This window comes from Oncorhynchus clarkii, chromosome 17 (genome assembly GCF_045791955.1).
Source record: "Oncorhynchus clarkii lewisi isolate Uvic-CL-2024 chromosome 17, UVic_Ocla_1.0, whole genome shotgun sequence".
Taxonomy (NCBI): Eukaryota; Metazoa; Chordata; class Actinopteri; order Salmoniformes; family Salmonidae; genus Oncorhynchus; species Oncorhynchus clarkii.
Genome location: NC_092163.1, coordinates 64,473,217 through 64,535,073, shown reverse-complemented (window position 1 = coordinate 64,535,073; position 61,857 = coordinate 64,473,217). Strand labels below are relative to the sequence as shown.

At 42.8% G+C, this 61,857-nt stretch overlaps 3 protein-coding genes and 2 pseudogenes across 3 annotated transcripts; 1 reads left to right on the top strand and 4 right to left on the bottom strand.

The window, feature by feature from the left end:
• The first annotated feature begins 1,113 nt into the window (after positions 1 to 1,113).
• On the top strand, positions 1,114 to 2,658 carry LOC139369483 (uncharacterized; annotated as a pseudogene).
• A 656-nt stretch (positions 2,659 to 3,314) lies between these two features.
• Positions 3,315 to 6,958, bottom strand: LOC139369482 (uncharacterized; annotated as a pseudogene).
• Positions 6,959 to 15,814: 8,856 nt separating this feature from the next.
• Positions 15,815 to 35,926, bottom strand: LOC139371266 (G protein nucleolar 3 like). Its single transcript, XM_071111537.1, has 15 exons — positions 35,729 to 35,926; positions 35,584 to 35,624; positions 34,999 to 35,103; positions 34,755 to 34,871; positions 34,569 to 34,652; positions 34,219 to 34,354; positions 34,024 to 34,127; positions 33,709 to 33,853; positions 27,691 to 27,778; positions 27,430 to 27,607; positions 27,197 to 27,339; positions 26,959 to 27,095; positions 26,700 to 26,866; positions 16,101 to 16,275; positions 15,815 to 15,903 (listed from the first exon to the last, which is right to left on the bottom strand). The coding sequence occupies exons 1-15, from the start codon at positions 35,742 to 35,744 to the stop codon at positions 15,836 to 15,838; spliced, it is 1,704 nt and encodes a 567-aa protein (XP_070967638.1). The 5' UTR covers positions 35,745 to 35,926; the 3' UTR covers positions 15,815 to 15,835.
• A 13,288-nt stretch (positions 35,927 to 49,214) lies between these two features.
• Positions 49,215 to 52,051, bottom strand: LOC139371265 (red-sensitive opsin). The gene is made up of 7 exons (XM_071111536.1): positions 51,984 to 52,051; positions 51,752 to 51,868; positions 51,153 to 51,449; positions 50,810 to 50,978; positions 50,556 to 50,721; positions 50,179 to 50,418; positions 49,215 to 49,965 (listed from the first exon to the last, which is right to left on the bottom strand). The coding sequence occupies exons 2-7, from the start codon at positions 51,852 to 51,854 to the stop codon at positions 49,867 to 49,869; spliced, it is 1,074 nt and encodes a 357-aa protein (XP_070967637.1). The 5' UTR covers positions 51,855 to 51,868; positions 51,984 to 52,051; the 3' UTR covers positions 49,215 to 49,866.
• Positions 52,052 to 52,753: 702 nt separating this feature from the next.
• On the bottom strand, positions 52,754 to 56,883 carry LOC139371264 (red-sensitive opsin-2-like). The gene is made up of 6 exons (XM_071111535.1): positions 56,764 to 56,883; positions 55,473 to 55,769; positions 55,095 to 55,263; positions 54,846 to 55,011; positions 54,469 to 54,708; positions 52,754 to 53,417 (listed from the first exon to the last, which is right to left on the bottom strand). The coding sequence occupies exons 1-6, from the start codon at positions 56,852 to 56,854 to the stop codon at positions 53,319 to 53,321; spliced, it is 1,062 nt and encodes a 353-aa protein (XP_070967636.1). The 5' UTR covers positions 56,855 to 56,883; the 3' UTR covers positions 52,754 to 53,318.
• Between the last annotated feature and the right edge of the window lie 4,974 nt (positions 56,884 to 61,857).

Below are 61,857 nucleotides of genomic sequence, written 5' to 3'. Positions count from 1 at the left end.
GTTGTTTGATTTGATGAGCTTACATATTATATTCACAAATTGTTTTGGAGACTATTGGTTTAATTTACAGAAGCAATCACTGCCTAAAAATGGCGGTTCTAGCTTGTATGCCTCCCTGGGCGAATTCTGTAGTCAAGGTATCAATTGAACCATCCATTCTTACTGATCATTAAGGTATATTCTTATCTTTAAATATGAATGGATCTGAAGTTAAACCGAATCAGAGTTATTGGACACTCAATAGAAGCCTGTTGGAAGATGATCATTTCAAGATGGATGCCAAAGATATTATACAAGACAATTGGAGGAAAGCCCAACTATTTAAGTCTTATGGGAAACATTGGGAATTAATGAAGCATGAAATAAGACAAGGAGCCATGAAAAGAGGTAAAGAAATTGCTGAACATAAAAGATTGAGGGAAGATAAACTTGTTAAGGAAATACTTTCTCTAATCTCTATGGAGGACCTTGATGAAGAGGGAAAGGGTCAGTTATTCTCTTTACAACTAGAAATGGACCGGATGTATGAAGAGAAGGCAAAAGGGACATTTGTAAGATCAAGATGGTTGGAGGAAGGTGGAAAAAATACTAAATACTTTTACAATTTAGAAAGAAAGAATTCTGAATTTACATCTATTCATAAGCTCAATATAGATGGCAAAGAAAATGAAAACCCCAAAGATATTTAAAAATATGTTTCAGAATTCTATGGTAATCTTTATACCAGTAATGCCTGTCCTACTAGTGACATATCTACCTTTCTAGACTGTCAGAGACAGTGCAACATTTATAGATGAAGACTTCCAAAAGTCTTGTGATGAAATTATTTATATTAATGAAATTAAAAAATGTATCAGCAAGTTAAAAGAGAACAAATCTCCAGGGAATGATGGCATTATCAGTAAATTCTATAAATATTTTCAGGAGGATATTATTGAATTTATATTTAATGTTTTTAAAGAGGCAATTGATTTAGGGGTCCTGTCTGTTTCTATGACGCATTGCCTAATTTCTGTAATACCCAAATTAAACAAAGATTATATGATGTTAGAAAATTGGAGACCAATCACATTAATGAACAATGATTGATACTGATGCAGGTACCCTTTGCAGATGGTCGCATGCGGTTGGACACATGGAATCATTTTCGCAGTATCCTCAAAACCGTGTCTTTTTGAAAACTGCTACAGGGACATAAACACAAAAAATGCTGCTTGGAGACAAGTGTCCACGAGAGTAGGATTGCCAGGTCAGTTTGGTAATGAGCTTGTGCTAGATGTGGCTAGTTAGCTAACCTAGCTTGCTAACCCAGCCAATGAAGTGTGTGTGAAAGAAATAGTCAAATAAATTAAGCTAGTTAATACCCCTGATAACTTTACCAAATAATCATGTTTGAAAGAGTGTGAATGCTAGATAAATAGTAATAGAAATGGTAGATACTACTGTACCCCTGATAATTTGGTCAGATAGCCATGTGTGTGTCTATGTGTACAGTAGGTGACATGTCCATGATAGCCATCTAATAACTATAGTTATGCTAGGTAATGGTTTGGCTTATCATGTTCATGTCTATGTAGAAGAAGACTAGGAGGAAGTGGAGAGGACTCAGGGAAAGGTATCAGAGAGAGAGAAGGGCAGAGAAAGAGAAGAAGAGGTCAGCAGCTTCAGGCCAGCAGCCTTGGTGCTTCTGCCACATTCTTTCTTTTCTGGATCCATTTATTGTGCCTATGGCAACGAGTGGCAATTTTACAGCCAAGACCCTCTACTATGTCATCCACAAGTGTTGTCGCCACCGGTGCATCAAGACCCTCAATGTCACCTACAAGTGCAACCATCGCCTCCACCGGTGCAGCGAGACCCTCTACAACATCTACATCAACCACAAGTATGACCACCACCGGTGCAGCCATGGAATATGATGAAATGTAGGAAGCACCTCTGGATCTAGGACCACATGAGATTATTATGAACCTCACGGAAGTGACCACTGAGGACCTCGTTGAACAGGATGTGGCCATGGAAAGAAACGAAGAGGAACAACGTCACACCAGGCGTCATCGGAGGTACCAGCCCCCAGATCCACTCAACTCATTTCAGCAGAGGCTCCTCCAAGCCGTCGAGAGGGATGCAGTCCAACCTGATGCTCACAGGAAGGAGGATGAAGAGACCCTCTTTGCCATGAGCCTGTTGCCAACACTGAAGAGGCTGCCTCAGCGAAGAAAAGCAGCAGCCAAGGTTCAAATGTATCAGCTGCTTTTCGAAGCCGAGTTCAAGGGTACTTATTTTTTTTCCCTCCACATCACAGATAGTGTCATAAGTGTTGCGACAGTGAAGTTAAGTAGGTAATTTGATATTTCAGAACAAAGTATTAATGAGGCAAATGTATAGTTGTTGTTTCTGGGTTATAAAATATCCTAAAACAACAACAGTTTACTGTCTAAATATTTGCCTGTCATATTCATCTTTTGATCTGAAATAAATTCCATGAGTAAACAGCAAGTATTACCAACTTTACCACACTGTTCCTATATTTATGCCACTAACTACACTATACAAGCAGTATTTAGTTAACATAAATCTCACCTTTTATGGTGTCATATTATGTTAAGCTTGTATGTGTTGTTTTTCTCTCCCCTTTCAGAAATGAAGTCAATTTAGCCGACCAGCTCACAGGAAGGACAGGACGAGTTGTCTGGTTGTTTTGACCTCAATCATTGTACCTTTCTTTTCACACACGTCAGTTCCGTTTGAATTCAGTCAATTCATAAAATCATTTGTTTATAAAGTCTTAGGATAGCATTCATTAGTGTTACATAGATTTCTAAATTGAAACTCATACAACGGAGAATTCACAGATGCTCTTGTTGGTCTCTTAGGAGACTAAAGTTGAATATATTTATTTCATTTAAAACCACTTGAAAACCAGGGTGTTGAAACTGTTTGTAAAATTATGTTCCATCGATTGGTCCATGACGTCCAGGAGCCATTTGTTTGTTCAGCTGTGTTATGGCTACACAGATTACAGGCTACACATTCATTTAAAAAAATATATATATATATATTTTTTTTTTTACACACCTCTTTCAATAGTTCTATTAAAAAAACAAAAAAAAACGTTTTTACAACACACATACCTGTCATGTTCTTTCCTGTACTTGAATACTTATTCAATTGTTGTTTTCAGTCAGTTGTTTATTAATATCTCATTTAGACTTAATCTGTTTATTTCTTCCCTACACCTTTGCAGATCTAAGACAAGATGAAAGTAAAAACACATTCTCTTTCTAATTATTATTTTTTCTACCTGTATTTTGTCAGGCCAGTGAACATGGTGGTAAACTGTACTATCTGTATGGACCCTAGGTTACCCTTTTCCTTTGTTATCATACTAACTGTATGTCGTATAACCTTAATTAGTGCTCCCGCTCACCTGGTGTACCATGCCAGGTGTGTATAATACTTACGTTAACGGGAGAGGGAAGGGGTTAAGGTGTGGTCTTTACTCCCAAATTTCACTTAAATATAACTTCTAAATGAAGAGAGACGATGATACATAAATCTGGGGGAAAAATGCAACTTTATGGACAACGGTGGATGGTTCTTAAAATAACCTTTGTGTTAGGGGGCTCTTAAAAGAGCAGTTTCACTCCACGGCATACTGCCATTGGACTTCACCTGCTGGCAATGAAAAGTAGGTGGTCAGCTTTTCCCTCACCTGGAGTGCCTGTCTGGGGGCGTTGTTGGCACCTGCCCTGGTGACATCAGGTAGGTGACCACTTGGCGTGCCCATCTCCTTCCGGAGCGGCTCCTGGAATGACCTTATAGTTATAGAGAACACATGTGGCCTTCACGCAGGCATCAACATTTGAGGGGCTGAGACCAAGCACTCTCCAATACATTATCCATCGGGCTGCCAGAATCCCAAAGGCGCATTCAACAACTAACCTTGCCCTGAACAATCGTTTGTTAAAGATCCTTACAGGCTTTGGCAATGGCAGCTGGCGTCCAGTGTAGGGCCTCACGAGGTTGGGCCTAAAAGGGAAGGCCTCGTCGCCGACGAAGACGTGGGGAACAGGTCCCAGGTCTTCAGCTCCAGGGAGTGATGCAGGTGGTGGAATATCCAGGGTGCCATCCTGAAGTGCCTGAGGGTCACGCCATAACCTCCCTTGCCGTAAGCACTAACATCGACAACATGGAAACAGTAGATGGCATCTACTACAGTCAAGAGTAAAACTGAATATGCACCCTTGTAGTTGTAGAACTGCGAACCTGAGCACAGTGGAGCCTGGATTACATGTCTCCCGTCAATGGAGCCAAGACAGTTGGGGAAATTCCACCTCTCCAGGAACTCTGCAGCGATGGCCCTCCAGTCTTCCTCCTTTGGGACAGGCATGTATTCACAAACCAGACAGACAGTCCCAAATGGCTTGAGCCACAGAGGGGACAATGTCCGCCACCGTGGACCGTCCAACTCGGAAGCTGAATCCAATAGTCCTGTAGGAGTACCCTGTCGCCAAGAATTTAAAATATAATTCAAAAAAAATTATCAATATTGTGTGTAACTTGAATTCCACCCACATATTATATACCTCATTACTGTTTTTTATGCTCTACTAATTATATTGTAATACTCATTAACAATGCCTTCAGTCAATAAACTGTAGCCCTGGCCAACTCTACATTTAGAAAGAATGGTACTATCTAGTTAAAAGGGTTCTCCGGCTGTCCCCATAGGAGATCCCTTTTTGGTTCCATGTATAACATTTTCCCCAAAGGGTTATACCTGGAACTAAAAATGGTTATCCTATGGGGAAAGCAGAAGGACACTTTTGGAACCTTTTTCTCTAAGAGTGTATGTGAGTCCAATAAGAATGTAATGAATGACTAACTGTCTTGATCAACAATGGGTCCTGGAGAAGACTAGCCTACCTTCATCAGGGCAGAAGGCACCTCAACTTTCTTTTCATTTGGTAACATTGCATATTTAAAAAAGGATTATAAACCAACTTTGGGAAAAGTTATAGTCCTAATGAACATTCTGTAAAAGTACATCTGATATCAAATATGGGCTATTAACTAGAGAGCCCTCTAGGTTGCACATAAAAAACAATGTTTCAATCAATTATGATATCAAAGGCTTTAAAAATGTACTAGAATGTAGCTTACCGGTAGTTGGTATCCATCCGGGTTATCCTGGCTCCAACCATCTGGAGCAGGTGATCGAACTGGCTTTGGTCCAGACGACAGTAACTTCTGAATTCCTCTCCAAACATTCAAAGCTCTTGAATGAGACGGTAGAACTCCCCTGCCTGCTTTTGGGACTTCAACCATCTCTGGAACCACACAGACCTGCGCTTTCTGCGGGGCTGGTTCCGGCCCAACAGCGCGATCAAGACCACCTTCCTCTGATTGTTGAAAGAGCCTACGCTGCTATCTTGACTATTTATTATTGCATTTTGCTCCAAAACTGCATTTGAGGGAAATTATATTATATGAATAAATGAATAAAACATGCAAAGAAATTCTCCAGTAAAACTGTTTTTATTATGTAATCCCACTTTTTTTACTGGATATGTGTGCAACAAAAATTCAACATTCACATTTTGCTACTTTCTGTCAAGTCTACGCATACAATTTGATGCATATGTTTGACCAATAACTTCTTATGGCTGCAGGGGCAGTATTGGGTAGCTTGGATGAAAAGGTGCCCAGAGTCAACTGCCTGCTCCTCAGTCCCAGTTGCGAATATATGCATATTATTATTGGTATTGGATAGAAAAACACCCTGAAGTTTCTAAAACTGTTTGAATGATGTCTGTGAGTAGAACAGAACTCATATGGCAGGCAAAAACCTGAGAAGAAATCCAAACAGGAAGTGGAAAATCTGAGGTTGGTCGATTTTCAACCCAGCCCCTAAACAGCCCCTTTCACATGACAGCGACCTGCGTTCCATGGCTTCTCTACAGACATAGGAATTCTCCGGTTGGAACGTTATTGAAGATTTATGATAACATCCTAAAGATTGATTCTATACTTAGTTTGACAAGTTTCTTCGACCTGTAATGTAACTTTTTAAAGTTTTAGTCCGATGTTCGTATGGACCTGCACGAGCGTTTGGATTTGTGTACTAAACGCGCTAACAAAAGTAGCTACTTGGACATAAATAATGGACATTATCGAACAAATCAAGCATTTATTGTGGAACTAGGATTCCTGGGAGTGTATTCTGTCAAAGGTAAGGGAATATTTATAATGTGATTTCTGTTGACTCCAACATGGCGGATAATTTTATTTATTTTCTGAGCGCCGTCTCAGATTATTGTATGGTTTGCTTTTTCTGTAAAAAAAAAAAGTTTAATCTGACAGAGGTTGCATTAAGGAGAGGTATATCTATATTTCCATGTCTAACAATTGTATTTATCGGCATTTATAATGAGTATTTCTATAATTGTGCTTTTTGTGACTCCTCTCTTTGGCTGGAAAAATGGCGGAATTATTCTGTGAGTTTGTGGTGCTTTCGCTGTAAAGCCTATTTGAAATCAGACACTGTGGTGGGATTAACAACAAGGTTACCTTTAAAACGGTATAAGATACATGTATGTTTGAGGAATTTTTATTATGTGATTTCTGTTGTTTTGAATTTGGCGCCCTGCACTTTCACTGGCTGTTGTCATATCGATCCCGTTAACGGGATTGCAGGCCTAAGAAGATAACACAGTCGGTGTGTTCGAAGCGTAATGCCCCGAAAGCCCGGCTCTGGTGACGTCAATGCTAGAAAAATAAATTCCAGTCGAGTGACCGTTTGGTAAATATTGGTGCGTAAGCAGTTAATAAGCCTACAGAAGAAGGTTCCCTGAAGTGCCACCAACAAAGGCTGAGCTGCTACAACGTTGAGGTGCCATGCAACACAGGATGCAGTTAGCAAACCTTGGAGCAGGGACGGATCTGGGCTTTCCATGTTGTCAGTCTTTGTTGATCACAGAAGTGTGAACCTACAGAGTACTCAGAAATGTTGAAAAAGGTGCCTACAACCAAACATGTAAATAAGGGAAGTTTGTGTGGGCAACAAACCTGTGAGAAACTGAAATTTGTGCATTTCTGACCAAGCATATAGGCATCATAATTGTACATTTGGAATGGTTTTAGTACATCCTGAACATCTATGCTCCTGAAAATACAGCCTGGTCTATAGACTGGACGTAACCTAGTAAATGTAAATCTGAGACACTCAAATTAGTATGATTTGGTATGGTTACAGAAGACTGATGGTTACTTATGGCAAAAACTAAAGTAGGGTGGTTGGGTGGGCGTATAACACGAATGTGTTGCAAGTTTGATTCTCATCACGGAAAACTTTAGCATATTAGCAACTTTTCAACTACTTACTACTTTGCAACTACTTAGCATGTTCGCTAACCATTCCCCTAACGCTAACCTTAACCCAACTCCTAAATTTAACTCTAACCCCTAGGCAAAGTTAAATGATAAAGTTAACTCACGTTAGCCACCTACTGTAGCTAGCATTCGTAACAGATCATGTTTTGCAAATTCATAACAGTGCGTTTTGCAAATTTGTAACGTAATACTAATTGTAATTCGTAACATATTACATTAAATAGGTGTTGACATTGACAAATAAATACATACCATAGAAAACGTAACCTATCATTCTAAATGTTAACCCACTGTTACCCGGGCGCCGAAGACGTGGATGTTGATTATGGCATCCCCCCACACCTCTGATTCAGAGGGGTTGGGTTAAATGCGTACATTTCAGTTGAATGCATTCAGTTGTACAACTGACTAGGTATCCCTCTTTCCTTTCCCTTTAAATGGAGGTTCTTGGATTTAAGAGAATAATATTAAATGCTGAGACCAGGTTGGAAAACATAGTGGAGTACTGAACTGATCACACAGACCATGGAGAGAAGGGAGAAAAAAAAAACAGTACTTAAAAAGATACCTTTTTCCCCCTTATTGGTATCCAAATGGATAAAGTAGTCTAGTTGAGGAAAGAGTTATAAACATACAGGACCAGTCAAAAGTTTGGACACACCTACAAATTTAACCTTTATTTATTTAACTAGGCAAATCAGCTAAGAACATATAATTACTTTCAATGATGTCCAAACCAGGGCCAATTGTGTGCCGCCCTATGGGACTTCCAGCCTGGATCCGAACCAGGTACTATAGAGATGCCTCTTGCACTGAGATGCAGTGCCTTCGACCGCTGCGCCACTCGGTGCTCATTTAAAGGGTTTCTTTATTTTTTAAACTATTTTCTACATCGTAGAATAATAGTGAAGACATCAAAAACTATGAAATAACACACATGTAGTAACCAAAGTATTAAACAAATCAAAATATATTTTAGATTCTTCAAAGCACCCACCCTTTGCCTTGACAGCTTTGCACACTCTTGGCATTCTCTCAAACAGTTTCATGAGGAATGATTTTTCAACAGTCTTGAACGGGTACCCACATATGCTCAGCACTTGTTGCCTGCTTTTCCTTCACTCTGCAGTCCAACTCACCCCAAACCATCTCAATTGGGTTGAGATGAGGTGATTGTGGAAGCCAGGTCATCTGATGCAAAATATCACTTTTCTTGGTTAAATAACCCTTACACAGCCTGGAGGTGTGTTTTGAGTCATTGTCCTGTTGAAAAATAAATCATTGTCCCACTAAGTGCAAACCAGATGGGATGGCGTATGGCAGCAGAATGCTGGGGTAGCCATGCTGGCTAAGAGTGCCTTGAATTCTAAATAAATCAGTGTCACCAGCATCACACCATCAGACCAAAGGACAGATTACCACCGGTCTAATGTCCATTGCTCATGTTTCTTGGCCCAAGCAAGTCACTTATTTGTATCCTTTAGTAGAGGTTTCTTTAAAGCAATTCGACCACGAAGGCCTGATTCGCACAGTCTCCTCTGAATAGATGTTGAGATGTGTCTGTTACTTGAACTCTGTGAAGCATTTATTTGGGCTGCAATTTCTGAGGCTGGTAACTCTGCTGCAGAAGATAAGCTCAGAGGAAACTCCGGGTCTTCCTTTCCTAGGGCGGTCCTCACGAGAGCCAGTTTCATCATAGCGCTTGATGGTTTTTGCAACAGCACTTGAAACTTTTAAAGTTCTTCATTTTCCAGTTTCACTGACCATGTCTTAAAGTAATGGACTGTTGTTTCTCTTTGCTTATTTGAGCTGTTCTTTCCATAGCCCTATATGGTAAAAGACCAAGTCCATGTTATCTTCTGTATACCACCCCTACCTTGTCACAATACAACTGGTTGGCTCAAATGCATTAAGGAAAGAAATACAACAGGGAATCCTGTTAATTGCAATTTATTCCGGTTGACTACCTCATGAATCTAGTTGAGAGAATGCCAAGAGTGCAAAGCTGTCAAGGCAAAGGGTGGCTACTTTGAAGAACCTCAAATATAATGGCAGCACTTGTGTTTTAAGGTGCAGGAGTCTGCATTAAAGTATGTAGCAGTCTAAATTCAGAACTGTCTGCTGGTACTGCTGGACTATAAATAGTAGAACAGTTGCCCATGTTATAAGCTTTGTGACAGTGTCTCCATCCATCCTGCTCACTCATCTGTACAGTCCCTGACTGCAGCACTACCTGTCAAGGTCACTGGCCATCTCCGGGCAATTGCACTTGGGAGATGTCCTCAATCTGGAATGGCTGGAGTTCCTGGGATAGCTTTATGCAAGTATCTACAGATAATACACCAGATATTGTGAAATAAGCATAGCTTCTTGGTGTCCATTACTGGACGGTACAGGAAAACTCCATACAAACCACTGCCATAGATTAAAAAAAAATAATAATAATAAAAAATACTGTAAAACGATATTTAAAATTAGCATTATGACGCATTTACATGACACTACAACATTCTATGGCAGCCATGTTAACATTACATTGGGAATATTTAAACAATGCTTTAACTGAATTTCTAGAATTAGAACAATATTAAAAAATTCTAAAAGTCAGCCTATATGGCTCTGGATGTGGCAGGGTAGCCTAGTGGTTAGAGTGTTGGACTAGTAACCAAAAGGTTGCAAGTTCAAATCCCCGAGCTGACAAGGTACAAATCTGTCGTTCTGCCCCTGAACATGCACTATTCCTAGGCCGTCATTGAAAATAAGAACGTTCTTAACTGACTTGCCTAGTAGATAGAGGTAAAATAAAAATGTACCGAACATTAAAATAACAAAACAAAAATAACCTGTTCTGAAGACATTGTAAATGGAATGGATTCATCTCCTTTTCAATCACATCCACTTTTTCTGGCCTATCCTCATTTGGGTAAAAGTCTGTTGTCTGCCCCTCTCCATTGCCTCGCTCCTCCGTGACCCGGAAACTGATGTGGTCGAGTAGTGTCAATTCGTTAGTAACCCACCCTGTTAACATAATTTTCCTTGATGACGCATTGCGTCTAGTTTCATTCTCCTCGTCGCCGCCTCTCCTCAATTACCTTTGAGGCCAGAGAGGAAGGAGGAGAGGTGATTCAGGAGAGGAGCAAATCCAATTCAGTAAAAGACCTGTCTCAAATCTCCCACAGCCAGAGCAGATGTTGATGCTATGTCATCCCAGCATTGACTACCAATGAGAACTGGGGTTTCTGGTAAATTGTGTACAAAATAAACTAAAAAGCATTCAAGGCCAAAGAGGTCTCCAAAAACACAAGTATACACTAGAGGATGACCGATTAAATCGGAATGGCCGATTAATTAGGGACGATTTCAAGTTTATAACAATCGATAAATCGGTATTTTTGGACACCGATTTGGCCAATTTTTTTCTTACACCTTTATTTAATCTTTATTTAACTTGGCAAGTCAGTTAAGAATACATTCTTATTTTCAATGACGGCCTAGGAATGGTGGGTTACCTGCTCGTAACCTACTCGTTCAGTGGCAGAACAACAGATTTTTACCTTTGCAAGATTGAATCACCCGAGCTGACTCAATCTTGCAACCTTACAGTTAACTAGTCCAACGCTCTAACCACCTGATTACATTGCACTCCACGAGGAGCCTGCCTGTTATGCGAATGCAGTAAGCCAAGGTAAGTTTCTAGCTAACATTAAACTTATCTTATAAAAAACAATCAATCAATCATAATCACTAGTTAACTACACACGGTTGATGATATTACTAGTTTATCTAGCGTGTCCTGCATTACATATAATCGATGCGGTGCGTATCGTTGCTCCAGCGTACCGAACTGTAAACATCAATGCCCTTTTTAAAATCAATACACAGAAGTATATATTTTTAAACCTGCATATTTAGCTAAAAGAAATCCAGGTTAGCAGGCAATATTAACCAGGTGAAATTGTGTCACTTCTCTTGCGTTCAGTGTATATGCAACAGTTTGGGCCCCCTAATTTGCCAGAATTTTACGTAATTATGACATAACATTGAAGGTTGTGCAATGTAACAGGAATATTTAGACTTATGGATGCCACCCGTTAGATAAAATACGGAACGATTCCGTATTTCACTGAAATAATAAACGTCTTGTTTGAGATAATATGGTCGAATCTGGAAACTATTACTGACCTAAGGCTCATATTTCTGTGTGTTATTATATTATAACTAAGTCTATGATTTTATAGAGCAGTCTGACTGAGCGATGGTAGGCACCAGCAGGCTCGTAAGCATTCATTCAAACAGCACTTTCATGCGTATTGCCAGCAGCCCTTCGCTGTGCTTCAAGCATTAGTTGTTGTTTATGACTTCAAGCCTATCAACTCCCGAGATTAGGCTTGTGTAACCGATGTGAGATGGCTAGCTAGTTAGCGGGGTGCGCGTTAATAGCGTTTCAAACGTCACTCGCTCTGAGACTTGTGGATGTTCCCCTTGCTCTGCAAGGGCCGCGGCTTTTGTGGAGCAATGGGTAACGCTGCTTCGAGGGTGGCTGTTGTCGATGTGTTCTTGGTTTGAGCCCAGGTAGGAGCGAGGAGAGGGACGGAAGCTATACCGTTACACTGGCAATACTAAAGTGCCTATAAGAACATCCAATAGTCAAAGGTTAATGAAATACAAATAGTCCTATAATAACTACAACCTAAAACTTCTTACCTGGGAATATTGAAGACTTATGTTAAAAGGAACCACCAGCTTTCATATGTTCTCATGTTCTGAGCAAGGAACTTAAAACGTTAGCTTTCTTACATGGCACATATTGCACTTTTACTTTCTCCAACACTTTGTTTTTGCATTATTTAAACCAAATTGAACTTGTTTCATTATTCATTTGAGGCTAAATTTTATTGATGTATTATATTAAGTTAAAATAATCATCATCATTCAGTATTGTTGTAATTGTCATTATTACAAATAAATCAATTGGCCGATTAATTGGTATCGTCTTTTTTTGGTCCTCCAATAATCGGTATTGAAAAATCATAATCGATCGACCTCTAGTATACACATCACTCCACAGTGCGCTTTTAACAGTTATTGGCATGGCCAGTTGTGAGGTTTTGCCTCTGGTGGCAATTATCTGGAGCCAAAAAGGGTACCCTATGGCCAGAAGTAATAAATGCCAACAAGTTACCTCATTGGACAGAAAGAGATTTAGCTAACTCTAACCATATGAAACCTGTATGTATACTGAGGTGTATACTACAAAGTAGGATCAATGAGTTAGCCAGCTAACATTAATAAACAACCAGAAATAACTTGATTTTATGATTATACATTGTGTTTTGGATTGTTGAATCAGTTAGGCCATGCCCATTTCAAGCTTTAGCTTATATCTTTTTTTAAAACATATTTCAGAAAATGTGGACGTTGGCTGGCTAACTCATTGAATCTGCTTTGTCGAATACCCCTCAGCACTAGCTGGAGAGGTGAAATTGTTTACTTCTTACTGCGATGAGAGTGTGGCCATATATGGTCAGATTCTCCTCAGACAGACAGCTGTTACCTATCTTGCGTCTACGATAAAGAGCCCAGCAAGTCAGAATGTTGAACACAACCCCATTTCAACTTTGCTGGTTCATCGAGGTGTTGGAAATATAATTTTGTTCATTATTCTAAATTGCAATGCTTTTTATCTTAGGTTGAGGTATACAGTCAAAGCATACAAAAGCCAGAGCATTCGTACATTTGGGCGATTCCATGCCAGCATAGCACAAAAATATTTTTGGTACCTCAGATTGTTCTGGCAATTCTCACATAGGAATTTTACTGGGAGGAAGGATGTTTCACATGCTTGTTAAATTTTTACAATTTTTTTTTGTTATCATGATGAGTGACAATCTTTAGACCACTTTCAACAAACATACCTTTCACCACATATTTAGTTTAAAAAGCACAATTTCCCTCTATACATCTACAATAACTAAACTCAGCAACAACAAAAAAAGTCCCTTTTCCAGGACCCTGTCTTTCAAAGATAATTTGTAAAAATACAAATAACTTCACAGATCTACAATGTAAAGGGTTTAAACACTGTTTCCCATGAACCATAAACAATGAACATGCACCTGTAGAAAGGTCATTAAGACACTAACAGCTTACAGACAGTAGGCAATTACAGACAGTTATGAAAACTTAGGACACTAAAGAGGCCTTTCTACTGACTCTGAAAAACACCAAAAGAAAGATGCCCAGAGTCCCTGCTCATCTGCTTGAACATGCTGCAAGGAGGCATGAGAACTGTAGATGTGGCCAGGGCAATAAATTGCAATGCCCGTACTGTGAGACGCCTAAGACAGCGCTACAGGGAGACAGGACGGACAGCTGATCGTCCTCGCAGTGGCAGACCACGTGTAACAACACCTGCACAGGATCGATATATCTCCAAACATCACACCTGTGGGACAGGTACAGGATGGCAACAACTGCCCGAGTTACACCAGGAACGCACAATCCCTGCATCAGTGCTCAGACTGTCCACAATAGGCAGAGAGAGGCTGGACTGAGGGCTTGTAGGCCTGTTGTAGGCAGGTCCTCACCAGACGTCACCGGCAACATCATCACCTATGGGCACAAACCCACCGTAACGATCAGACAGGACTGGCAAAAAGTGCTCTTCACTGACAAGTCGCGGTTTCGTCTCACCAAGGGTGATGGTCGGATTCGCGTTTATCGTCGAAGGAATGAGCGTTACACAGAGGCCTGTACTCTGGAGCGGGATCGATTTGGAGGTGGAGGGTCCGTCATGGTCTGGGACAGTGTGTCACAGCTTAATCGTCATTGCAGGCAATCTCAATGCTGTGTGTTACAGGGAAGACATCCTCCTCCCTCATGAGGAACCCTTCCTGCAGGCTCATCCTGACATGACCATCCAGCATGACAATTCCACCAGCCATACTGCTCGTTCTGTGAGTGATTTCCTGCAAGACAGGAATGACAGTGTTCTGCCATGGCCAGCGATGAGCCCAGATCTCAATCCCATTGAGCACGTCTGGTACCTGTTGGATCAGAAGGTAAGGGCTAGGGCCATTCCCCCCAGAAATGTCCTTGGAATTTGCAGGTGCCTTGGTGGAAGAATGGGGTAACATCTCACAGCAAGAATTGGCCAATCTGGTGCAGTCCATGAGGAGATGCACTGCAGTACTTAACGCAGCTGGTGGCCACACCAGATACTGACTGTTACTTTTGATTTTGACCCCCCCCCCCCCTCCCCCTTTGTTCAGGGACACATTATTCAATTTCTGTTAGTCACTTGTCTGTGGAACTTGTTCAGTTTATGTCCCAGTTGTTGAATCTTATGTTCATACAAATATTTACACGTTACTTTTGCTGAAAATAAATGCAGTTGACAGTGAGGTCATTTCATTTTTTTGCTGAGTTTAGAAAGAGGAAGTCAGCGCGTCATAGTGACCCAAACGACAATTTCTCACTCGGTGCAAAAAGTGGATTTAATATGATTCTGAATATTTCTTTGTTATCGGAATCAATGCTACAACTAGAAGAAGTTAAGACACCGGTTCCTTCCAAATCGAGAATGAAGAAAGTATTGTCATGTAAAGGTGTGTCGAAATATTAGAACCAAATGCATGACCTTAGAGACCAACTTTAGATTTGCCGCTGAGGTTCCAGTTCACATGGCTACTAATATGTAATTTAAATAAATATTAAATTTGACCTAATCTAGATCTATGTTTCTAATTGAACTGCTTAATTATAAAAACTAGATTAGTTAATCTAAGGTTAAATCTCTATGACTATGATTAGTGACACGTGTCATAATGGATTCACCATAGCAATATGTTCTAATTCTATGGGAACAAACCAGCACTGGTCATTGCTAGTTAGCAAAGTGAGTTTTCACTTCAGGCTAAGGATGAAATTAATTGCACTTTGCTGTCAAATAAATTAGCTGGCTAGCTGAGTTTAACAAACATAAACCACAGGAGATAAAATTGTTAAATCACACCAAAAATAAAAGCACATACACTAATATTTGCTGAATTTAAACCTCCTCCAGTGGTAGTTTAGATTATACTAATTTAACATTAGTAAAATTGTTTTTAAAACAATGGAGCAACAATATTACATTTTATCCTGGTTTAAAGTCTAAATGTAATCTAATCCTTCTAAAGTAAGTTTAAGTGGGAGTAATTTAAAAATAGGATTAAAGTTTGGTGCAACAAGATTAATAAATAAACCTTTATTAAACCCAGTTTAAGAGTTAATCCATGTTGGTACAACCCACCCTAAGTCTTGATATGTAAATGCTGATATACGTTATTGCACATCATGCCTACCACTAGGGGATGTTGTGAATAAGGTTGATGATACTGACTGAACAGAACTAAATAAAAAAACAAAAAACACCCCGTTTTAGATTACCTTTTATTTTTCATATATCTGAAAATGCAAAGTTCATTGCCGTCGTCAGGCTGTCTGAGAGTTTGGTAGCAATTTTGTCTGAAAAGAAAATAGTGACAAAGGAGAAATTGTATAAACTCACAGATCAACATATCAATTACAGAAGTAATGGCAGAATAAAAACATAAAAACCATATTGAAGTTAAAAACCTCAAGGTAACAAAATATGGTTGTCAAGTGATCTACAAACCAAGGATTTATACAACAAATTGTTTGTTTTAAAACGTAAGACATACCAGCTCTTTTCTGTTGCTTCTTCCTCTTCTTCCCAGCAGCCACGAGTGCTTGGCCCTGCTGAAGAGGGTCTACATTCCAGATATCCTTTAAATCGAGGGTCCTGGGGGCAGCAGCATCAACTGAACCACCAGTCTTTGCCCTTGGTGCTTTTATCTCCACAGTCATAGGTCCAAACTAGTGTTAAAAAAAAAAAAGACAAGATGTACAAAACACTGATACCACCTTCCTAATATCGGATTCACCTGGTCAGTATGTCATGGAATGTGTTCTCAAATGTTTTGTACACTTAAGATGAAAGTCCTTTGATGAATTGCATTTAAGTGGAACTCAGAAAAAGTCATAATAACACTGTAAAACTGGTATCATCTGGGTTGTGTTAAGTAGGCATGAAAATGGGGAGTTGCTTCAGGGACATTGGCAACTAAGTTTAAAGCTTAACATTTTTTTTTTTTTTTTTTTTTTTACTTCCTTCTTTGGAATGGATGTGTCAACGTGTACAGTCGTGGCCAAAAAGTTTTGAGAATGACAAATATACATTTTCAAAGTCTGCTGCCTCAGTTTGTATGATAGCAATTTGCATATACTCCAGAATGTTATGAAGAGTGATCAGATGAATTGTAAAGTCCCTCTTTGCCATGCAAATTAACTGAATCTCAAAAAAACATCCCCACTGCATTTCAGCCCTGCCACAAAAGGACCAGCTGACATCATGTCAGTGATTCTCTCATTAACACAGGTGTGAGTGTTGACCAGGAGAAGGCTGTAGATCACTCTGTCATGCTAATTGAGTTCGAATAACAGACTGGAAGCTTCAAAAGGAGGGTGGTGCTTGGAATCATTGTTCTTCCTCTGTCAACCATGCTTACTTGCAAGGGAAAATGTGCCGTCATCATTGCTTTGCACAAAAAGGGCTTCACAGGCAAGGATATTGCTGCCAGTAAGATTGCACCTAAATCAACCATCAACTATTGAAAAAGCGACAGTCCCGGGTGATATATTATCGATTATATATTCTAAAAACAACCTGAGGATTGATAAAAACGTTTGACATGTTTCTGTGGACATTACAGATACTATTTGGAATTTGTCTGTGATGTGGTGACCGCTCGAGCCTGTGGATTTCTGAAGATAACGTGCCAACCAAATGGGGGTATTTTGGATATAAAAATAATCTTTATGGAACAAAATAAACATTTGTGTAACTGGGAGTCTCATGAGTGCAAACAGCCGAAGATCAAAGGTAAGCGATTTAATCTATTGCTTTTCTGACTTTCGTGATCTACTTGGCTGCTAGTGTTTGTAATATTTTGTCTACTGAGAGAGATGTTCTTACATAAACGCTTGTTATGCTTTCGCCGAAAAGCTGTATTGAAATCTGACACACCAGGTTGATTAACAACAAGCTAAGCTGTGTTTTGCTATATTGCACTTGTGATTTCATGAAAATGAAATCTTTTTAGTAATTTAATTTGAATTAGGCGCGCTGCAATTCAGTGGGTGTTGATGAAAATGATCCCACTAAAGTCAAGAAGTTAACCCACTGTTTCTAGGCCGTCATTGAAAATAAGAATGTGTTCTTAACTTGCCTTGTTAAATAAAAGGTTTTTTAAAAAGTATAATTTAGTGCACACTGTGTACACATGTATATTACATACAGTACCAGTCAAAAGTTGACACACCCACTCATTCCAGGGGTTCTCTATTTTCTACATTATAGAAAAGTGAAAACATGGTATCATGTAGTAACGAAAATCTTTATTTTTAGATTCTTCAAAGTAATGATGACAGCTTTGCACACTCTTGGCATTCTCTCAACCAGCTTCATGAGGTACTCACCTGGAACACATTTCAATTGACAGGTGTGCCTTGCTAAAAGGAAATTGGTGGAATTTCTTTCCTTCTTCATGCATTCAGTTGTGACAAGGAGGGGTGGTATACAGAAGATAGGGCTATTTGGTCAAATACCAAGTCCATAAGAAGAACAGCTCAAATAAGCAAAGAGAAACAGTCCATCATTACTTTAAGACATGAAGTTCCGTCAATACAGAAAACTTCAAGTTTCTTCAAGTGCAGTCGCAAAAACCATCAAGCGCTATGATGAAACTGCCTCTCATGAGGACCGCCACATGAAAGAGTTACCTCTGCTGCAGTTCATTAGTTACCAGCCTCAGAAATTGCAGCCCAAATAAATGCTTCAGAGTTCGAGTAACAGACATCTCAACATCAACTTCAGAGGAGTGCGTGAGTCAGGCCTTCATGGTTGAACTGCTGCAAAGAAACCACTACTGAAGGCCACCAAAAATAAGAGACGTGCTTAGGCCAAGAAACACGAGCAATGGACATTAGACCGGTGGAAATCTGTCCTTTGGTCTGAGTCCAAATGAGATTTTTGGTTCCAACCGCTGTGTTTTTGAGACGCTGAACGGAGGATCTCTGCATGTGTTGTTCCCACCGTGAAGCATGGACGTGGTGGTGTTCTGGTGCTTTGCTGGCGATTTATTTAGAATTCAAGGCACACTTAGCCAGCATGGCTACCACAGCATTCTCCTGCAATTCACCATCCATCTGATTTGTGCATAGTGGGACTATCATTTGTTTTTCAACAGGACAATGACCCAACACATCTCCAGGCTGTGTACGGGCTATTTGTCCAAGAAGGAGAGTGATGGAGTACTTCATCATATGACCTGGCCTCCACAGTCACCCAACCTCAACCCAATTGAGATGGTTTGGGATGAGTTGGACCGCAGAGTGAAGGAAAAGCAGCCAACAAGTGCTCAGCATATGTGGGAACTCCTTCAAGACTGTTGGAAAAACATTCCAGGTGAAGCTGGTTGAGAGAATGAAGAGTGTGCAAAGCTGTCAAAGGCAAAGGGTGGCCACTTTGATGAACATAAAATACACTGCTCAAAAAAATAAAGGGAAAAACTAAAAACTAAAATAACACATCCTAGATCTGAATGAATGAAATATTCTTATTAAATACTTTTCTTTACATAGTTGAATGTGCTGACAAAATCACAAAAATTATCAATGGAAATCAAATTTATCAACCCATGGAGGTTTGGATTTGGAGTCACACTCAAAATTAAAGTGGAAAACCACACTACAGGCTGATCCAACTTTGATTTAATGTCCTTAAAACGAGTCAAAATGAGGCTCAGTAGTGCGTGTGGCCTCCACGTGCCTGTATGACCTCCCTACAACGCCTGGGCATGCTCCTGATGAGGTGGCGGATGGTCTCTCGAGGGATCTCCTCCCAGACCTGGACTAAAGCATCTGCCAACTCCTGGACAGTCTGTGGTGCAACGGATGGAGCGAGACATGATGTCCCAGATGTGCTCAATTGGATTCAGGTCTGGGGAACGAGCGGGCCAGTCCATAGCATCAATGCCTTCCTCTTGCAGGAACTGCTGACACACTCCAGCCACATGAGGTCTAGCATTGTCTTGCATTAGGAGGAAACCAGGGCCAACCGCACGAGCATATGGTCTCACAAGGGGTCTGAGGATCTCATCTCGGTACCTAATGGCAGTCAGGCTACCTCTGTGCGGCCCCCAAAAGAAATGCCACCCCACACCATGACTGACCCACCGTCAAACCGCTCATGCTGGAGGACGTTGCAGGCAGCAGAACATTCTCCACGGCGTCTCCAGACTGCCACGTCTGTCCACATGTGCTCAGTTTTTTGGGTTAACTGCCTGTTCAGGGGCAGAACGACAGATTTGTACTTTGTCAGCTCGGGGGTTTGAACTTGCAACCTCCCGGTTACTAGTCCAACGCTCTAGGCTACCCTGCCGCTCAGCTCACCTGCTTTCATCAGTGAAGAGCACAGGGCGCCAGTGGTGAATTTGCCAATCTTGGTGTTCTCTGGCAAATGCCAAACGTCCTGCACGGTGTTGGGCTGTAAGCACAACCCCCACCTGTGGACGTCGGGCCCTCATACCACCCTCCTGGAGTCTGTTTCTGACCGTTTGAGCAGACACATGCACATTCGTGGCCTGCTGGAGGTCATTTTGCAGGGCTCTGGCAGTGCTCCTCCTTGCACAAGGGCGGAGGTAGCGGTCCTTCTGCTGGGTTGTTGCCCTCCTACGGCCTCCTCCACGTCTCCTGGTAGCGCCTCCATGCTCTGGACACTACGCTGACAGACACAGCAAACCTTCTTGCCACAGCTCGCATTGATGTGCCATCCTGGATGAGCTGCACTACCTGAGCCACTTGTGTGGGTTGTAGACTCCGTCTCATGCTACCACTAGAGTGAAAACACCGCCAGCATTCAAAAGTGACCAAAACATCAGCCAGGAAGCATAGGAACTGAGAAGTGGTCTGTGGTTATCACCTGCAGAACCATTCCTTTATTGGGGGTGTCTTGCTAAATGCCTATTTCCACCTGTTGTCTATTCCATTTGCACAACAGCATGTGAAATTTATTGTCAATCAGTGTTGCTTCCTAAGTGGACAGTTTTATTTCACAGAAGTGTGATTGACTTGGAGTTACAAGAGCACTCTTCCTTGGCTAAATGGAGAAATCTGGAAATTGATGAAAGAACGAGATTATGCTCTAAAAATAGCCCTAAAATCTAAATTAGAGCATGACAGACGTAGGTTTACCATGTTGAGAAATAAGGTGATGAAAGAAATTACAGGCCAAGGCAAACTTCTTTATTAACATAATTGGTGAAGCAAAGGGAAATTTTAAATTGGTACTCTAGAACTCTAAAGCCAAAGATGTGTTTGGGATGGACTCTACCTTTCTTAAAAACTACAAAGAGTCACTCATTGGCCCCATTACTAAGTTCACCAACACATCTATTGGTCTCGGTGTGTTTCCAAGGGTATGGAAGTCGGCCATAATAACGGCCATCTTTAAATCAGGCGACCCTGCTGACGTGAGTAACTACAGGCCCATTAGTATACTACCTGTGGTGTCAAAGGTTGTTGAAAAGTGTGTAGCAGAACAACTGATTGCCCACCTCAACAACAGCCCCTTCACATTACACTCCATGCAGTTTGGCTTCAGAGCGAAACACTCCACAGAAACGGCCAACTGCTTTCTTCTGGAAAATGTGAAGTCCAAGATGGACAAAGGGGGTGTTGTGGGGGCTGTGTTTCTGGACCTAAGGAAGGCTTTTGATACTGTTAACCATGAGATTCTCATCACAAAATTGTCCAAGTTCAACTTTTCCCCTGATGCCTTGAGATGGATGAAATCATACCTTGAAGGCAGAACTCAGTGTGTCAGAGTGAGCAATGAGCTGTCGCCCACTCGTAGCTATGATGTGGGCGTGCCCCAAGGGACAATACTGGGGCCCCTCCTGTTCAGCCTGTACATTAATGATCTGCCTTCTGTCTGTACTGGGTCTGAAGTTCAAATGTATGCAGATGATACAGTGATATATGTGCATGCAAAGAGCAAACAACAAGCTGCACAAGAACTCACTACTGTAATGGTCCAGGTTACAAAGTGGCTCAGTGACTCGTGTTTGCATCTCAATGTGAAAAAAACTGTTTGCATGTTCTTCACAAAGAGGGCAACAGATGCTACTGATCCAGATGTCTATGTGTCAGGGGAGAAGCTCCAGGTGGTATCCGATTTTAAGTACCTTGGCATCATACTTGATTCCAACCTCTCTTTTAAAAAGCATGTGAAAAAAGTAATTCAAATAACCAAATTCAACCTAGCTAATTTCCGATTTATACGAAATTGTTTGACTACAGAGGTAGCAAAACTGTACTTCGTAACTATGATACTCCCCCACTTAACATACTGCGTCACTAGTTGGGCCCAAGCTTGCTGTACAACATTAAAACCTATTCAGTCTGTCTACAAACAGGCTCTCAAAGTGCTTGATAGGAAGCCCAATAGCCATCATCATTGTCACATTCTTAGAAAGCATGAGCTCTTGAGTTGGGAAAATCTTGTGCAATACACCGACGCATGTCTTGTATTCAAGATCCTTAATTAATGGCCTGGCTCCCCCTCCACTAAATATTTTTGTTAAACAGAAAACCCAGACATATGGCAGCAGATCCACAAGGTCTGCCATGAGAGGTGACTGTATAGTTCCCCTAAGGAAAAGCACCTTTAGTAAATCTGCATTCTCTGTGAGAGCTTCCCATGTCTGGAATACACTGCCATCAGACACACATAACTGCACCACATATCACACTTTCACAAAATGCTTGAAGACATGGCTAAAGGTCAATCAGATTTGTGAACATGGTCCCTAGCTGTGTGTTGCCGCTTTCCATGTTGTCTGTTGTCTGTAGCTTGTGAGGTGTGGAAACACTGTTGCTTTTATGAATTTTGTCTTGCTGCTTTTTGTTTTATGTTGCTCTGTCTGTATGCTACGTCTTGCTTGTCCTATGTTGCTCTGTATGCTATGTCTTGCTTGTCCTATGTTGCTATGTCTTGCTTGTTCTATGCTGCTATTGTCTATATTGTAATTGTTTTTAATAACCTGCCCAGGGACTGCGGTTGAAAATTAGCCGGCTGGCTAAAACCGGCACTTTTACTGAAACGTTGATTAATGTGCACTGTCCCTGTAAAAATAAAAATAAACTCAAACTCAAACTCATTTGTGTTGCTTAAGTGTTCCCTTTATTTTTTTGAGCAGTGTATATTTTGATTTGTTGAACACTTTTGGTTACTACATGATTCCATGTGTTATTTCATAGTTTTTGATGTCTTCACTATTATCCTACAATGTAGAAAATAGTAAAAAATTAAGAAAAACCCTTGAATGAGTAGGCGTGTCCAAACCTTTGACTGGTACTGTATGTGGTATTGAGTCCACTGGACCAGAGGGTTATAAAAAGGTATGGAAAAGTGTGTGTTGGTGAAAACAAGTAAAAATGATTCAAAAAGGTTTGTTGTTTGCCTTCCTCCTCCCCGGGCCTGCTGTTTCAACATAGCACCAATAACCTGTCTGTCTCCCGCTTTTCTCGCACTCTTGACCCTGTGTAGTGTGTGAAACTAATGTCTTGCGGGAACATGCAAAATGGTATTTCAACACATTGTAAAAATGCAGTATTTTACCACACCCTACCCCATCCAGGTATAAATTAGGGAAGGGAGACAACAAATAAATAGCTTTGCATGTGTGGCTCCTTACCACAATCAATCAGTATGGCAAAAATGATCTCTGCTCAGAGAGCCTTAGAAATAGTTTTTGCAGAGAGAGAAGAGACTTCGGAAAACAAAGAATTTTCAGAATTTGAGGATCATGTCACTGTCAATTCAGAGTCTGACAGTAATTTGAAAGAAGAGGTTGAGCTTGACCCAGTAGGAGAAATATGGATGTCAAAAACTTGTGAAATTGAATGGTCTTCTTGCCCAAGTAATGAGACACCCCACCCCGCATGGCTGCCAATGTGATAAGGATGCAACCAGGGCCGACGCAGCGGTTACTTATGTGCAGGACATAGTCTTTTGAACTGGTCATCCCAGACACCATCCGGAAACCCATTCTGGACTGCACTAATTTGGAGAGGTGTTTTTGGAGAGAGATGGAAGTAGATGGACCCAACTCATTTAAATTCATACTTTGGGGTTCTTATCTTTGCTGGTGTTTTCAGATTAGAGGTCTACCGATTAATTAGGGCTGATTTCAAGTTTTCATAACAATCGGTCATCTGTATTTTTGGGCACCGATTTGCCGTTTTTTTTTACACCTTTAACTTGGAAAGTCAGTTTAGAACACATTCTTATTTTCAATTACGGCCTAGGAACGGTGGGTTAACTGCTTTGTTCAGAGGCAGAATGACAATATTTTTACCTTGTCAGCTCGGGGATTCGTTTTTGCAACCTTCCGGTTACTAGTCCAACGCTCTAACCACCTGCCTTACATTGCACTCAATGAGGAGCCTGCGTAGCATATAATTGATGCGGTGCCTGTTAATTTCGCATTGAATCACAGCCACAAACTGGTGATGATTTAATAAGCGCATTTGCGAAAATAGCACTGTCGTTGCACTAACGTATCGAACCATAAACAGCAATGCCATTCTTTAAAATAAATACACAAACATATATTTTTAAACCCGCACATATAGTTAAGAAATTAATGTTAGCAGGCAATATTATAACTAGGGAAATTGTGTAATTTCTCATGCGTTCCGTGCAAGCTGTCAGGGTATATGCAGCAGTTTGGGCCGCCTGGCTCATTGCGAACTGTGTGAAGTCCATTTATTCCTAACAAAGGCTATAGTTAATTAGCCAGAATTGTACATAATTATGACATAACATTGACAACATAACAATGTAACAGCAATATTTAGACTTAGGGATGACATCCATTAGATAAAGTACAGAACGGTTCCGTATCTCACTGAAAGAATAAACGTTTTGTTTTCGAAATGATAGTTTCCAGATTCTACCATTTTAATGACCAAAGGCTTGTATTTCTGTGTGTTATTATGTTATTACTAAGTCTATGATTTGATAGAGCAGTCTGACTGAGCGATGGTAGGCACCAGCAGACTCGTAAGCATTCATTCAAACAGCACTTTTGTGCGTTTTGCCAGCAGCTCTTCGCTGTGCTACAAACATTGAGTTGTTTATGACTTCAAGCCTATCAACTCCCGAGATTAGGCTGGTGTAACCGATGTGAAATGGCTAGCTAGTTAGCGGGGTGACCGCTAATAGCGTTTCAAACGTCACTCGCTCTGAGACTTGGAGTAGTTGTTCCCCTTGCTCTGCAAAGCTAACGCTGCTTCGAGGGTGGCTGTTGTCGTTGCGTTCCAGGTTCGAGCCCAGGGAGGAGCGAGGAGAGGGACAAAAGCTATACTGTTACACTGGCAATACTAAAGTGCATATAAGAACATCCAATAGTCAAAGGTTAATGAAATACAGATGACAGAAACAGTCCTATAATAACTACAACCTAAAACTTCTTACCTGGGAATATTGACGACTTATGTTAAAAGGAACCACCAGCTTTCATATGTTCTCATGTTCTGAGCAAGGAACTTTAGCTTTCTTACATGGCACATATTGCATTTTTACTTTCTTCTCCAACACTTTGTTTTTGCATTATTTAAACCAAATTGAACATGTTTCATTATTTAGTTGAGGCTAAATTGATTTTATTGATGTATTATATTAAGTTAAAATAAGTGTTCATCCAGTATTGTTGTAATTGTCATTAGTACAAATACATTTGAAAAAAAAAAAACAGTTTTTTTTTGACCGATTAATAGGTATCAGCTTTTTTTTGGTCGTCCAATAATCGGTATCTGCGTTGAAAAATCAGTTGGTCGACCTCTATTTCAGATCTAATGGAGAATCCCTGTGGGATGCAGAAACTGGCAGAGAGCTTTTCAGTGCAACGATGTCTCTGGAAAACATCCACATTATTTCCAGGATTATCCGCTTATTATCCGAGACACCAGACCAGCCCGGCGGCAGAGAGACAAGCTAGCTGCAATTAGGTGAGTGTGGGCCAAGTGAGTGGACCGCCTTCCCCTGTTTTACAACCCTGGGCCCAACGTTACTGTTGATGAGCAGCTTTTGCCATTTAGGGGCCGCTGCCTCTTCAGGCAGTACATACTGTATAAACCCAAAAGATATGGAATCAAGATCCGGGCTGCCTGTGATGCTGCTTCATCATATGCGTGGAACATGCAAGTGTAAACAAGGAAGCAAGGCAGAGGAGCCCCTGAGACGAATCAGGGGATGCAAGTTGTCCTGAACTTGACACAGGAGGACAATTTAGACAAGCTGGTGACTGGCTACAACTGATATTCTTCAACATCTTGGCGTGGAACGCGTTTGTCATCTGGATGGCGTTGAACCCAGATTGGAACAGAGGGAAGAAGACGGCTCTTTCTAGAAGAGCTGGGCAAGGTAGATCCCAAGGACCCCAGCTTATGCAGCCATCATGAGGGGGATTCAGGAGGAGGATGCTTGTTGCCCGCCTTGCAAAACCAACAAAGCCAATACCGAAAGTAAGTGATGTTGTTGAATGTGTGCGTCTCTCCTACCTTGGCCTGCTGTAACTATGTATGTGAGTGTGAGATGTTAGTAAAATTCCTGAACTAAGTGTTTATCATTCTAGGTTGCAGCTGGTGGCAACAAGAAGCGCTGCGATGTGTGTGGACCCAAGAAGGACAGGAAGACACAGTACACAGGCATCAAGTGCAAGAAATACATTTGCAACACACACACAGAGAACTCTGTCCCTCATGTGGTGTGTAGACCGGCCTTAATATGTGTTCAATGGGGCTCATTTATCATTTACATAAAATAGAGTATGTAAAATGTATCCTTCCAAATTGTTCAGTTCAAACCAATAAACATCAAGTGATGAAAACATGATTTGTCTACAAAAATAAATATGATCTAGCAGAGGTAAATGGCAAATATTAACCATGTATCAAATATAACCATGTATTAACCATGTATGCTGTCTATATTGCTTGTAATTGATAAGTCAACATCAAACAACAAAACCCAATAATGTAGTGAGTCCAACAGACCCGCGAACATTAGGTGAATAACAAAAACATGACCACCACACAAGAGTTAAGAACTAAAAGGTCTAAAAACAAAGTACCACAGAATCAGTTTAACTTGTCAAGTAAAAGCACTGCAATACCTCTGGGTCCTGATCATCATCCATGGATTCAGTTTCATCCTTGGACTCAACCCCATCCAAAGCTCCACCTTCCATTTCCAGGTCACACAGTGGTTCTTCTTGACCACCCTGAGTCATCCCAGCAGTTGCCATGCAGAAACCCATTTGGACATCAGTGCAAGATGACACTACAAGAAAAACAAACATTTAGCACACTCTTTTTATCCCAACATAACTTTTCAATTACTAGGTAACTGTCAAATGTGTGCGTGTATCCTACCAGCTAGCACTTCCTGGTTTCCCTTCTCTAGTTCCTCCCAGTCAAAAGCTTTGCCCATCTCTGCCACAATCTCAGCACTGATATGAGTGGGAAGAGTGTGCGTCTCCGGAGGGTGTGTAAAGTAGCTGATCCTACCCCTACATGAAAGTAAATGAAACAGAATAATGGGACTTTAGGTAGGGACGGTGTTGCTTTGAAAACCTCAGATGTAATAAATGTTTTTGCAGTTTTCACCCACCCTGTCCAGTCCATTAGAACACTCTTTGCCGCCTTGTCATTATCAGGCAGTCCTCCCTTTCTCAACTTGCCCTGTCGCTGTGCCAACAAAGCCAGGAATTCGAGAGCTGTGTGGAAGTCTGGAACACCATAGTGTTCCATGATCTATTGAAAAATGAAATGAAATATGAGAACATGGACGTAACATCTGTCACATCATTGCAGTGAATATGCCGTTAAATAATCTTTGGATACCTGTGTCTTATTGCAGCGTCTTAAGATGGCTTCGACTGGAGGTAGAGGGTCTACAAGCTGCTCAATCTTTACACAATTCCGAAGGATCATGCCCGCGTCAGTCGTCGAGGTTGCCATTACAATGCCGGGACAATCTAAAAGCTTGATGTGCTTGTCCAAGTGTATTTCCTGAAGGCACCTAAAAGCCATCATACAGGTCAGTCAAGCAAGGAAAGAACATGTAGACCTAGACATAAATAAAGCCAAAAGCGTTGTACTTACTTGGTTACACCGGGTGTGGCTCCAACATTGCATGCACGTGCCCGCTTCAAACTGTTTATCAGACTGCTCTTTCCAACATTGGGAAAGCCTGAAAAAAAGAAACCATTCAAAATATTGCATAACTTCAAACCTTTGCCCAATTTGAAAAGTCTGGAATGACGTGGCCATGATCCTTCCAAATTGTGTGAAGATTGATCAGGTAGCCTAGTGGTTAGGAGCGTTGGGCCAGTAAGTTAAATTTTGCTGTTTCGAATCCCCGAGTCGACTAGGTGAAGAATTTGTTTTTTTTAAAGTGCAGTTGAGCAAGGCACTGAACCCTAATTGCTTCTGTATCAATAAGTGCATTGAGGATTTCGTCCCCACAGTGATTGCACGTACATACCCCAACCAGAAGCCATGGATTTACAGGCAACCCTCACACTGATCTAAAGGTAGAGCTGCCGCTTTCAAGGACCGGGACTAACCCGGAAGCTTATAAGAAATCCTGCTATGCCCTGTGATGAACCATCAAACAAGCCAAGCGTCAACACAGGAATAAAATAGAATCGTACTACACCGGCTCCGACGCTCGCCGGATGTGGCAGGACTACAAAGAAAAACACATCCGAGAGCTGCCCAGTGACACGAGCCTACTAGATAAGCTAAATAACTTCTATGCTCGTTTCGAGGCAAGTAACACCGGAACATGCATGAGAGCGTCAGTTGTTCCCAGACGACTGTATGATCACGCTCGCCACAGGCGATGTGAATGTTGACCTTTTTAAAAGGTCTTACTCACAAGGCCGCAGGGCCAGACGGAGTACCAGGACGTGTGCACCGAGCATGCGCTGACCAACTTGCAAGTGTCTTCACTGACATTTCAAACCTCTCCCTGTCGGAGTCTGTAATACCAGCATGTTTCAAGCAGACCACCAGTCCCTGTGCCCAAGAACATGAAGTTAGCCTGCCTAAATGACTACAGACCCGTAGCACTTTGAAAGGCTGTTCATGGCTCACAACAACACCATTTCCCAAAAACCCTAGACCCACTCCAATTTGCATACTACACCAACAGATCCACAAATTATGCAATCTCTATAGCACTCCACAATGCCCTTTCACACCTGAACAAAAGGAACACTTATGTAAGAATGCTGTTCATTGACTACAGCTCAGCGTTCAACACCATAGTGCCCTCAAAGCTCATCACTAAGCTAAAGACCCTGGGACGAAACACCTCCCTCTGCAACTGGATCCTGGACTTCCTGATGGGCAGGCCCCAGGTGGTAAGGGTAGATAACACATCTGCCACGCTGATCGTGAACACGTGGGTCCCTCAGGGGTGCATGCTCAGCCCCCCTCCTGTACTCCCTGTTCACTCATGACTGCACAGTCAAGCACGACTCCGACACTATCATTAAATTTGCTGATGACACAAGTGGTAGGCCTGACATGGGTCCTCAAAAGGTTCTACAGCTGCACAATCGAGAGCATTGTGATGGGTTGCATCACTGCCTGGTATGGCAACTGCTCGGCCTCCGACCACGAGGCACTACAGAGTAGAGGTCGACCGATTATTAATTTTCCAACACCGATACAGATAATTGGAGATCCAAAAAAAACAGCACGCACCGATTAATCTGCCGATATATATATATAAAATAATGAATATAATACTGAATGAACAACCTGATGGGTCATTTCGCGGGACGTATTGACTGAAAGAAACTGATTTGAAGACAACAAGTAATGACATAATTGTGCACCAATGATTTGCCCGCTGTTTCGTTGATTGACTGTATTTTAACCCAATGACCACTGATCGTCTTGAAATCTAGCTGGGTAGATAGCCAATGAGCTGAGGTAAACGGCAATAGGTCATGTTTATGTGTTGCAAGACCAACCCATGTAGTAAGCAACGGCATAAAGAGTAATTCGCTATTTAAGTTTCATACCGGAAGGAGCAACACACATTACGCACAGCGTCGTTTCACATATTCAGCTGTTTAGATATCAATCATTATGGCGACTAAGTCAGGGAAAGCGAAATCTAAGTCTAGATATACAGATGTACACAATTTTAGAATAAATTGATTGGGAAAGAGACAGAGATTGTTGTAGGACGATTCATTTAGCGATTCCCAAGTGTAGGAATATTTTTTGAACGGGACAGGACATCGTTTTGGACTGGTAAGTTATTCTCATGCTAATGCCCTTTTTTCATTTTAGAAGCAATATATAAACATGTAATGTCATGAAATGTGAGATGCGCGTGTCTGCAACCCCACCCCAACCCACATGAAATAGCCTATTTGAGGCTGTTGAGGGGAAGGCAGGCCCACAATGGCCAAAGTGAAATGGAGACAGTAGATACAGCTGGCCTAAATATTGCGGTTACATTGCACAACCTTTAATGTTAAATCATAATCATTTAAAATTCTGGCAAATTACAGTGCCTTGCGAAAGTATTCGGCCCCCTTGAACTTTGCGACCTTTTGCCGCATTTCAGGCTTCAAACATAAAGATATAAAACTGTATTTTTTTGTGAAGAATCAACAACAAGTGGGACACAATCATGAAGTGGAACGACATTTATTGGATATTTCAAACTTTTTTAACAAATCAAAAACTGAAAAATTGGGCTTGCAAAATTATTCAGCCCCCTTAAGTTGATACTTTGTAGCGCCACCTTTTGCTGCGATTACAGCTGTAAGTCGCTTGGGGTATGTCTATCAGTTTTGCACATCGAGAGACTGACATTTTTTCCCATTCCTCCTTGCAAAACAGCTCGAGCTCAGTGAGGTTGGATGGAGAGCATTTGTGAACAGCAGTTTTCAGTTCTTTCCACAGATTCTCGATTGGATTCAGGTCTGGACTTTGACTTGGCCATTCTAACACCTGGATATGTTTATTTTTGAACCATTCCATTGTAGATTTTGCTTTATGTTTTGGATCATTGTCTTGTTGGAAGACAAATCTTCGTCCCAGTCTCAGGTCTTTTGCAGACTCCATCAGGTTTTCTTCCAGAATAGTCCTGTATTTGGCTCCATCCATCTTCCCATCAATTTTAACCATCTTCCCTGTCCCTGCTGAAGAAAAGCAGGCCCAAACCATGATGCTGCCACCACCATGTTTGACAGTGGGGATGGTGTGTTCAGCTGTGTTGCTTTTACGTCAAACATAACGTTTTGCATTGTTGCCAAAAAGTTCAATTTTGGTTTCATCTGACCAGAGCACCTTCTTCCACATGTTTGGTGTGTCTCCCAGGTGGCTTGTGGCAAACTTTAAACGACACTTTTTATGGATATCTTTAAGAAATGGCTTTCTTGCCACTCTTCCATAAAGGCCAGATTTGTGCAATATACGACTGATTGTTGTCCTATGGACAGAGTCTCCCACCTCAGCTGTAGATCTCTGCAGTTCATCCAGAGTGATCTTGGGCCTCTTGGCTGCATCTCTGATCAGTCTTCTCCTTGTATGAGCTGAAAGTTTAGAGGGACGGCCAGGTCTTGGTAGATTTGCAGTGGTCTGATACTCCTTCCATTTCAATATTATCGCTTGCAGTGCTCCTTGGGATGTTTAAAGCTTGGGAAATCTTTTTGTATCCAAATCCGGCTTTAAACTTCTTCACAACAGTATCTCGGACCTGCCTGGTGTGTTCCTTGTTCTTCATGATGCTCTCTGCGCTTTTAACGGACCTCTGAGACTATCACAGTGCAGGTGCATTTATACGGAGACTTGATTACACACAGGTGGATTGTATTTATCATCATTAGTCATTTAGGTCAACATTGGATCATTCAGAGATCCTCACTGAACTTCTGGAGAGAGTTTGCTGCACTGAAAGTAAAGGGACTGAATAATTTTGCACGCCCAATTTTTCAGTTTTTGATTTGTTAAAAAAGTTTGAAATATCCAATAAATGTCGTTCCACTTCATGATTGTGTCCCACTTGTTTTATATCTTTATGTTTGAAGCCTGAAATGCGGCAAAAGGTCGCAAAGTTCAAGGGGGCCGAATACTTTCACTGTAGTTCGCAAAGAGCCAGGCGGCCCAAACTGTTGCATATAACCTGACTCTGCGTGCAACGAACGCAATAGAAATGACAATTACCCTAGTTAATATTGCCTGCTAACATTTATTTTAACTAAATATGCAGGTAAAAAAAAGAAAGGCATTCATGTTTATGGTTAGGTACATTCGTGCAACGATTTTTGCAAATGCGCTTTTGTTAAAACATGTATTTTTTTTTGTTTTGAATTTTACCCCTTTTTCTCCCCAATTTCGTAGTATCCAATTGTTGTAGTAGCTACTATCTTGTCTCATCGCTACAACTCCTGTACGGGCTCGGGAGAGACGAAGGTTGAAAGTCATGCGTCCTCCGATACACAACCAACCAACCCGGAAGCCAGCCGCACCAATGCGCCGGAGGAAACACCGTGCACCTGGCCACCTTGGCTAGCGTACCCTGCGCCCAGCCCGCCACAGGAGTTGCTGGTGCGCGATGAGACAAGGACACCCCTACCGACCAAGCCCTCCCTAACCCGGGCGACGCTAGGCCAATTGTGCGTCGCCCCACGGACCTCCCGGTCGCGGCCGGTTACGACAGAGCCTGGGCGCGAACCCAGGACTCTGATGGCACAGCTGGCGCTGCAGTACAGCGCCCTTAACCACTGCGCCACCCGGGAGGCCCCCTTGTTAAAACATTTGGCGAAGTAGGCTGTGATTCGATGATAAATTAACAGGCACCACATTGATTATATACAACGCAGGACAAGTTAGTTAACCTATAAATATCATCAACCATGTGTATTTAACTAGTGATTATGTGAAGATTGTTTTTTAATAAGATAAGTTTAATGCTAGCGAGCACCTTACCTTGGCTCCTTGCTGCACTCGCATAACAGGTGGTCAAGCCTGCCACGCAGTTTCCTTGTGGAATACAATGTAGTGGAATACAATGTAATCGGCGTCCAAAAATGCAGATTACCGATTGTTATGAAAACTTGAAATCGGCCCTAACTAATCATTCGACCTCTACTACAGAGGGTAGTGTGTGTGGCCCAGTACATCACCGGGGCCAAGATTCCTGCCATCCAGGACCTCTATACCAGGCAGTGTCAGAAGAAGGCCCTACATTTTTTGGTCAAAGACTGCAGCCACCCTAGTCAAAGACTGTTCTCTCTGCTGCCGCACCTCAAGCGGTACCGGAGAGCTAAGTCTAGGTCCAAGAGGCTTCTAAACAGCGTCTACCCCTAAGCCATAAGGATCATGAACAGCTAATCAAATGGCTACCTAGACTATTTGCATTACCCCCCACCCTTCTACGATGCTGCTACTCTGTTAATTATCTATGCATAGTCACTTTAATAATTCTACCTACATGTATTATATGTATTATACATTATTCATCTCATATGTATACGTATATACTGTACTCTATATCATCTACTGCATCCTTATGTAATACATGTATCACTAGCCACTTTAACTATGCCACTTTGTTTACATACTCATCTCATATGTATATACTGTACTCGATACCATCTACTGTATCTTGCCTATGCTGCTCTGTACCATCACTCATCCATATATCTTTATGTACATATTCTTTATCCCCTTACACTGTGTATAAGACAGTAGTTTTGGAATTGTTAGTTAGTTTACTTGTTGGTTATTACTGCATTGTCGGAACTAGAAGCACAAGCATTTCGCTACACTCGCATTAACATCTGCTAACCATGTGTATGTGACAAATAAAATTTGATTTGTACATATTACCTCAATACCGGTACCCCCTGTATATAGCCCGCTATTGTTATTTACTGCTGCTCTTTAAGGATTTGTTATACTTACCTCTTACTTTTTGGCAGGTATTTTCTTAAATCTGCATTGTTGGTTAAGGGCTTTTAAGTAATTATTTCACTTTAAAGTCTACACCGGTTGTATTCGGCGCATGTGACAAATACATTTTGATTTGAAGAAGCTCTGGATAACAGCGTCTGTTAAATGACAAATGTACATTTAAAATGTACCCACCAACCACACCAACAGTGATGGCTGTCTTAATGTCCAGGTTGCGGCAGTAGTTCCCCAAAAGTTTCATCAGGCATTCCGCACCCACACAGGCACTGCTACCTAGGAGCTCAGGAGTGGCCTGGGTAACAGGTACATTGCTTCGCTTCTGTAAATTGAAAACATAAGTACAGTTACTAGATCCTAACTGAAAAAAGTTTCAGTTTATCTAGTACATAGATCCTTATTAAAATATAAATATTTTATATAACTTAAATTAATTTCGGTAAAATATCCTGTCCATGTTCTACATATGCTGTTCTGAATAGTCTGACTCACCAAATTCTTATTCTGTTGTTGCGTTGAGGCTTTGAAAGCCACAGTGGGAAATTCATTGCGAAGATACTTGATCCATTTCTCCACAATCTCCTTGGACACCAGGTCTAAGAGTACAGTGGAAAGACATGTTTGTCAGTTAAAGATATGTATAAGAATGTATAAAACTATGCATATTAATGAATCTCACACACTCACCAATCTTGTTAAGCACCAGGACTATTTTCTTGTCAGTGCCGCTCTGAATTACAGCCTGCTCCACCTGAGGACAACGGCAGCCAAGAGGGTCACGGGCATCCAGAACCTCCAGAATCACATCAGAGGCCTCAACCACCTTTTATACAGAACAGGGAATACAACACATTGTTATAATATAAATTATAAGCACTACACACAGGTAACCTTCTCTAAAAGATCAGCTTACTGGTACAGAAATGTAATGTAAATAAATGGGTATCACTCAAGTGCAATACTGCAAATTGTTACACACGTGCTACTGTGCACACTCAGACTATTGCACTCCATTGCACTCCATAAAGAAAAGGTACCTTTTTGAATTCCCTGTAGTACGCCTTTCTTGAATTCTCATTTTCAAAATTGACATGCTTCTCTAAACTCTGCATCTCAGTTTCCTGCAATCAGAAAACACAACACTAATGACAAGCTTTCTCATTTAATGAGAAAAACAGCATTGGGAAAGCTGCTCTTTCTATAACCTACACTAGTTAAATTACCCTCTGCTCAAACTCTCTTTGTCGCTCTAGAACATCTCTCTGAAAACCATCCAGACTTCTCCTCTTCATCTGCTCCCGTTCTCTTGACAACCTCTGCTTTTCTTGGAGCTCCTGAAGCTGACCATGGCAAAGAGAGCAACACATTTTAAATACCTATAAATCAATTGCCAATCCAGAAGAATTGTGCTATTGTCATGACATAAATTAACAGTTGTAATAAAAATAAATGTATATCATGGTTCACCCTTTTCTTCCGGATTTCTTCTGGTTTTCCATACTCTTTGGGATGGCGTGCAATGGACAGCTCTGAATGCATTTTCCCTCCTTGAGTCTGTTGTCCATCTTTCCCCTTCAATTGAAATGAAATATCCAATGAGATATGGCCACCGACGTTAACATAACATAAGTAGCTAAACTATAGTTATACTGCCTTGTTCAGGGGCAGAACGAGATATTTCTACATTGTCAGCTCGGGGACTCGTTCCTGTAACCCGCCCCGTCTACTTCACACCGAGTCGGACAAAGGTATTATATTGGGCTGCAGAGACCTTTCTCAGGTCATTTACTATGTTTTTGTCAAAAGCTGCGTTTTTCTGAAGTTGTAGCAATCGATAGCTAGCTAGTCGCCGCAATTAGCATCTCTTGTGTATTGCTATACTCACCAGCGACGGAAGTGAAATTCAAATTATATTGTATTCAACATTATGGCTTGCGCACTGTTCTAAAATATAATCTATTGCAAATTGTTCGACTATGAATAACATATTGTTGTTTATAAAGTTACAATCTAGCTAACGTTCCGAGTAGCAAGTAGGCTAGCTAAACATACCTTTTGTTTTCCTTGGAAAAGTACTTTCGCTCGCTTTTGTTCTGCAAAACCCACAACAACAAAATAAGTTACACATCAACCTAGCTACAATGTTGATTAAATGTTTAAACTATCAAAGTCAAATAACATTTATGTATTTACGGACTTCTGGCCTTCGACATGATTCCACATGTGGAGTGATGGATTGCGCGGATCTGACGTCAAAATCACTAAATCAGGTTAATGCTCTTCAAAATAAAAGCTCAGCAAAGACAAAAACGCATGCAGCTGCAGATTACTAGCCCTGAAACCGAATGTCTGCGATGCGAATTTGTTTTTCAGCTTCTTCTGCATCTTCTTCTGTGGGGGTTTAAGGCAGACTATACCCTATGAGGTGTGTTGCCACCACCTGCTGAGTGGGGTGAAAACTGGGAAACTTTATCGCAAAAAGGGAGGAGGAGGGGGGGGGACATACTAATTTAAAAAACGTAAACAAAAATGCTTAGCCTTTTTCAAAAAATTTACTCAGATCCTTAAACAGGCTCTGGGGCCTTGTGAAGGGGGAACATAGTTAGTCAGTATTCCCTGCAATGTTTAAAAATATATTATTCGTTTGGCCAGTACAATCTATCCCTTGGGCAATACAAACAAAATTAACCTTCTTTAACACTTTCATTCTCAGGCTGCAGGGTATCCACTGCATCAGCTATTTGCACCTCCTCTGCAAAGGAGACATGCGTGACAGACCTTGATCCTTGCTACTACTCAGAAGCTCTGAATCCCACCACAATTGCAGCACCATGTTGTTCTTCTTCATGATGAGGTTTAACGGCAGTTGGCATCCAAATCAAATCACATTTTATTGGTCAAATACACATGGTTAACAGGTTTTCAGTCCAAGATGGCATAGCAGTGCAGACGTGTTTTGTTCGTCCTCTCGTGTACTTTTGTATTTTTTTTTGTATGTAGTCTTTTTTGTATACATTTCAATTTTATTTTCAATCTCTTCTCCATTTTAGTTCAATTATACCTTCCGGTAACCTGCCTCACCCAATGTGATATGGAACCGTTATTATTTGTCATTTTTAGACCTTATAGCAAGAACCACAGCCATCAGACGCTAACCAGCTAATTTAGCTACAAGCTATTTAGTCATTGTTAGCCACTGCTAGCAGCCTTTACCTTCTGCACAGGTACCAGCCCTTTTTTAAAATATATATATTTTTTGCCTGGATAATACTCGCCAGCCTACCAGTAACGGACTGTCTCTCCACTACAACGCCGGATTCCTGCTGTAATCCCTGGACCATGCTCCTGATCTTCACAGATAGCTAGCACCCACCGAGTTACCCAGTACCGAAGCTATCCCTGAGGCCCACCTCCCGGCCTACTCAGTTGTTCACCCGGACTCCACCCAAACACGGCTAGGACACACTACTCCACCAGATCCTTGCCGTAAGCTCTGGACCTTGGCACCGGATCACCGCTGCTACCGAGTGGCTATAGTGGCTAATGCCTCTGCTCGGAAGCTAGCACCAGTTAGCCGTGAGCCAGGCGCATCTCCCGGATAGAAAACTAAATTACTACAATACCTCTTTCGCCACCTGGCTTGGATCCTTAGTCGACACAGCACCCCGCTGCACCACCACGAACGGTCTGCCGACGAATACTCCATCCGCTGTGCCTTCAACCGGCCTCCGTTGGATGTCGGAGCAGACGCTTCTAGTAGCCCCGGGCTATTAACTTTAAACGCCGTGTAACCCACGTGCTAGCGTAGTAATGACTACTTCGCGGCCTCCCTGTTCTATCTATTGCTGCCCCCTGGACCCTATGATCACTTGGCTAAATAGCTGATGCCTGCTGGACTGTCCATTAATCACGGTACTCCATTCTGTTTATGTTTACATATATGTATAATTTTTTTTTTTTATAAAAAAATAAAAAATCTTTATCTGCCGGCCCCAGCCGCGAACTCAGGTTCTGTGTGTAGTTAACCGACCCTCTGTCCAGTCATTGCCATTTTACCTGTTGTTGTTTTAGCTGATTAGCTGTTGATGTCTTAGCTAGCTCTCCAAATCAACACCTGTGATTACTTTATGCCTCGCTGTATGTCTCTCTCATATGTCAATATGCCTTGTATACTGTTGTTTAGGTTAGTTATCATTGTTTTAGTTTACAATGGAGCCCCTAGTTCCACTCATTATACCTCTGATACCTCCTTTGTCCCACCTCCCACACATGTGGTGACCTCACCCATTATAACCAGCTTATCCAGAGATACAACCTCTCTTATCATCACTCAGTGCCTGGGCTTACCCCCGCTGTACCCGCACCCCACCATACCCCTGTCTGCACATTATGCCCTGAATCTATTCTACCACGTCCCCAACGCTCTAGGCGACCAGTTTTGATAGCCTTTAGCCGTACCCTCATCCTAGTCCTCCTCTGTTCCTTGGGTGATGTGGAGGTAAACCCAGGCCCCGCGTGTGCCCAGGCACCCTCATTTGTTGACTTCTGTGATCGAAAAACCTTGGTTTCATGCATGTCAACATCAAAAGTCTCCTCCCTAAGTTTGTTTTACTCACTGCTTTAGCACACTCCGCCAACCCTGATGTCCTAGCCGTGTCTGAATCCTGGCTTAGGAAGGCCACCAACAATTCTGAGATTTCCATACCCAGCTACAACATTTTCCGTCAAGATAGAACTGCCAAAGGGGGAGGAGTTGCAATCTACTGCAGAGAGTGCCTGCAAGGTTTGTTCAAACTTTCCAGGTCTATACCCAAACAGTTTCAACTTCTAATTTTAAAAATTAACCTCTCCAGAAATAAGTCTCTCACTGTTGCCGCCTGCTATCGACCCCCCTCCGCTCCCAGCTGTGCCTGGACACCATTTGTGAATTCATCACCCCCCATCTAGCTTCAGAGTTCATTCTGTTAGGTGACCTAAACTGGGATATGCTTAACACCCCGGCAGTCCTACAATCTAAGCTAGATAGCCTCAATCTCACACAAATCATCAAGGAACCCACCAGGTACAACCCTAAATCCGTAAACAAGGGCACCCTCATAGACATTATCCTGACCAACTTGCCCTCCAAATACACCTCCACTGTATTCAATCAGGATCTCAGCAATCACTGCTTCATTGCCTGTATCCGCTATGGGTCCGCGGTCAAACAACCACCAATAATCACTGTCAAACTCTCCCTCAAACACTTTTGCGAGCAGGCCTTTCTAATCGACCTGGCCCGGGTATCCTGGAAGGATGTTGACCTCATCCCGTCAGTCGAGGATGCCTGGTCATTCTTTTATATTAGATAAGCATGCCCGTTCAAAAAATGCAGAACTAAGAACAGATATAGCCCTTGGTTCACTCCAGACCTGACTGCCCTTGACCAGCACAAAAACATCCTGTGGCGGACTGCCATAGCATCGAATAGTCCCCACGATATGCAATTGTTCAGGGAAGTCAGGAACCAATACACGCAGTCAGTCAGGAAATCAAAGGCTAGCTTTTTCAAGCAGAAATTTGCATCCTGTAGCTCTAACTCCAAAAAGTTTTGGGACACTGTAAAGTCCACGGAGAACAGAGCACCTCCTCCCAGCTGCCCACTGCACTGAGGATAGGTAACACGGTCACAACTGATAAATCCATGATAATCCAAAATTTCAATAAGCATTTCTCAACGGCTGGCCATGCCTTCCTCCTGGCTACTCCAACCCCGGCCAACAGCCCCCCCCCCCCCCCCCCCCCCCCCCCCCCCCCCGCAGCTACTCACCCAAGCCTCCCCAGCTTCTCCTTCACCCATATCCAGGCAGCAGATGTTCTGAAAGAGCTGCAAAACCTGGACCAGTAAAAATCAGCTGGGCTAGACAATCTAGACCCTCTCTTTCTAAAACTATCTGCCGCCATTGTTGCAACCCGTATTACCAGCCTGTTCAACCTCACTTTCGTATTGTCCGAGATCCCTAAAGATTGGAAAGCTGCCGCGGTCTTCCCCCTCTTCAAAGGGGGTGACACCCTAGACCCAAACTGTTACAGACCTATAGCCATCCTGCCCTGCCTATCTAAAGTCTTCGAAAGCCAAATTAATAAACAGATCACTGACCATTTCGAATCCCACCGTACCTTCTCCGCTGTGCAATCGGGCTTTCGAGCCGGTCACGGGTGCACCTCAGCCACGCTCAAGGTCCTAAACGATATCATAACAGCCATGGATAAAAGACAGTACTGTGCAGCCGTCTTCATCGACCTGGCCAAGGCTTTCGACTCTGTCAATCACCGTATTCTTATCGGCAGACTCAATAGTTTTGGTTTTTCTGACGACTGCCTCGTCTGGTTCACCAACTACTTTGCAGACAGAGTTCAGTGTGTCAAATCGGAGGGCCTGTTGTCCGGACCTCTGGCAGTCAATTCTCGGGCCGACTCTTTTCTCTGTATATATCAATGATGTCGCTCTTGCTGCGGGTGATTCCCTGATCCACCTATACGCAGAAGACACCATTCTGTATACTTCTGGCCCTTCCTTGGACACTGTGCTAACTAACCTCCAAACGAGCTTCAATGCCATACAACACTCCTTCCGTGGCCTCCAACTGCTCTTAAACGCTAGTAAAACCAAATGCATGCTTTTCAACCATTCGCTGCCCGCACCCTTACCCTAGTGAAACTGACTATCCTACCGATCCTCGACTTCGGCGATGTCATCTACAAAATAGCTTCCAACACTCTACTCAGCAAACTGGATGCAGTCTATCACAGTGCCATCCGTTTAGTTACCAAATCACCTTATACCACCCACCACTGCGACCTGTATGCTCTAGTCGGCTGGCCCTCGCTACATATTTGTCACCAGACCCACTGGCTCCAGGTCATCTATAAGTCTATGCTAGGTAAAGCTCCGCCTTGTCTCAGTTCGCAAATACTCTATCTAACCCTACACTCATTGAAAACCCACCACCCTACTCCACTATTTAAATATATCTAGTCCTACCTCAGGCGACCAGACTCTTCCAGATCTGCCAGTCGACCAGACTCTTCCAGATCTGCCAGTCGACCAGACTCTTCCAGATCTGCCAGTCGACCAGACTCTTCCAGATCTGCCAGTCGACCAGACTCTTCCATATCTGCCAGTCGACCAGACTCTTCCAGATCTGCCAGTCGACCAGACTCTTCCAGATCTGCCAGTCGACCAGACTCTTCCAGATCTGCCAGTCGACCAGACTCTTCCAGATCTGCCAGTCGACCAGACTCTTCCAGATCTGCCAGTCGACCAGACTCTTCCAGATCTGCCAGTCGACCAGACTCTTCCATATCTGCCAGTCGACCAGACTCTTCCAGATCTGCCAGTCGACCAGACTCTTCCAGATCTGCCAGTCGACCAGACTCTTCCAGATCTGCCAGTCGACCAGACTCTTCCAGATCTGCCAGTCGACCAGACTCTTCCAGATCTGCCAGTCGACCAGACTCTGCCAGATCTGCCAGTCGACCAGGATCTGCCGGATCCAACTACCTGCCTGAGCTTCCTCTCAGTGCTGAGCTTCCTCTCAGTGCTGAGCTACCCATCAGTCACGAGCTACCTCTGTCCCGAGCTGTCCTTCTGTTCCGAGCTGCCCCTCTGTCCCGAGCTGTCATTTAGGAGGGTAACCTATCTAGGGACGTTAAGGAGGTGGACTAAGACTATTATGGAGTGGGGTCCACGTCCAGCCCCAGAGCCGCCACCGCGGACAGATGCCCACCCAGACCCTCCCCTATAGGTTCAGGTTTTGCGGCCGGAGTCCGCACCTTGGGGGGGGGGGGGGTACTGTCACACCCTGACCATAGTTTACTTTGTATGTTTCTATGTTTTGGTTGGTCAGGGTGTGATCTGAGTGGGCATTCTATGTTACATGTCTAGTTTGTCTAGTTCTATGCAGCTCCATGCTGACTGGCAGCTCCATGCAGACTGGCAGCTCCATGCAGACTGGCAGCTCCATGCAGACTGGCAGCTCCATGCAGACTGGCAGCTCCATGCAGACTGGCAGCTCCATGCAGACTGGCAGCTCCATGCAGACTGGCAGTTCTGAACAGGCGGGAGACTCCGGCAGCGCTGTAGAGGCGGAAAGCTCTGACAGCGCTGGACAGGCGAGACGCACTGTAGGCCTGATGCGTGGTGCTGGCACTGGTGGTACTGGGCCGAGGACACGCACAGGAAGCCTGGTGCGGGGAGCTGCTACAGGAGGGCTGGGGTGTGGAGGTGGTACTGGAAAAACCGGACCGTGCAGGTGCACTGGAGCTCTTGAGCACCGAGCCTGCCCAACCTTACCTGGTTGAATGCTCACGGTTGCCCTGCCAGTGCGGCGAGGTGGAATAGCCCGCACTGGGCTATGCAGGCGAACCGGAGACACCGAGTGCAAGGCTGGTGCCATGTAAGCCGGCCCAAGGAGACGCACTGGGGACCAGCTGCGTAGAGCCGGCTTCATGGCATTAGGCTCGACGCTCAATCTAGCCCGGCCGACACACGGTACCGCACCGGGCTATGCACCCGCACTGGAGACACCGTGCGCACCACTGCATAACATGGTGCCTGTCCGGTCTCTCTAGCCCCCCGGTAAGCACAGGGAGTTTGCGCAGGTCTCCTACCTGGCGTAGCCATACTCCCTGTTAGCCCCCCCCCCCCCCCCCCCCCCCAAGAAATTTTTGGGGCTGCCTCTCGGGCTTCCTTCCGAGCCGCCGTGCCTGCTTCGCCAACTCCATTCTCTGATAACCTTCCGCGCACTGCTCCATTGAATCCCAGGCGGGCTCCGGCACTCTCCCTGGGTCGACCGCCCACCTGTCTATTTCCTCCCAAGTCGTATACTCCATACTGTACTCTTCTTTGGGCTGCTCCTGTTGTTTCTTCTCCTGCTGCACCTTTGGGCGGCTACACTCCCCTGGTTTAGCCCAGGGTCCTCTCCCGTCGAGGATTTCCTCCCATGTCCAGAAATCCTTATTGCGCATCTCCTCGCGCTGCTCCTGCCTGTTGACACGCTGCTTGGTCCTTTTGTGGTGGGTGGTTCTGTAACGATTTTCTGTATGAGAAGGAGAGTCGGACCAAAATGCAGCGTGTAGATTGCGATCCATGTTTTAATAAACAAACGTAAAACACGAATCAATACAAACACTACAAAATAAAGAACGTAATGAAAACCTAAACAGCCCTATCTGGTGAAAACACATAGACAGGAACAATCACCCACCAACACACAGTGAAACCCAGGCTACCTAAATATGGTTCCCAATCAGAGACAATGAGGAACACCTGCCTCTGATTGAGAACCATATCAGGCCGAACATAGAACTAGACAAACTAGACATGTAACATAGAATGCCCACTCAGATCACACCCTGACCAACCAAAACATAGAAACATACAAAGTAAACTATGGTCAGGGTGTGACAAGTATGGTCATTCGGAAGGAATTTTAAAGGGTTCGATTTTACCCTGTAATATGCCTTTTCAAAAGGTTAACTTACTGTGGTTTCTCGTCCTCTCCCACCATTGGTTTTATTGCTGTTGTTGTAGGTGAAGGAAGATTATTTAATTGTCTCTTGGTTATGTTGCCTGGCTGCAAAAGCAGCACTTCTCCAATCCTCTGCAGATTATGCAAATCAAGAAGACAACATATTATTTCCATTTCAGTCATTGAATTGTTCTAAAATATTTGCCTTGCCAGTTGTTTGTTACCACAGTTGTGTTTTTTGCCTTTACCTGTTGGACGCCTTTTCTCTATCTTGCGGTTTGACGTCTCTTATCTTTTCTTGCTCTTCACCTGTTGTGGTGTTAGCAACCAACAAGATGGTGTACCCCAATCTGTGGGGTTTTATACCAGCCATGTTGTCATCAAGATTCATCTAAATCAGAAATGGTCAGACACACACACACACAAACTTGAATTATGCTGACCCGGAAGAACTGAATCAAATGTTTGAATTTAAGGTTAATCCTTCTTGGATGAGAAGTGCTTTTGGGGTCATGTTACTCAGCAGTCAGGTGAAATTGCTTATCCTCGTCATGCTTAAAAAATGAAATAGTTGACTTAAAAATGATTCTAATTACTTGTACATAAAGAAAACACATTTTGACAATTAAAATAGTTTTACTACAAAAAAAGTAAACAGGGAAGTATACTTTGAGGAGATAATCAGACGTTGATTTAATTTACTTCATTCTATGTTCTAGCATTTCCTCATGTCACGACTTCCACCGAAGTCAGTCCCTCTCCTTGTGTTCAGTTCGATCCACTTTTCATTTTCCATTTGTTCTGTCTTTGTCTTATCACACCTGACTTCACTCACCAATTACTTGTTTATTATTTAACCCTCTGTTCCCTATGTTGTATTTGTGAGTGATTGTTATTTGTTACGTGGATAATTGTCAGGCGTTGCACTTTTGTTTTAGACCGTGTTTTTGGCACTTGTATACATTATGTGCTGTCATTTGGTAACCGGTATTAAAGTGTGCCTGTTTATTATACTCCGCTCTCCTGCACTTGACTTCTCCTCCCATATAATCGCAGTACAGAATCAATCACCTCAAGAAGGGAGTCAGCAGGAGCAGACGCCCTCCCAGTTGCAGTGGAGGAGCGCATTCAGCAGAACACGACCATGTTACAACATCTGAGAACAGCCATGGATCGCGTGCTGCAGACTATGGATCATTGGGAGAGAGGAGGAGGTTTTTCAGCGCCTCCACCTGATGGGACGGCTGCCAGATGCCAGGGGTTTCTACTACAGCTGGAGCTCTACCTGGGGACCATCCACCCGGCTCCTTGGGGCGTGAGAGTGTGTCCACCCTTGTCTCCTGCCTCTCAGGCAAAGTACTGGAGTGGACTTTGCGTAATGGTCCCATGAACTCTGCGTAATGGTCCCATGCCACGTCTACCTCACTCCATACGGCATTGGCCCACTCCAGGACTTTTCCACCTGAGGCAGGGGACAAGGAGCGTGCAGGATTTCACCTTGGACTTCCGGACCCTGGCCACCAGCGAGGGATGGAACGACAGGCCCCCAATCGATCACTACAGGTGCAGTCTGCGCGAAGACGTCCGTCGGGAGTTGGCTTTCCCGAGACACCACCCTCACATTGGACCAGCTGGTGGACCTGTCTATCCGTCTGGACAACCTGCTGACTACCCGCGGATGTCTGGATCGGGACCTGTCAGTTCCATCCCCCAGCACCTCCGCTCTGAAACACATGGAGCTGGTAGGTGCTGCACTTAGGGCGACTGGAGGAGGGGTCATTCCCTGTATCATCTGTGGCCGTAGAGGGTACACTGCTGGTCTGGTCGGTGCTGGGGAGGGTTCCTAATGGAGTCGAGGCAGCAGGCAGGGCACTATCGTGTCACCCCAGGTGAGTCGGCAACAGGCTCACCCAGAGCCCCCGGCTGCTCACATGCATGTGTTTATTTCACATGCATGTATTTTCCCCGCATTCTCAGCATAAGGCGCTAGTAGATTCAGGCGCAGCTGGGAATTTTATTGACTGTTCATTTGCTCATAGTTTAGGGACCACCTCATCGACGGGGGGATTGTGCGATAAATCTCCTGGTAGACGCAGCACTTCCCAGGAGTCACGCGTATCCTCTGTCACAGGTTGAGATGGTGGCTATGGAAACATATGTCTCCGAATCCCTGGGGCAGGGATACATTCGGCCCTCCACTTCCCCTGCCTCCTCAAGTTTCTTTTTTGTGAAGAAGAAGGATGGGGGTCGGCACCCGTGTATTGACTATCGGGGGATCAATCAGATCACTGTGAGGTACAGCTACCCGCTGCCTCTCATCGGCAGTATGATCGAGTCAATGCACGGGGCGCGCTTCTTCACAAAATTGGATCTCAGTACAACCTGGTGCGTATCCGGGAGGGGGATGAGTGGAAGACGGCATTTAATACCACCTCAGGGCACTATGAGTACCTCGTCATGCCGTACAGGTTGATGAATGCTCAATCAGTCTTCTAGGCCTTTGTTGACGAGATTGTTCGGGACCTGCACGGGCAGGGTGTAGTGGTGTATCTCGAAGACATTCTGATATACTCCGCTACATGCGCCGAGCATGTGTCCCTGGTGCACAGGGTGCTTGGTCGACTGTTGGAGCATGACCTGTATGTCAAGGCTGAGAAATGTCTGTTCTTCCAACAGTCCGTCTCCTTCTTAGGGTACCGCATTTCCAAGTCAGGGGTGGAGAAGGAGAGTGACCGCATTTCAGCAGTGCGTAATTGGCCGACTCTGACCATGGTAAAGGAAGTGCAGCGGTTTCTGGGGTTTGCCAACTACCACCAGAGGTTTATCCGGGGTTTTGGTCAAGTAGCAGCTCCCATTACCTCATTGCTGAAGGGGGGACCGGTGTGGCTGCAGTGGTCGGCTGAGACAGACAGGGCTTTTGGTCACTGTTACGTTCCCCAGTTTATGTGTTGTAGTTTGTGTATTTGCATGTGTTTTATTTCAGGAAATGGCTTCCTGAAATCCCTCAAGCAGCTGATTGGTCGACTCCAGGGCTAATTGGAGAGCTGACCCCGCCCCCTCGTCAAGACACAGCTGTCTCCAATTACACATTCATTCTGAAGCTATATAAAAGCCAGTGTTCTGTTCAGGAGAGAGAGATTTGGAGGTAGGGATTGCTGAGAGAGATTTTGCTGAGGTCATTGCAGAGCGATTGTTTGTGATAGAGATTTGCTAGAGATATTTTGCTGGGAGGTCATTGCAGAGTGATTGTTTGTGATAGAGAGATTTGGAGGTAGGGATTGCTGAGAGAGATTTTGCTGAGGTCATTGCAGAGCGATTGTTTGTGATAGAGATTTGCTAGAGATATTTTGCTGGGAGGTCATTGCAGAGCGATTGTTTGTGATAGAGAGATTTTGGAGGTAGGGATTGCTGAGAGAGATTTGCTGGGAGGTCATTGCATAGAGAGATTTTGCTAGAGAGATTTTCTGGAGGTTGATTTGCTGGGAGTTCATTGCTGGGAAGTGGTATGTTCTGTGAGTTTGTTGCTCAGGTAGAACTTAGTTGATGTCCTTTGTTTCTTAGTTTGTTTGTAAAATTGTTTAATATTCTTTAATTTGTTCCCAGGGGGGAAGGGGAAGGCACCTTGGGAGTGTTTAGGCAAGAGGCCCGCGGGCATACATATACCCGTAGTATATTCACTGTCTAGGCACACTAGGTAAGACCTGGGCGGACCACCCCCTGTATTTTGGTTAGAGCACCAGGTGGTGCTAAATTAGGTAAGTAGTGGGTAGGCAGGTAAGATAGGAGAGGGGGCTTTGAGATTTACTTTCTTTGCTTTGGTTCTGTCCAGCCCCTTTTCCCCATATTACCGTGTAAAGGAATAAAGTCCTTGTAAACGGTACCACATTCTGCCTGTTGTCATCCTTACTCGCACCTACAGTCCATACCTTTTTCACTTCACGGAGAGTTTAGTTGTAGCAGGGTGTTGCGTTCCCTCTTCATAGAGGCGTGCGTAACAGTCACCTGAAGGCTCTGTTTACCTCAGCTCCCGTGCTGGCTCATCCGGATCCCTCTTTGGCGTTCATAGTGGAGGTGGACAAGTTCCGAGGCTGGGATAGGAGCCGTGCTCTCTCAGCGCTCGGACACGCCACCAAAGCTCTGCCCCTGTGCTTTTTTTTCGAAGAAGCTCAGCCCTGTAGAGCGAAACTATGATGTTGGGGACCGGGAGATGTTGGCTGTTGTCAAGGCTCTGAAGGCGTGGAGACATTGGCTTTTCACATCTGGACTGACCTCCGCAATCTGGAGTACATCCAGGCGGCGAGGAGACTGAACCCTCGCCAGGCAAGGTGGGCTATGTTCTTTACCCGTTTAGTTTTCACTCTATCCTACAGACCAGGTTTCCAGAACGCTAAGGCAGACGTACTGTCCCGGATGTATGACACAGAAGAGCGGTCCATGGACATCAAGCGGGCGTTACACACAGAGCCCACTTCCCCCCAGTGTCCAGCTGGGCGCCGGTACGTTCCGTCTGCTGTCCGCAACCGTTTGTCCTATTGGGCCCATACGTCACTCTCCTCTGGTCATCCTGGCATCAGTCGGACGGCGCCTTGCCTTAGTGGGAAGTACTGGTGGCCCACCTTGGCCAAGGACGTGAGGGTTTATGTTTCCTCCTGAGCGGTGTGTGCCCAGAGCAAGGCTCCCAGGCACCTGCCCAGAGGGAAATTACAACCCCTACCCGTTCCACAACGGCCGTGGTCGCACCTGTCGGTGGACTTCCTAACAGATCTTCCTCCCTCACAGGGCAACACCACAATCCTGGTCGTTGCGGATCGGTTTTCTAAGTCCTGTCGTCTCCTCCCTCTGCCCAGTCTCCCTACGGCCCTACAGACTGTGGAGGCCCTGTTCACTCACGTCTTCCGGCACTACGGGTTGCCTGAGGATATAATCTCTGATCGGGGTCCCCAGTTCACATCCAGGGTCTGGAGAACGTTTATGGAACGTCTGGGGGTCTCGGGTAGCCTTACCTCAGGTTTTCACCCCGTAACGGGCAGGTGGAGAGAGTCACTCCGCCACTGCTCCACTAACTTCTCTCCTTTCCCGTGCGTACTGGGGTATCAGCCGGTTCTGGCACCGTGGCATCAGAGCCAGATCGAGGCTCCTGCGGTGGACGAGTGGTTCAAGCTCTCGGAGGAGACCTGGGACGCCGCCCATGTGCACCTACAACGGGCCGTGAGGTGGCAAAAAGCGAGCGCCAACCGCCACCGCAGCGAGGCCGGGGGACAGGGTTTGGCTCTTGACCCACTCCAGGAATCTGAGGTGCGGGAGGTTCCTCCGCCCCCTCTGGACATCGAGGGGGCACCGGCGTATGCTGTTCGAGCCATCCTGGACTCGAGGCATCGGGCGAGGGGCCTTCAGTACCTCGTGGAGTGGGAGGGGTATGGTCCGGAGGAGAGATGCTTGGTGCCGGTGGAGGACGTCCTGGACCCTTCGTTGCTGCGGGATTTCCACCGTCTCCATCCGGATCACCCTGTGCCTCGTCCTCCGGGTCGTCCCCGAGGTCGGTGTCGGCGCGCTGCTGGAACCGTGTGTCAAAGTGGGGGGTACTGTCACGACTTCCGCTGAAGTCGTTCCCTCTCCTTGTTCGGGCAGCGTTCGGTGGTCGACGTCACCGGCTTTCTAGCCACCGCCGATCCACTTTTCATTTTCCATTTGTTCTGTCTTTGTCTTATCACACCTGGCTTCACTCACCAATCACTTGTTTATTATTTAACCCTCTGTTCCCCATGTTGTATTTGTGAGTGATTGTTATTTGTTATGTGGATGATTGTCAGGCGTTGCACTTTTGTTTTAGACCGTGTTTTTGGCACTTGTATGCGTTATGTGCTGTCATTTGGTAACCGGTATTAAAGTGCGCCTGTTTATTATACTCCGCTCTCCTGCACTTGACTTCGCCTCTCATATACATGCATTACACCTCATGTAAATACAAACCAATCATGAGGAAAGTGAATCACTTCGATCATTTAGGCTGATTGGGGAGATAACCTCTATCCTATCCGCTTTACCAGACAGTTCATATTGGGTGTGGCATGTGAGTTTGGTCTTTAAACAATCATTGATAACAGGTAGCAGTGAATAAACATGGAATGAACAGTGTATAAACATAGAAAGTGAGACGAGAGGGTATTTTCATTTTGCTGCATGCATGAAATGTATTTTAATCAGAAAAAAACATTGTTAAATACATTGTATACACAATTATCTATTTACTAGTATTATTATTTTTTTGTTTTTTTATTTGCAAGAGGGATACAAAATGTTTACCTCATAAATTACTTTAAAAGTAAGGGGTTTTCAAACCATACATTGTTCACATCATTTTGAGATGATCAGATTTCCATTGGCAGTTAATTTCAGTTTTTCTTAGCTGTGAAGCTGTCTAGTTTAGCCACTGCAGAGTGAATGGAATGCATTACAAGACGCCGACTTTTTCTTGCCACTTGGACAGACATTGATAGTAGTAGTATATACATATTCCCATAATGTACCACTCAAATAGCTATAATATGCATATCAATTACCACACAATTCTCTGCCTGTTTAATCGAAGACCATGGATTAAAAAAGCTCCAAGGGGTGGTTCATAGCAATTTAGTTTTGTGGGTAATGTTTTTACACACATTGCACCTGTATGAGGTAAAGCTTAATAATCTCCTGAAAAGTTGTGGGAGAATGTTTGTTTAAGAAAAACAAGAGGATGTACTGTACATTTGAAAGTCCCATTTGGAAAATCTCCTCAGAACGTTCACGATTTGTTTCCAAGAGGTACAATGTTGTCTGGGGTTTATGCAGGTGCCACAGAGGAAACCTCTGTTTTTGATGTAGACACTTCAGTGCCATCATCTTCTGCCTTTCCAAAGAGCTGCATGATGCAAGTACGGAACTGGAGAGAGAGAAATAATTAAACATAAGACTTTCAAATTATATGTCTATCTCGAAATTGAACGAACACATTGTCAGCCAATGCTTTAAAAAAAATGTACTTCACAAGAAAGGCAATTGTGAAACATTTAGAAAAAGTAGTATTGTTAGAGCTTTGTTACATGAAATCAGTAAGATAAAAAAAACAGTGTCTGAGAATCCTGTTTAGACTTACCTGTTTGTTCATGAAGACATATATAACTGGATTGTAGATGGTGGCGCTCTTGGCAAAGTAGGCAGGAATTGCGGCTGCCAGAGGGTGGAAAGCATACCCAGGGTTAGCCGCAGCAAAGCAGGCAAAGCAGGTATAAGGTCCCCAGCATACACAGTAAGCTATAATCATGACAACAACCATCCTGGACACTTCCTTCTCGGCCTTCTGTGTTGACTCAGAGTCTTTCTGCTGCGCAGCAACCTGTGGTCATTCAGAAGGAATATCAAATGGTTAGATCTAACCCTTTAATATGCCTTTTCAAAAGGTACACTTGACCATTACTGTATTTAACAACATAGTTGCTTGCTACAGTATGGTATATTTAAAATATCACTTACAGCACGAATGGCTAGCCACACGAAAATGTAGCAGAAGATGATCACGAACAGGGGGAAGAAGCAGCATGTAATCATGAGAGTAATCATGTAGGACTTGACTCCAGGATCCTCATTGCCTCCGAACACATCAGGTCCGCAGGAAGTCTTCAGGCCGTGAGGCCAGTACCTGGTGGAGGGAGAGAGATAAAGAAATGTGTTAAATAATTGAATTTTTAAAACTTGAATCCTCAGTGAAATAAGAAGAGAAATCCCACCTGCTCCAGCCAAAGATGGGGGGGGCACACCAGAAAGCAGACCAGACCCAGGAGAAGATAATGCCTCCCATGGCCCATTTGGCATCAAACTTGACACTTCCAAAGGGCTTGCACACCACCACCCATCTCTCCCAAGAGATGACAGCCAGGGACCACAGAGCAGCAATTCCTGCATAATATATACATATACTGTAAATTAGACAAAAGAGAAATTCTGATTACTGTCACTATGCTACGGTGTTCTAGAATCTGACAATTACTCTTTCTCAGCACCGTGTAGAAATGTATAATTTTCTTGTTAAATATTAGATAATAGTATAGTCCATGTAAAACTGCATCTTACCGCAAGTGGAGACAGTGTATCCCTCAAAGACACACATTGGATGTCCCAGAATGAAGTAGCCAAAAAACTGGTTGCAAACGCTGATGGTGCTTGCCAAAAGTGTTTCTCCAATGTCAGCAATAGCAAGGTTGACCAAGATCCAGTTCAGAGGGTGTTGGAGCTTCTTGAATTTTGCAGTGGCCACCAGTACCAGGCCATTGGTGAAGACTGAGAGGATGACCACTATGATCATCCAAAGTGTTGAAACATTGTACACCCATCTTGGAGCAATGTGGTAGTTGGGGCCCTCAAAGGGATCTGAGATCAAACAGACAAAATTATTTTTCTAAGAAGGAGAAAATGACAGGTGCAGGTGCCTGGTTAGATGATCTACATGCTTCTTTAGATGATCAATTAAAATGCAAAAGTAATGCAAATTACATAAATTATATTAATTCATTCAAATTATACGTATAAAGTGAAATTTTACTTATGCCATCTGTTGTATATAACTTCCATAAAAATATGACTAAATACAGTTAACATAACCTCATGATTTAAATAAAATAAAATATATGAATTGGAAGTTTCAATCAAGGTAGATGTAGTTGCACTCTCACCTTTGGTGTTATTGCTGTTGGTGAAGGTAAAGGAAGATTCTCTCGTTGTATCTTGGTTTTGTCGCCTGGCTGCATAAGCAGCACTTCCCCAGCTTTCTGCCATTTCTGAGAAAGTATCTGAAGAATATACAAATAAAGAAGACAACATATTATTTCCATTTCAGTCATCGAATGATTGTAAAATATTTGCCTTGCCAGTTGTTTGTTGCCATAGTTATGCTTTTGCCTTTACCTGTTGGACGCTTTTTCTGTCTTGTGGTTGGCTTCTGTTGTCTTGTCTTGCTGATCACCTGTTGTGGTGTTAGCAACCAACAAGATGGTGTACCCCAATCTGTGGGGTTTTATACCAGCCATGTCGTCATCGAGATTAAGATCTAAGACTTACACACACACACACCAAAAAGAACTTGAGTTATGCCGGCCAGTCGAACTGAAGCCAAGGTTTGAATTTAAGGTTAATCCTTCTTGGATGAGAAGTGCTTTTGGGGTCATGTTACTCAGCAGTCAGGTGAAATTCCTTATCCTCTTCATGCTTAAAAGAGAAAATAGTTGACTTAACAATTGTTCTTATTACTTCTAAATAAAGAAAACACATTTTGACAATATGAATGTTTTTACTATAACAAAGTAAACAGGGAAGAATTCTTTGAGGGGATAATCAGACAATGATTTAATTTACTACATTCTACGTTCTATCTTTTCCTCATGCAAATACAAAACAATAATGATGAAAGTGGATCACTTCGGCCTTTTGCCTGATTTGTGAGATAATCTCTATCCTATCCGCTTTACCAGACAATTCATAACGGGTGTGTCATGTGAGTTTGGTCTTTAAACAATCATTGATAACAGGTATCAGTGAATAGAAATTGAATGAACAGTGTATAAAAATTGAAAGTGAGACCAGAGGGTATTTTCATTTGCTGCATGCATGACATTTATTTCAATCAGAAAAACACATTGTTAAATACATTGTATACACACTTTTCTTTATGCTATATATTTTTTGTTGTTTGTTTTTTTTATTTGCAAGAGGATTAGAACATGTTTACCTCATAAACTACTTTAAAAGTAAGGGGTTTTCAAATCATACATTGTTCACATAATTTTGAGTTATCAGATTTCCATTGGCAGTTCATTTCAGTTTTCCTTAGCTGTGATGCTGTCTAGTTTAGCAACTACAGAGTGAAGAGAATGCCTTCCAAGACGCCAACATTTTATTGCCACTTGGACAGACATTGATAGTAGTAGTATATACATATTCCCATAATGTACCACTCAAATAGCTATAATATGCATATAAATTACCACACAATTCTCTGCCTGTTTAATCGAAGACCATGGATTAGAAAAGCTCCAATGGGTGGTTCATAGCAATTTAGTTTTTGTGGGTAATGATTTTACAAACATTGCACCTGCATTAAATAAAGCTTAATAATCTCCTGAAAAGTTGTGGGAAATTATTTCTTTAAGAAACACAAGAGGATGTACTGTACATTTAAAAAGTCCCATTCTGAAAATCTCCATAGAACGATTTGTTTCCAAGAGATACGCCATTGTCTGGGGTTTATGCAGGTGCCACAGTGGAAACCTCTGTTTTTGATGTAGACACTTCAGAGGCATCATCTTCTGCCTTGCCAAAGAGCTGCATGATGCAAGAACGGAACTGTGGAGAGAGAATAAGAATGGAACATGAGGAAAGAGCTACAAAATATACAGTACGTCTACATTTAGGTAGACATACTGTAATTCCTTTGTTAACCACTTTATTATTGATGGGTCAAAATATACTTAACCAAAATGTAAAAGTAACATGTAAAGTGGTGGTCCCATGTTTCCCATGTTACTGAAATAAAAGATCCCAGAAATGTTGTCCATATCCACAAAAGCTTATTTCTGTTACATTTTGTTCAGAAATGTGTTTACATCTCTGTTAGTGAGCATTTCACCCTTTGCTAAGATTATTCATCCACCTGACAGGTGTGGCATATCTGGAAGCAGATTAAACAGCATTATGATTACACAGGCGCACCTTGTACTGGGGACAATAAAAGACCACTCTAAAATGTGCAGTTTTTTCACACAACACAATGCCACAGATATCTCAAGTTTTGAAGGAGCATGAAATTGTCATTCTGACTGCAGGAATGTCCACCAGAGCTGTTGCCAGAGAATGTAATGTTCATTTCTCTACCATAAGCCACCTCCAACCTCCTTTTAGAGAATTTGGCAGTATGTCCAACTGGCCTCACAACCGCAGACCTCATGTAACCACGCCAGCACAGGATCTCCACATCCAGCTTCTTCACCTGCAGGGTCATCTGAGAACAGCCACCTAGACAGCTGATGAAACTGTGGGTTTGCACAACCGAAGAATGTCTGCTCAAACTGTCAGAAACCTCAGGGAAGATTATCTGCATGCCTGTCGACATGTACAATATCCAGTAACTTCGCAAAGCCATAGAAGAGGAGTGGTCCAACATTCCACAGGCCACAATCAACAACCCGATCAACTCTATGCGAAGGAGACATGTTGCGCTGCATGACGCAAATGGTGGACACCGGATACTGACTGGTTTTCTGATCCACGCTCCTGCATTTTTTTAAAGGTATCTGTGTCCAACAGATGCATGTCTGTATTCCCAGTCATGTGAAATCAAGATATTAGGGCCTATTTTTGTTCAGTGTTCATGTAGCTATCAGACTAACACACTTACCTGTTTGTTCATGAAGACATAGATAACTGGATTGTAGATGGTGGCGCTCTTGGCAAAGTAGGCAGGCAGTGCAGCAGCCAGAGGGTGGAAGGCATACCCAGGGTTAGCCGCAGCAAAGCAGGCAAAGCAGGTATAAGGTCCCCAGCACACACAGAAAGCTATAATCATGACAACAACCATCCTGGACACTTCTTTCTCGGCCTTCTGTGTTGACTCAGAGTCTTTCTGTTGCGCAGCAACCTGTGGTCATTCAGAAGGAATATCAAATGGTTAGATCTAACCCTTTAATATGCCTTTTCAAAAGGTACACTTGACCATTACTGTATTTAACAACATAGTTGCTTGCTACAGTATGGTATATTTAAAATATCACTTACAGCACGAATTGCTAGCCACACGAAAATGTAGCAGAAGATGATCACGAACAGGGGGAAGAAGCAGCATGTAATCATGAGAGTGATCATGTAGGATTTGACTCCAGGATCCTCATTGCCTCCGAACACATCAGGTCCACAGGAAGTCTTCAGGCCGTGAGGCCAGTACCTGGTGGAGGGAGAGAGATAATGAGATTTTGAACAATGGAGTTTTTCACACATCAGTGAAATAAAAAGAGTAAAAAATCCCACCTGCTCCAGCCAAAGATGGGGGGGGCACACCAGAAAGCAGACCAGACCCAGGAGAAGATAATGCCTCCCATGGCCCATTTGCCATCAAACTTGACATTTCCAAAGGGCTTGCACACCACCACCCATCTCTCCCAAGAGATGACAGCCAGGGACCACAGAGCAGCAATTCCTGTGCAGGGGAACAGTTGTACTGAAAGTTAGAGACACTCTAATTCTATGTGAAAACACAGCACCGTAATAACATGCACCAAGGAAATGGCTTTAGGGAGCACTTTGTGTTGATCAATTTCTCTATACTATACATTAATCTACCATTTCCACATATTACTGGTACAATAAATACAATTCAAATATGTGTAAAACTGAGGAGTCTCTTACCACACACAGACACAGTGTATCCCTCAAAGACACACATTGGATGTCCCAGAATGAAGTAGCCAAAAATCTGGTTGCAAACGCTGATGGTGCTTGCCAAAAGTGTTTCTCCAATGTCAGCAATAGCAAGGTTGACCAAGATCCAGTTCAGAGGGTGTTGGAGCTTCTTGAATTTTGCAGTGGCCACCAGTACCAGGCCATTGGTGAAGACTGAGGTAATGACCACAAAGATCATCCAAAGTGTTGAGAGATTGTATACCCATCGTGGAGCAATGTGGTAGTTGGGGCCCTCAAAGGGATCTGCAAAAGAAGAAGAGATAAAAATGTATTAGAACTTTCTGACTCATTGATATAGTCATATGCAGTGGTGTAAAGTACTTAAGTAAAAATACTTTAAAGTACTACTTAAGTTGTTTTTTGGGGTATCTGTACTTTACTTTACTATTTATATTTGTTACAACTTTTACTTTCACTCCACTACATTCCTAAAGAAAATAATATACTTTTTACTCCATACATTTTCCCTGACACCCAAAAGTACTCATTTTGAATGCTTAGCAGGACAGAAAAATTGTCATATTCACACGCTTATCAAGAGAACATCCCTGGTCATCCCTACTGCCTCTGATCTGATCACTAAACACAAATGCTTAGTATGTAAATTATAGGTGAGTGTTGGAGTGTGCCCCTGACTATGTTGAAAACAAGAAAATCATGCCGCCTGTTTTGTTTTACTATAAGGAATTTGAATTGATCCATACTTTTACTTTTTAGACTTAAGTATATTTTAGCAATTACATTTACTTTTGATACTTAAGTAGATTTAAAACCAAATACTTTTAGAATTTTACTTAAGTAGAATTTTACTGGGTGACTTTCACTTTTATTTCAGTAATTTTTAATTAAGGTATCTTTACTTCTACTTAAGTATGACAATTGGGTACTTCTTCCACCACTATATGAGGACATTAAACAAACATTTTGAACAGAATGTGTGCATCAAAAGTTATGACCAAGAAAAACACTGTCCTGACCCAAATTATTCAATGTATTGGTTGTATCATTGTGCGTACTGCTAATGCCAGTTACAAATGGTATGTCTGCTGTTTGTGAAATAACGTTTGAGAGAACTACACTGCAACAAAAGACCTTCAGCAACATCAATTTAATTTAAAAAGGACACCATTACCTTTTGTAAATCTATAATAACTCCAATCTTTTGGGGGAATATACAGAATCAGGCTCTTTCAATAGTTATACCCTCAGTCACTACACTAAACAAAATGTACTGTACCTTTGGTGTTATTGCTGTTGGTGTAGGCGAAACCTGATTCTCTCGTTGTATCGTCGTGCCGCCTGGCAGCTAACACTCCTAGCTCTGCCATCCTTGGACTGCTTAACAGGAGTTTCTGAAGTTGACTGCTGAAGTCCAAGCCGTGCTTCTCAACTATCCTAGGGTTTATATACCATCCTTTGGGTCTTTTGAAAGGATTATGGCCTTGGAGGAATTAGGGCACGGTTGGCACTGGGGCCATGGTATAATTTGTACCATGGCATGGGCTGGACTGTCTTTTCTTAACTGTTAATTACCACCAACAACTAAGTTGGGTGGATTTCAGAGGCCCATAATCTTGTCTGAGAGGGCTTTGGTGGCAGAGAAGGTTAAAAGTAATTTAAATGCCATGCTGCTGTAACCGAGGCCCAGATTGGTAAGTTGAATGGCATTAGGGTAAGAGGTTTTAAATGTGTAACTTAAAAAATTAAATGTTGTCAAGAGAAATATGTATGATGACTGACTACACTTCAACAGGAAAAATAGTGTCGAGAGAAATCCAGGTGCCAACAGGCCATGTAGGCCCACAAGGCCCTATTGGAGCTAGAATGGTTGATAAGTAAAATGTAAATAAAAAAAAAGTATTTTTGGCTGTCACAGATGCTTTATTTCATTTTATCTGCTATTTTCCACATGGGGGGTGGGGAGGGGGGGGGGGGGGGAGCACCATCACTCTATCACTCTACAGATTGACAATATCTGTATATATCCATCATATTTCAATGAATGATAACTGATGACAAAAGTGCATCTGAAATGCATCGGAAACACTGACTTTATTAAAATCAATATCTCTTTAGAAGTACATTTTTGTAGTTAAACTGTTGAATGTACAGTATAGTGAAAAAGAATGCCACCCTAAACATTAGGCCTATTATATGTAACATGCCAAATGGGCCAGTTATCTGATATCTGGGTTAGTCGGATTTGTCTTCTGACTAAAGCAGCTTATTCGGACAAGTGGGGTTCCGCAGGACGTTACCTATGAAAGTCTAATTAGTATTGTCAGGAGTGCAGTCAGAAACACCCTAATCTCTCCTGATTGATGGTTCATTTTGGGGAAGCAGAGTTTATCCAAAAACCTGAAGGGAGTCACGTTTAATCCCTGACAGTAGTAAACCTGAAGGTTAAATTAAGGGTTTTATTTAACTCCTGGTATCTTTTTCCTTTTCCTACAGCTGTTGAATGTGACGTTTAACTAACAGCCTTGAGAAGATCTCCAAGAATAGTGGAGGATGGAGGCAGCAAACATGATGATGTGCAAGAACAGTCTGTTGACGTGAAACCTCTCTCTCAGTGTTTTGATTTATGTGCTGTCTTTTGGTTCTATTTTCACTATTCTCAACTATTTGACTGTTTGATGGTTGACAGATGATCCTCCTTTTATGCGCAAAATGTATTAGGCTAGGGCACAACTGAACTATTCAATTGAAAGAACTTGGCTTTGATTGTAGCCTAGTCCAATTCTTATAAAGCCTACCTGCAATCTTCTAATCATGCTCCTCTGTAAAATGCTGCATTGCTTCGTGGGTAAGTCTAGAATTCCGCTAGTTTTGAACTATTCATGACTGGTAAAAGTTCACCACTAGCAGAACTCAGATTTTCTTCAAGAAAATGATGCTCTTGTGTAAATTGAGATTTTGTACAGGAATATACTGTGAATGAATTTACTTTTAATCGTGTTAGTTGTGTGATATATACAAGAGTTGCAAATTGTATTTGTGTGGCCTTGAATTCATTTGGGGTGGCAGGTAGCCTAGTGGTTAAAGTGTTGGACTAGTAACCGAAAGGTTAGAAGATCGAATCACGGAACCGAAAATATGTCGTTCTGCCCCTGAACAAGGCAGTTAACCCACTGTTCCTAGACCGTCATTGAAAATAAGAACATGTTCTTAACTGACTTGCCTAGTTAAATTTAAAAAAATACATTTTACACTATTTCATGATTTAATTTCCTTCATATTACTTTGTTATTGTAATAATAATAACTTAGCCTACTTTTGGTGTTATTACTGGTGTTAATATTGCTGTCATAGCCTAATTTGTTGTTATTGTTTTATTTAGCATATTAATTTATGAATAACTATAATTATTTATAATCATTGTGTTGTTGTTGTTTTGCTGTTGTTGTTGTTGTTCTGGAAGGAAGGAATATCCTCCATAACCATCTATATCAAGGTATATATATATATATATATATTTGTAATTTTAAAAAATTACAGATTCTGCAGTAGCTTACATAATAAAAAAAGTTTATTTTTTATTTTTCCTTTATCATAATAGAATGTAAATAGCCTCATTTATTAGGCTAAACATAGACTATTTTTATCCCTTGACAATATATACCTAATGAGGGATGTATGATCCTATGTTCTTGCCTCTTGAAATCGTATAGTCTACACACCTGTGCCTGCATGCAAATGTTTAATTAGGGACTGAGAACGGATAAGGACTAATTAAGTAATTAAGGACTAAGAGTAATTAAAGTGCAGGCCACACCATGAGTTTTTTACTGTAAAGGAAGCATGAAGATAATGGTTTAACAGGTAATGCTACCTGTTTAGGGCGGCAGACAGCCTAGCGGTTAACCTCTACAGCAGGAATTCCCAAACTGGGTTACGAGCAATGTAAACAAATGTTGGAAAAACTACTTGTGTCATGCATACAGTAGATGTCCTAACCGGTACGCCAAATAAAATGTGATTCACATTTAATATATATATATATATATTGTATACTGTATATATATATATTAAATGTGAATCACATTTTATTTGGCGTACCCCCGACTGCATTGCTATATATACAGTATATATATATATATATATTTACAGTTGAAGTCGGAAGTTTACATACACTTAGGTTGGAGTCATTAAAACTCGTTTTTCAACCACTCCACAATTTTCTTGTTAACAAACTATAGCTTTGGCAAGTCGGTTAGGACATCTACTGTATGCATGACACAAGTAGTTTTTCCAACATTTGTTTACAGACAGATTATTTCACTTATAATTCACTGTATCGCAATTCCAGTGGGTCAGAAGTTTACATACACTAAGTTGACTGTGCCTTTAAACAACTTGGAAAATGATGTCATGGCATTAGAAGCTACCGATAGGCTAACTGACATAATTTGAGTCAATTGGAGGTGTACCTATGGATGTATTTCAAGGCCTACCTTCAAACTCAGTGCCTCTGCTTGACATCATGGGAAAATCAAAAGACTTGTGTAGACCTCCACAAGTCTTTTTTTTTATTTATTTTTTATTTCACCTTTATTTAACCAGGTAGGCTAGTTGAGAACAAGTTCTCATTTGCAACTGCGACCTGGCCAAGATAAGGCATAGCAGTGTGAACAGACAACACAGAGTTACACATGGAGTAAACAATTAACAAGTCAATAACACAGTAGAAAAAAGGGGAGTCTATATATACATTGTGTGCAAAAGGCATGAGAAGGTAGGCAAATAATTACAATTATGCAGATGTAAAGGTAGAGATATTGGTGTGCAAAAGAGCAGAAAAATAAATAAATAAAAACAGTATGGGGATGAGGTAGGTGAAAATGGGTGGGCTATTTACCAATAGACTATGTACAGCTGCAGCGATCGGTTAGCTGCTCAGATAGCAGATGTTTGAAGTTGGTGAGGGAGATAAAAGTCTCCAACTTCAGTGATTTTTGCAATTCGTTCCAATCACAGGCAGCAGAGAACTGGAACGAAAGGCGGCCAAATGAGGTGTTGGCTTTAGGGATGATCAGTGAGATACACCTGCTGGAGCGCGTGCTACGGATGGGTGTTGCCATCGTAACCAGTGAACTGAGATAAGGCGGAGCTTTACCTAGCATGGACTTGTAGATAAGCTGGAGCCAGTGGGTCTGGCGACGAATATGTAGCGAGGGCCAGCCGATTAGAGCATACAAGTCGCAGTGGTGGGTGGTATAAGGTGCTTTAGTGACAAAACGGATGGCACTGTGATAAACTGCATCCAGTTTGCTGAGTAGAGTGTTGGAAGCAATTTTGTAGATGACATCACCGAAGTCGAGGATCGGTAGGATAGTCAGTTTTACTAGGGTAAGTTTGGCGGCGTGAGTGAAGGAGGCTTTGTTGCGGAATAGAAAGCCGACTCTTGATTTGATTTTCGATTGGAGATGTTTGATATGGGTCTGGAAGGAGAGTTTAGAGTCTAGCCAGACACCTAGGTACTTATAGATGTCCACATATTCAAGGTCGGAACCATCCAGGGTGGTGATGCTGGTCAGGCGTGCGGGTGCAGGCAGCGAACGGTTGAAAAGCATGCATTTGGTTTTACTAGCGTTTAAGAGCAGTTGGAGGCCACGGAAGGAGTGCTGTATGGCATTGAAGCTCGTTTGGAGGTTAGATAGCACAGTGTCCAAGGACGGGCCGGAAGTATATAGAATGGTGTCGTCTGCGTAGAGGTGGATCAGGGAATCGCCCGCAGCATGAGAAACATCATTGATATATACAGAGAAAAGAGTCGGCCCGAGAATTGAACCCTGTGGCACCCCCATAGAGACTGCCAGAGGACCGGACAGCATGCCCTCCGATTTGACACACTGAACTCTGTCTAAAAAGTAATTGGTGAACCAGGCAAGGCAGTCATCCGAAAAACCGAGGCTACTGAGTCTGCCAATAAGAATACGGTGATTGACAGAGTCGAAAGCCTTGGCAAGGTCTATGAAGACGGCTGCACAGTACTGTCTTTTATCGATGGCGGTTATGATATCGTTTAGCACCTTGAGCGTGGCTGAGGTACACCCGTGACCAGCTCGGAAACCAGATTGCACAGCGGAGAAGGTACGGTGGGATTCAAGATGGTCAGTGATCTGTTTGTTGACTTGGCTTTCGAAGACCTTAGATAGGCAGGGCAGGATGGATATTGGTCTGTAACAGTTTGGGTCCAGGGTGTCGCCCCCTTTGAAGAGGGGGATGACTGCGGCAGCTTTCCAATCCTTGGGGATCTCAGACGTTATGAAAGAGAGGTTGAACAGGCTGGTAATAGGGGTTGCGACAATGGCGGCGGATAGTTTCAGGA

Bases quoted from the DNA above. Each gene is read 5' to 3' on its own strand.
- LOC139371266 (XM_071111537.1), bottom strand. The intron at 27,340-27,429 runs GTATCCAAAGAT...ATTTTTCAATAG, and splicing joins GACGCTGCAATAAGACACAG to ATCATGGAACACTATGGTGT. The intron at 27,096-27,196 runs GTGGGTGAAAAC...ACTTTCATGTAG, and splicing joins GTTCTAATGGACTGGACAGG to GGGTAGGATCAGCTACTTTA.
- LOC139371265 (XM_071111536.1), bottom strand. From the start codon at position 51,854: ATGGCAGAAAGCTGGGGAAGTGCTGCTTATGCAGCCAGGCGACAAAAC. The intron at 50,979-51,152 runs GTAAGATGCAGT...TATATTATGCAG, and splicing joins ATACACTGTCTCCACTTGCG to GAATTGCTGCTCTGTGGTCC. The intron at 50,722-50,809 runs GTGGGATTTCTC...TCCCTCCACCAG, and splicing joins CCCATCTTTGGCTGGAGCAG to GTACTGGCCTCACGGCCTGA.
- LOC139371264 (XM_071111535.1), bottom strand. From the start codon at position 56,854: ATGGCAGAGCTAGGAGTGTTAGCTGCCAGGCGGCACGACGATACAACG. The intron at 55,770-56,763 runs GTACAGTACATT...CTTCTTTTGCAG, and splicing joins CAACAGCAATAACACCAAAG to ATCCCTTTGAGGGCCCCAAC. The intron at 55,012-55,094 runs GTGGGATTTTTT...TCCCTCCACCAG, and splicing joins CCCATCTTTGGCTGGAGCAG to GTACTGGCCTCACGGCCTGA.